Genomic DNA, 60,948 nt, shown 5'->3' on the forward strand with positions numbered 1-60,948 from the left:
GGGAATGCTCCCTCATGTTAATACTCCATGGTTGGAAGAGTGGAGATGGAGACCCTGCGTTTGCCGTCGAGGTCTACTTTTCACTGATATTCTGTGATCGCAACCTTTCCGAAATCGCTTCAGTGTTGGGTCGTGTCCCGAACCAGAAATCAATTGTTACATGGGTCACTACGTTCAGACAAACCGGGAGTGCGACAAGACGAAGAACTGGAGTTTCACTTCAGTAAGGGGCAATTTGTAGTAGAGAACTCGCTCGCCAGATTTGGCCCCTTGCGATTTTGTTTATGGGTTTTTTTGAAATCTCGCGTTTATATCAACCATGTAAGGACCCTACAAGACCTGAAGGCCAACATCCGTGCAGAAATTGCACATCACGTGACGTGAATACGAATGAATAATCTCCGTCGGAGGGCGTAGTGCTTAGCATTAAATTAAGGTACAGTTGCTGCAAAAAAAACGGGAAGTCAGAGAAAAATTGACACATTTTTACAATTTTTTCATAGTGTGAAACAATCTTACGAGAGATAGGTTAGAATTAAAGTCAAAATTCAGACATTTTTTGAAATTATTTGATAGGTATTGTCGAGTAGACAATTAATTGACAAATGGACAAAACCAAATTTACATTAGAAAAATTTTCGTTTCCCGTTTTTTTTTTGCAACCAACTGTATTAAATTTGTGTATGCATTAAATCATTAAATTTCAATTCATTTTAATTATTCATTTTATCTTAATAAAAAAAACTTAATTTAATTCACCTAATAAGTTAACACAACATTTATTGATTCTGAGGCGGTACGAAGTTCGCCGGGTCAGCTAGTTTCCAAATAAAATTTATTTTAAAAATAAAGAAATACAATTAATAAGTGGAAACATCGTCTTTGCTTAAAAACAAAGCATAGATATTTATAAAGATTCACATAATTGTCACGTTGCGGGAAACGATGGCGGTGAGAGTTTTCATTTTCACAGCCAAGAACTGCACATTTCCTTGTCCAACCCATTTGTCCGTTGAAGAACAAATCATATCTATATTTATTACTTTTACATACAAGTACACATATTATAGTTAGGTACTATACTTGGTGAGTAAGTTTTCAATAATGGAAGGTAAAAACAAGTCAAATATCTGCTGTATAAGATTATGATTTTATTTACTACATTCACTACCGTGCGATCAAATAAAAAAAAATCAGAGTAGGCGAAAATGGTGGTTTGAACCAATTAAAGCATCAAAATAGCACAATCCAGGTAACTGGATTTTTTTTAATTGATCGCACGTTATTTACCGACAATGATCACTTCCTTCCTACTAGGCTACTTACTACTGGCCGATTTCACCGACGTTCCTTAATTTTAAACTAAGTTTAAAAACAATCGTTGCTACGATTTTAATAATTGTATTGTAACCAAGGTTTTAAGGTTTTAAGTAATCGCACAATAACGGAATAACGGAAACCGATGTGGTTTGAAAATGTAAATAGGTATCACGACCTGCTGTATTATAACCATATATGATTATAACCGGCCTGTTCAAAAGTGTAATTTGAGTGATCCCCGCAGAGCGCTAGTGTACGGGCGCTTTTTGGGGATATTATTGATCTAAAGTTTTTGTCACCGAGAGTTTTTCTCGTTCAAATGACATTCGAATTTAAAATCAAAAATACAAAAAATACAATTGTATTCAGTATTGTTTTAGAAAGAAAATATGATCTTACTGTACTCAATCTTAACTCTAAAATCATGTCTAAACATATTTTTCCGCATTTTTATTCTTTAGAAGCGCCCGTACTGTGGCGCCCTCATCGGCGAAAATTGGCTCTTTCTCGGAAACATTTTCGCAATGTTTTTTTTTAATGAAATGAATGAAATGAGCAGGCCGGTTATACAGCAGGTCGTGGTAAATATAATGAAAATGATCGGTCAAGTCGAAAACTGTAATCAAATCAGAAAACGACACATAGATAACATAGTAAACATAGAACGCAAACTCCCGTATTTTTTTTTTGGCCAGACGCCATCTATTGGCTTGTGGTGGGTGCAAAATAAGTCACAGCCAACTTGATACCCTAACTTTTTCTTTATTTTTCATTTCAAATAATGTATTTATCAAACTAAAACGCCAGATTTATTTTGTAGTTTTTATTTTTAATCTTTTTCTATACATTTCCATCGCATTTTTATAAATTTTATTTTGAAATTCAACAGCTCTAGTATCTTTACCCCTTAAAACCAAATTTATGCCATTACTAAAAGTAAAGTCCATTCATTTTGTATTGAACTTTTCAAGGTCAAATAATTTTATTTTTTGGCTTTGTAATTATGTTTTGTAAATAGTGACATGCAGGTAAACACCGTAAACGTTGAATTGAGCATTGCTAAATCCTAAATCACATTATGTTGGTTATATGCATGTCACTATTTACAAAACAAAATTACAGTGCCAAAATTTAAATTATTTGACCTTGAAAAGTTCAATACAAAATGAATGGACTTTAAATATTGTTAGATTGATTATTTTATTTATAATTTCATTAATTAATTAATTGCAATACTTTAACTTTCTATTTTCTAAATTGTATTCCCTTTCATTGATTAAACTGTAACATGAACATGGATCAGTTTCAGAATATTTACTGTTAATTTGGGATATGCAATTTTCAGTCTAAATTTTTCAATGTTTTTTGTATCCAGCCTGATATGTCACCAATCTTTTTCAAGTTCAAACGGTGGTAATTTTGAAATTTGTTTATAAATGGGATGTTTCCAATGAATTGTCAATATTTTCTGCAGAATAATTATTTTTTCGTTGGTTGTTAATGAAACCTCTAATGTAAAATAGATCTGGAATTTTTGTTGCTTCACAGTTTCGCCCTATTGAATTTTTTCCACAAAAATCGCGAATAAGAAGTGATTTAAAACTATCTCGAGATTGTAGAGCTGTTGGATTTAGATTACGACTTCTTTGATTCCTAATTTTACCAAAATAATTTTCTATAACATCTTGATTTAACTATCGTGGCAAGAAAAATTTACAATGTCCACTTCCAACTAAAATTTCGTACAAATCTGATAAACCTTCTAATGTTCTTATCCAGTTAGTTAAACTTGGAGGCACAAATTTCTTACCATCTTGGTGGACAAAATACATATTACTTAAATTTTAAATTGATTCTTTCCAAAATTCGATATCTCCTGAAGTTTTATGTACCCCGCCAGACAAAGGTTTTCCATTACGTTCATGCAAAGTTTCCCCATTTACACTGTCGAATAATTTATCAAAAAATTTTATAATTTTTGCAGTTGCGAAAGCTTCCTCCGGCGTATCACCTGTAAATAATAATTAGTATATATCATATTTATGTCTTTTTTGGTTAAAATAGTATTACTTACCCATTTTAATAAGAGAATTAATCTATGACGCGTTCCGGAGGGTTTAACACGAGTTCTGATGCTGCAGATTCTCATAATAATTTATAATTATTTTGACTTCGCCCGTCAAAACAGTTTTTATATACAGGGTGTCCCAGAGTTGCGAAAAAGCTCCATAACTTGTTTGTTATTAAAGATATCAACTTTTTCTTTATACTAAATGATAGCTACGCTTCTACTGCATATTCGGAAAATATTGCGGTATATATACAGAGTGTCCAAATATTATAAAAACACTAAAGTTATGTTTTTTTAAATGGAAACTACCCAGTTTGATTTTATTTTTGAACTCTATGCTAAATTATGAATCAAATTTATACAGGTCGTTTTTACTTATCTGCCATCGTTTTTAATCAGTGGCGCTTTTTTACCAAAATTTGGAATTGCAGGGGTCCCTTCGAAAATTCGTACCTTCCAAATCGTTGCACATAAATTTAAATGATTGACGCTGTTTAATTTCTGAATGTTTGCTGCATCTACTGAGTGTTTACTCAACAACCTGCTTAGTCTCATATGCCTACTGCGATTTTTTAAACATAACGAATTAAAAATGTCAAAAACTCATTTTTTTCAAATGGCACCCCGTATTTATTATTGCACTGGTCGAAATCTTTTTTGACAAGCTTTTGAACAATATAAGGTTTGTATAGTCGAATCTGAAAATCTAGGGTGCTATCCTAAAATCGCTAAATTTGATGCAATTTTTCCGTTAAAAAGACAATACGAAAATCTAGTAGGCCTAACAAAAGATAATCACACAATATGGTCACTCCATAAAGATGAATCAATTAACAAAACAATGTTTAACAATTAAACATTTCATTATTTTAGTGATTTTAAGATAGCACCCTAGATAGTGCAAGGGTCCCTTCGAAAATTCGTACCATCCAAATCGTTGCACATAAATTAAAACAATTGACACTGTTTGATTCCTGAATGTTTGAGGCATCTGTTAACGTGCTTAGTCGCATATGTCTACTGCGATTTTTTAAATATAACAAACTAAAAATGTCAAAATCTCATTTTTTTCAAACGGCACACTGCATTTATTATTGCACTGGTCGAAAGCTTTTTTGACAAGCTTTCCAGCTGTATAGGGTTTGTATAGCCGAATGTGAAAATCTAGGGTGCTATCTTAAAATCACTAAAATAATTAAATGTTTAATTGTTAAACACTGTTTTGTTGATTGATTTATCTTTATGGAGTGACCATATTGTGTGATTATCTTTTGTTAGGCCTACTAGATTTTTGTATTGTCTTTTTAACGGAAAAATTGCACCAAATTTAGCGATTTTAGGATAGCACCCTAAATTTTCAGATTCGACTATACAAACCTTATATTGTTCAAAAGCTTGTCAAAAAAACTTTCGACCAGTGCAATAATAAATACGGGGTGCCATTTGAAAAAAATGAGTTTTTGACATTTTTAATTCGTTATGTTTAAAAAATCGCAGTAGGCATATGCGACTAAGCAGGTTGTTGAGTAAACACCCAGCAGATGCAGCAAACATTCAGAAATCAAACAGCGTCAATCATTTAAATTTATGTGCAACGATTTGGAAGGTACGAATTTTCGAAGGGACCCCTTCAATTCCAAATTCTGGTAAAAAAAAGCGCCACTGATTAAAAACGATGGCAGATAAGTAAAAACGACCTGTATAAATTTGATTCATAATTTAGCATAGAGTTCAAAAATAAAATCAAACTGGGTAGTTTCCATTTAAAAAAACATAACTTTAGTGTTTTTATAATATTGGGACACTCTGTATATATACCGCAATATTTTCCGAATATGCAGTAGAAGCGTAGCTATCATCTAGAATAAAGAAAAAGTTGATATCTTTAATAACAAACAAGTTATGGAGCTTTTTCGCAACTTTGGGACACCCTGTATGTAATATACAACGTGTAACAGAAATCAGTACATTAATTTTAACTGGTAATAGAACTCGTCAAAAGGAACAACTTTTCTATCTACCATTTTGCTGAAAAACGATATTTAATTCCAACAAAAATTGGAGGGATTTTTCACTAAAATAACCCTACGCCACTAAATACTGCAATGGCTAATTGAGATCAGCGCTAATATGAAAAAAACATCCATTTTCATCCAGAAAACGTGTTTTAACGCCGAAATCGAAATTCAAATAAATCTACCCGTATAGCAAAAAATCCACTTCGTAAGAATCTGATTGTTTCACGTTTTTAGGTAGCTTAGTTTTGGAGATATGAACGGTTTTAGGAAAATCTTTCCTATTTTTTTAAGCCACTACGCAACGTTTTTCGCCAAAATGGCAGAGAGAAAAGTTGTTCCTTTTGATGAGCTCTATTACCAGTAGTGTATGAAACGACACATAGATGTATACGACAATACGACACATACACAAAATAAACTATACAGGCTGTTTGAAAATTGCTAGTACAAAAAAAACCTGGTAATTGGTGATGGTGAGTTGAAGTCATCGGCAAAAGAAAATTCTAATAAAAATCCTCTAGTTTTCGAGATAAAAATTACTAAAAATTGGGTTAAAATTGTTAGTGCACCACTGAGTTAAGGTATTTTAAAAAGACACTTCACGTTGTTAAGCAATAACGAAATAAAAAATTTGATGTTCTTAAACTGTCAATCTGTGGTTGCCAAGATCTTGCAAAAAAATATAAATTTTTCATATTGTTGTATAGTCCTTCATTATCACTACGATCATCACGCTTGGTTACCAAGGTTTAAAAAATATTGCCCCGTCTGAGGCGTAGAATATGCAGGAATAGGGTTACTTTATCCCTTTTGTTTTAAAAAATTAAAAATTGGTTTCTTGGATTTCTTAGGGCTTCCAGATGCCACAGTTTTTTTTTGTACTAGCAATTTTCAAACACCCTGTATAGAACGCAAACTCCCTATTAAATTTTTGGTCCTTGAAAAATGCGCCATCTGTTGGCTTGTGGACGGTGCTTCCTTGGCCTGCTTGATTTTAGAATGTACATATTATGATTTATATTTATAAACTAGCTGACCCGATGAACTTCGTATCACCTACAATCGCTGTTCGTTAGTCTCGTTAAAACTCAAAAACGGCTTCACCGATTTGAATATTTTTTTTTGTAACATTTTGATTAGCCATAATCAATCCTAATCAACCTTCCAACTTCAATTCATTGAGATCAATAGTACTGGCTATATCTTATACGCTTTGAATTTCGTTCGGTTATTAAATGAAACTTGTTTACAATTCCAATGAATTTGATGTCTTTTATGTACATGAAATATAAATACAATTGGTACCACTGTGATCTAAACGCATTTCTGATTTCCGGTTGTCAGCTTTGACAGAGTTGACAGGCGAATTTGACGTTTACGTGGTATCATTATTTCCAAATTAGAAGAAGAGTGGTCGATCCGGAGGGTAACCCAATATTATAACATCGCGAAGAGCTGACTCGACCGACGTTGTCTTGTCCAAATTTCAATACCTAAATTTGTTTGTGATCGTTTTGTGAATTTGTGAAAAGCTATTGGAAATGTGTAAACTCAAAAAAATTGTTATGTAAGTTACCAAATTTTTTAATTCATAGTTTAGGTAGTACGCAGGTCTATCAGAAAGAGAAGAAAAAAGTGGAGGTTGTCATTTAAAAAAATTGGTGATGACGTCATAGCTCAAAAATGGATGACGTCATGAGCAAGTGAAGTAACTTAAAATAAGTATTACGAGAAATAAAAATCGATCTGTTTCAGCGTTTTCGACAAATGTCATTAGTTTTGAAATTATTGAATTTATTCCATAAGTAATTTCCACACTGTATACATATAGACTAGCTGACCCGACAGACGTTGTCTTGTCCAAATTTCAATACCTAAATTTGTTTGTGATCATTTTGTGAATTTGTGAAAAGCTATTGGAAATGCGTAAACAAAGTAAAAATTAGGAATTTTACATGGGAGATTAATTCTATCGGCTGTATTTTACACTGCTGAAATGCTGGAAATGTGTGATGTGCCTGGAATGTGATCGCATTGGAACTATACGGTTTTGTTCCAGAATTTAAGTCACAATTTCATGTCCAAACAAATGATTTATTTTCTTCCATTAAATTTGAAATCATAATGAATCTCAAGCAGTTTTGTTGGGTGATTCAAAATGATTGTGGATAAGTATGGCAACTATGTACGAAAATTTATGTGGCTACTGTGTGAATGAGATAGAGTTGACATTTGTATGACATTTCATAAGCGTGCATTTGATTTTTTTAATTCCATTACACATTGATTTGACAACTTTCAAAATTGCGCGACTATGAACTGTCAAAGAGATGTTAACTCTATCCTACCCACACAGTTGCCAAATACATTTTCGTACATAGTTGTCAGATTTATCCACAATTATTTTGAATCACCCAATATTTACATTTCGATTTCGATTGCAAGAGATTGCAAGTTCAAGTAAACAATCCGATTGGTTTGATTCCCAATTTCACAATCAGCTGTCAAATGACATTTGTGCATGTAGGCAAATAAATTGGAATAGAAATAAAACAACTACTACATTTGTTGGACAGATCGCGAAACAACACAAAAGTAAAAGCCAATGTAATTTTATTTTAATTTACTGGATTGCGTTTTTTCAGATTTTTCTTCAAATCTTCCAGATTTGTTTTCAATTGAAAACAAAAAAAAAAGCATCAAGCAAATATGTAGCTCCTATTGCCAGTTATGATCGAGAGTGCATATAAAAATTATAATTTTTGAAATTTGTCCGAATTTTCCGACTTTTCTTTATAATTGTTCCGAATTTTTTTTCCGAAAACTTATCCAAAACCCTAACAAACAAAACTAAAAAAGAATTACGCATAGCCATCGTTCGAATCTTGAGTTCATACAAAAAAGCATTTTCAGTTTTCCCCGAATTATTTTAATTTAGTTTTTCCAGATTTTTCTCCAAATCTTCCATTTCTTTTCTACTGAAAACATTCAATTGAGTTATTTTCATTCAGAGGCATATCGAACAAAAAAAAAAAAGAATTAATCAAATATGTATGTCCTTCCCATCGTCAGTTATTATCGAGAATGCATTCATAATTTTTGCAGTTTGCCCGAATTTTTCGACTTTCCTTTGTAATTGTCCCGATTTTTTTTTCCTGAAAACTTTTTCATGACTATAACGAACAACACAAAAAAATAATTATGCATATCCATCACAAAAAAGCACTTTCAGTTTTTCCCGAATTTTCCAATTTTCCGGGACACTTTTTCGATTTTTTTTTCTTTTTAAACCACCCCTGAATTAAAGCGAACAAAAGAAAAAATAAATATTCAAATCGGTCAAGCCGTTTTTGAGTTTTAGCGAGACTAACGAACGGCGATTCATTTTTATATACAGGTGTCCCCAAAAAAGAAGACGAGTCCATAATAACTCCGTTATTTATCGGAAGATTTTAATTATCTGTACACCAAATTAAATGGTTGTTAATAGGCTACAAAATGGCCTAATAAATTCAAGTATAGCCCCATGGACTTCAAAGGTAAACTGTCAAAAAATTTTTTTTTAATGGGATTACATATTTTTTTTTAGTAATTCTGATAGAGATTTTTATTCTGAAAACAACAATGTATCACAAATATACACTTAAATACCAAAAATTAAAAACAACGTTATTATCGTCTATTTTCTATGTTTTGCGCTAAAGATTGGCGGCATATCTGCGCAATCCCACATGTTATTATTTGTCATTTATTTTTCCAGCTACCTTAATTTGGTTATTACATTGTAATGCAATGCATTTTGATAGCTTTTCGCTTGGTGCTCGTCATTTGTTTCAGAAGTTAGTGTTATTTTTTTTATGTGAAGTTATACTTGTGATACATTGTTGTTTTCAGAATTAAAATCTCAATCAGAATTACTAAAAAAAAGTATGTAATCCTATTTGAAAAACAATGTTTTGACAGTTTAGTCTTGAAGCTATACGTGAATTTATTAAGCCGTTTTGTAGCCTACTAACAACCATTTGATTTGGTGTATAGATAATTAAAATCCTCCGATAAATAAGGGAGCTATGGACTCGTCTTTTTTTTGGGACACCTGTATATAGATTTTATTTTATATACACTCACCGGCAAAAAAAAACGGAACACGTAGAGGACGGAACACTAATTAGTCAACAACAAATTATTCCCATAATACCTATTTTGATGTATTTTGACCAGGAGGCGATGATAGCAAACATTAGCATAGGCTATTTTATTAGCAATTTCGCATAAAAACAAATTTTTTGCTTAAAAACCTTCTTTTCTTAAATTTACCATTTTTATAATAATCAAGCAACCTGGTTAGATTTTTATAACTTTTGTAATTTTTTATTGTTGTTAACTTCCAATTTAAGTGCAGAACGTAAAAAAATGTCTCTAGCTGGTGTAAATATTGCCAGAGCAGTAGCTTTGGTTGAAGACTGTTGTTGTTTCCGTTATGCAGCTAATGCTATTGAGGCTCCTCTTGCTAGTCGTCACCGAACTGTTAGAAGGTTTCAAAAGACTGATTGAAAAAGAGCAACCACATACCGCGACGATAGATTTTTAAATAATAATGGTGTTCCGCTTTTTCTGCCGGTGAGTGTATTTTCATTAATACTATCACAAAAAATTCTTTTCATTAATTTTTTTTTATTTTCAATCTTTTCTTATACATTTCGACCGCATTTACAAATATTTTGTTTTTATACATCAAAGTTCTCGTGTCCTTACCACTTAAAATTAACTTTATTCCCTTAACAAAAGTAAATATGGTTAATGTTACTATTTTGTCGACTCTTTCAGGTTCAATTTCAAATTTTTGTTCACATTCAAAAGAAAACTTTTTATTATCATTATCTACTCTGAAAAATTTACCGGGGTCAGCATCAAGATCGAATATAGTATTGGTAGAAGAGTTGCACATCGGGTTTTCTTCAACAGCATGTCTTATAGATTTGTTCTAAGATTGGGATCGGGATTAGGTATATCGGATGTAGAAATTTCTGAAATCTTTGAAAGTTTGTAATTTGTTTAATATGTGTGATATTTTCCATTAGGTAGGAGCAAACTAGACAAGTACAGCAGTATTTAGAAGTCTGTTAATTGGTGCCATTGTCGAATTTTTCAAAATGTAATTCACAAACCGTGTGTTTATTATACACTTTCATTGGACTGAGCTCCATCAGATAATTTATTGTCTTCAGTCCGCTTCAGCTACTCTATAAAGCGATTCCCATATTTCAATGAATTTGGAAATGTGTGGCACGTAGTGCTAACAGACCTGTAACACTTTTTGATGCTGCAAAGTTTTATGGCAGAGAACACTTAAGGTCAGGTGAGGTCTTTATGGTAAATTCACATTTAATTGAAGTGAATTGACAATTAAATTGATTGACATTTATAATTTTTTGTAATGTTATTTGTTTTTTAAAACCGGGTACTTTCGCAACATGGATTTTTGGTAACAACAACTTCAGCGTCCTCTTCCGGCCTGTGGACGGTGCGCACAAGCCAAGACGCAAACCAAGGACACAATTAATGCACCCACTTTGCATTCTATAGTATTTTATTTTATCTATGATCACTGACCTCTATAACTGTTATAGAGGTCAGTGTCTATGATACGACCATGGCCAACTTCATCTAGCACGAGAGGCTAAATAACCCAGGACGATCCTTACCAATACGCATGCGTTAGTAACTTGGGTGCTTTGTTGTTACATGTACCGCATGGTACTGTACCGCGTGCTGCGCGTAAGGCAAAGAACAGTAGATGAGTAGAACACAAACTAAAGATATAATTATGTTTTTAGAATCTTTTAATAGGTCTATTATTGTATTCAATTTGGAGTCGTTTATGACTATCTATTAAAGCACTCGTAGTTTAATGGATCTCTAAGAAAATTTTTATCAATATTTCAGTGTATTATTGTCATTTACACCAAAAAACTTCCAATATTAATGTTCAAACTCTACTTTTTAACATATGTTGCAGATGTACTGTAGTTTCAATTTGGTTGTAGGTCGTAAAATTTTATGGTACTTTAAGTTAAAGATCTTGCAGGGCTTATAAATCCTAGTTTACCACTAGCAGGTAATATTTTAAGCAGGGTTGTATTGTACATTTGGTATATTTGCATTGTGCGGCAAACGGCACGCGCGGCTTTCCAACCTTTTCAAACCCAACCATTGTGCCCGTTAATCGCTCATAATATCCAATAAAATTTTACGACCTACAATCAAATTGAAAATACTATAGCTGCATCCGTTACCTTGAATTACCAATTACATAATACAAAATTCCCTAGAATTTGAAAATTTAATTTTTTTATTTAAAAATTTTAAAAAAATCTAAAAAATTACATAAAAAAACTCGCCTACGGGTCGTTTTCTAGACCTGGGATTCGTGCGCCAAATCAACCCTTATAAAACTCGTTGTGCAAACATTTCATCACAGTTTTTTTTAGCAGCAACATCTAAAATCGTTTCCTCGGAAACGCATACATTTAGTAGAGTTACCTTCAGGAAGGCGTGTGTGATTGGTTATCTTAAAATCGTTTTCATTTCAAAACTAATATACTTTTCACGTTTGTTGTAGAATCCTTGTTGGATTAAATATAAAATTCACAGTTAACAGCTGACGCGCGAGTTCTGGGACACCTGTATAAATGAGTTTACTACATAAAAAAGGTCTTTTATTGTATTGTTTCTTATTATATACGCAAGTGTTGTTATAATTTTTAAACAATAAATTTGCGATATTTTCTAAGTCCGTGAACGTCAAATTTAAATAACGCGCAAAATTATAGGACTTGCGCACAAGTATGGAATGGCCTGGGTCATTTAGCCTCTCGTTATAATAAGCGGCCTTCATTAAAAAATGTTTCCGAGAAAGAGCCAATTTTCACCGATGAGGGCGCCACAGTACGGGCGCTTCTAAAGAATAAAAATGCGGAAAAATATGTTTAGACATGATTTTAGAGTTAAGATTGAGTACAGTAAGTTCATATTTTCTTTCTAAAACAATATCGAATACAACTGAATTTTTTTATTTTTGATTTAAAATTCGAATGTCATTTGAACGAGAAAAACTCCGGTGACAAAAACTTAAGATGAATAATATCCCCAAAAAGCGCCCGTACACTAGCGCTCTGCGGGGATCACTCAAATTACACTTTTGAACAGGCCGGTCACAGACTAACAACGAATTAAGACTGTTAAAATCCATATAAAACCTAAGAGACGTGGACGATGCTAGCGCAACCCTAGCGTAGGGCCGAACTAAATAACCGTATTTAGTCGATGATGAATCGGCTATTTACGTTGACAGCGGGAAATTTGATTTATTCAAAAAATCAAATTTGTTCGTTTCAAAAATCTTTATTAATCATTGTCAAAAATTTGCTAATCAATTTCGTTATGATAAAAATTATAAAATAATCCAAAAAATAGTTTTTGAACAAAAAGTTCGTATTCGGTAAGTAATACTTTCGAAAAAAAAGTTATTACAAAAAATGTTATTTTCAGAATTAAAAAAAGCTGGATAAAGGTTTTAGATACTTCTGGAATATTTCCTTCAAAATTACAAAATTCACTCATTTGGCAAGACCACTTTTTAGAAAATGATTTTACAAGTTCTCAAAAAATAAGATTTTAATGACTATATAAATTACAGAAGCTGTGATTCCTGATCTTGAAGTTGTCCCAGACCGTGCACATTCATCAAAATTCTCAGGCAAAGTGTTATAGGTTTTTAAACATACCAAATTTGTGAACTCAATCTCAGAGAAAACTTAATCTATTACATGGATCGTTATAAGCGAAAAACAATTTCAAAATTGTCCTCGGATGACTCATTAGCTTCATTCAACGAAGATGTTGCTGAAGAACTTAAAAAAAAACATCCTTCACCATCTCGCGAACTTTTTTTCCCAGACCCTTTCAAACCAGGAGACATTAGTTTAATAGTCAATGAGCAAAACGTTCGAGAAGCTATCAATTCATTTCCTGCCGGTTCTTCACCAGGTTTAGATGGCATGAGACCACAATACTTGAAAGATATCATATCTTTGTCAGCGGGAGAAGCAGGTCAGAAGGCACTAAGAGCTTTAACCAAACTGTGCAATTTTTTATTATCTGGGCAACTTCCTTCAGAAATCTGCCATTTATTGTATGGTGCGTCTTTATGTGCCCTTAACAAAAAAGATGGAGGAATTAGACCGATCGCTATCGGAAACTGTTTGCGAAGATTGACCTCAAAGCTAGCCTGTTTTCAAAGTCGAAATATTGTAAATTCGTATTTATCTCCACACCAACTTGGAGTTGCAACTAAACTAGGATGCGAAGCAGCAATTCATACCACACGAACCTTTGTTAATAACGATCAAAACCGTGGCAAAGTTCTTCTTAAATTAGATTTCAAAAATGCCTTTAACTCAGTCGAACGGGATTGTATTCTGAAAGAAGTCCAATGTCATACCCCACTTCTGTACCCTTATCTTTATCAATGCTATAGAAATCCTTCAACTTTATTTTTCGGTAATCATTTAATTTCTTCTTCTGTTGGAGCCCAGCAAGGAGATCCCTGCGGTCCCATGATTTTTAGTCTTGCCATTCAACCAATTATTTTATCTTTGGATTCTCAAATGAATATATGGTATTTAGATGATGGAACCTTAGCTGATTACCCAGAAGTAGTTTTATCCGACTTTAAGAAAGTTATAAATTTATCTCAGGAAATTGGCCTTGAATTAAACTTTAACAAATGCGAGATCTTTTGCTGTTCTAGAGACACAGATTTAAAAGTCATAAAGGAATTTCAAAATTTAGCACCAGGCATTAAAATCTGTGACCGGGAAAGTTTATCTCTTTTAGGCTCTCCAATCTTTGACCAAGGTTTCAAAAACACCGTCGAAAAAACTATAATTACAGTTGAAAATCTTTTAAACAAAGCTGAACTCCTTAACAGACACGTGGCTTATACTTTAATCAAAAACTGTCTTTTCATACCAAAATTTAATTTTTTATTAAGAACAACTCCATTTTGGAAATTTTCAAATTATGTTAATTCAATTGATTCTTCTTTAAAGTCTTGTTTAGAGAGAATACTTAATTTACGTTTAACTGATTTACAATGGCGTCAGTCCACTTTACCGATTAGATTTGGTGGTCTGGGAATTCGTCGCATTTCCGATATTTGCCTCCCTGCTTTCCTATCTTCAATTAATGGGGTTAAAAAGCTTGTTTCTTTATTACTAAACTCAAAGGATAATGAGCTTAATATTCACCATTATGATGAAGCTTTAGCAGCCTGGGGTGTAGCAAATGAGAACGAAATACCAACAATTCCACAATTTCAGAAGAATTGGGATAATATTAATATCAAAGGAATAATTGCCAATGACTTAATCTTTAATTCACCTAGAGACTTGGCTCGTTTTAAAGCTTTGCAATGCAGAGAATCAGGATCTTGGTTACATGCAATACCTTCTCCTAATATTGGTACTCTTTTAGATAACACTTCCTTCCAAGTTTGTATTGGTTTAAGATTGGGTTGTAATCTTTGTACACCTCATATTTGCAAATGCAATGCGAAAGTTGACGAAATTGGCACCCACGGTCTAAGTTGTTTCAAAAGCAGTGGTAGATTTTCAAGACACACTGAAATTAATTCCATTATCAATCGGTCTTTAACTTCAATTCATGTGAATTCAACTTTAGAACCAAACGGACTGTCTCGGGATGACGGAAAACGCCCAGATGGGATGACTTTAGTACCGTGGATTAAAGGTCAACCTTTGGTTTGGGACGTTACTGTTGTAGATACACTTGCAGACAGTTACGTATTGAAATCATCTGAAGTCTCAGGTTTTGCCGCTGAAATGGCTTGCAAACGCAAACATAGCAAATATAGTTCAATCATTTCGTCAAGCTACGTGTTTAAAGGTTTAGCATTTGAAACATTAGGCCCTTGGTGCAAAGAAGCCATCGATTTCATTAATGTCATCGGAGACCGACTTATCGCGGAATCAGGCGATTCAAAATCAAAGAAATTCCTTTTCGAGAGGATTTCCCTTGCCATTCAACGTGGAAACGCTGCAAGCATTCGGGGCACTTTTCCAGATTCCGCAATATTATCGGAAATTTTTGTATTATAAAACAAAAATGTTTATGTAATTATGTTATAATATAATATTTTTATATTTCAAAATTAAAAACCTTATAAGAAAACTAAAAATAATGAGATAAAATGTTTGGATAATTGTTTGTCTTTGTTTTTTTTTTTAATAAATAAAACCATAATATGAAAAATAGGTAAATGAAAACAAAAAAATATGTCCGTATGCAACTAATTATACATTCGATTGCAATAATTGAGGAATATGCAACTTATTATACACCTAGTTCGGCCCTACGTTAGCGCGTCGCTAGTATCGCGCGTCGCTGAAATTTGAATAGATCTAGACCGATCTAGACAGTCTTACTATGTTTAATTGTCTGTGAGGCCGGTCACAGACAATTAAACTATAGTAAGACTGTCAAGTGGGATTACATTTTCGGGGACGCGCTGGACGCGCTCAAGTGGCGCTGTCCGAGCGTTAGGCCCATAGATATATAAAGAGAAGATACAGCAATAGGTCAAATAAGGGGGACAAGACGTACCTTTTGTTTCTATTTCAGTCGAATGCATATAATTGACATAAGGTTATCCTTTGAGATGGTACTTTAGCGGGAAACAAAAATATTTGACAAATGGAAATATTTGTCAAATATTATGTCAACTCCATTTACTTGCTTATTTTAGATAAACAAAAATAAAACACAAAAATATACGTTTATTTGCATTATACGAGAATGTACAATAAAACAAACAATCGTCGCTTAAACTGAACAATCTCGTAAGTCGATTTTAATATTTTTTACGGATAATACGGAAATTGTTTAATTCAGCGATATAAACACTGATAACGAGTTTTGAATAAGTACTGTATGACACGACAAATTACAAAATTTAGTTAAAAGGACAATATAGACTAAGATTTAATCGTTCATTAGTCCTAACCAAGATTCTCTCTCATTTTATAACGAATTTGATCAAAAATGTAGATACATATCTTCGCATTAAATGAGTTTTATTGACCAAAATTTGGCCAAAAAATATTTCAAATGAATTGACTTGTCTATTTTAGAACTGAACATAGCCATTTTACATTGTATGTTCAGCGAAAAAAAAAACGCGGGTTCAATTCCGACCCAGGGCGAAATAATTTTTTTTTTTAAAAGGCTATATTCTGTCTCGTGATTCGGAAGTCACGTTAAGCCATTGGTCCCGGTCTATTGAGTTGGTCATCATGCCCCTAATAGATTTGTAAATCAGTCCTAGACTATGTAACAAATTTTTGTAATGATTGTTTAACAAAAGATATGGATAAAAAGAAGAGTTTAAGCGACGAAATTAACATTAATCTATCAAACTGTTTTACTGGTTTCTAAATAATATTATTTTATTAAATTTACGTCGAATATTATCGTGCATCTGTGTGGCTTTTTTACATTCATGATGTATTCTTAAGTTTACATAAATCTTTGAAATTAATTTTATCAGTTGTGCCCTATGATTATCGATAACAGTTTGCTGTTTAATATGGTTTATCATATTTTCATTACTAAATAAATTTGGAAGTTTATTTATAGCCTGAATTGTTAATAACTCTGTGAGATGTTCTTTAGTAAAAGAATTAGTTTTGAAACAAATTCTAATGAGACGTTCTAATTGTAAACATAATCTAATTACATCGTCACTTGCTACTATTAAATTGCCCCGATTTTTAAACTTCAATAACAAAGCATTAGATGTGCTACTTATTAATTGTGAACAGCAAACTTCACATATAATGTTTGATTTAACCTTTTTCACAACAAAACCTGCTATGTAATGTACAACTTCTTCAATAAAATCAGTTAATACATCATTTGAAAAAAAAGTCCCTGTTCTAAATTTAATTGTAATTCAAATTCGGCCAAATCTTCTTCTAGAATAATTGTATCGTTTGTTTTTGCTTTGGGACTGCTTGATACATGTAGGATAGTGGCGGCGTCTAAAATATTACAATTTCCATACTTCGATCCAGAAATTTCGTGCTTAACTATTAGCCGTTTATAAGAGGCTTTAAACTGTAGGCAAGACGGATTATTATTATGTCCACATCGACTTCGAATTGCGCTGAAAAAAGTTTCTATGTGGTCTTGGCTTAATTTAAAACTCAAAAGATACTCAAAATTGTATGTTGACTTCAAGTCAGTATACAGACTTAGCAGATTTCTTAAATCTATTATAAATCCTAGAAAGCCTGTCTTTCTGTTGCTGTTTACTATTAAATGACCGTCTTTATCAGTTAATTTGCTAATATAGTTAATATAAAGTTCAACTTTTTGTTTGATGAAGTCAAAATTGGTGTCATGAATCGGTGCATTAAACTGTCCTTTGGAAAACTTATTTTTGCAATTTAAAATATCGAAAATATTATTAATCAATAAACAAAAATTTGCAGTCGCTTCACAATTTTCAAATCCAGGCATAATAGATTTGCAAAGGCATAATGCACTTGCTACACTTGTGCTCATTGTCTGAGCAGCAAGAAATACTTTCATTACTTCATTTTTATAATACACGTGCCTTTTTGTCAACTTGTTTCCAGCTTTCAACCCTTGAGTTTCTTGAACTTCAAGTAATTTTTTTATGTATAGCCACCTAATTGAAAATTTATTCAAATCGATGAGAATTTCCTTGTCGCAAAACGTATTCCTACAAAGCTTCAGCATATGGCATGCGTCAAAGAAAGTATATACATTTTCTTTCGTTACTGGGTGTTCAAAATAGGGTTTGAAGGCATCTAAGCTGTAATTAGCACCCAAAAATTTGCACATTGATATGTTCACCGCTGCTCCGTCAAATGTGATAGAATGACAATGTACCCCTGTCTCTTGTAGTAGTATTAAGCATTTGGTTAACAAATTAGCTCTTTCTTCTGATGTTAAACTTTTTATCAAAAAATAAGCTATCGGTATTTTCCAGCTCTGATTAAGAGCAACCGCCATAATAACAAAAGCACTTGTTGCTTGTTCAATTTTGTTGTATTCCTCTTCATTTTTTAATGGTACACCAATTTCCACATACCCATGAAATCTACTTCCACTATACTCTACTTTTTGTCTGATGGACATTTCATCTAATACCACATTTACAACAATTGATTTATCGGCTGTAACTTCCTTAGCTCTTAAGTTCATAGCTTGAAGAGCTTCACTACTAAACCCTGGCTCACCATTTACTACAGAATACCACTTTGTAATCGTAGCAGGATGGGGTAGAAGCTTATTGAAAGTAGATCGAACATAAGAATAGGCTCTAGGAGAATAGAAGTGGAGTGTTAAAGCAAACGTTTTCAATTCTGGTTTAAAAGCTACATTTTTTGTAACCAACTGTCTTTTCAAAATTTCTTTTACACTGTCAGGTATTGAGTTCTAAAATTGTTATATTCAAAATTATAATAGCTACTTTTAGTATATTTTTATACTTTACCAGGATAGTATCATGTCTATCTAGACTTAATAAATTTAGTTCATGTAAGTTATCTAACAAACTATCCATATTTTTGATCTTGTTCAATGCCCGTTCGTTTTGTCTTTTCACTTTTTTAATAACGCCTCTTTGTTCTTCAGCATAACTTTTTATCATGTCAATGTGTCTTTTTGCTCTCGAAGGTGTGTTAAAATGATCTAATTTTAAATCGCCAATATATCTGGCATCTGGAATTTCTAATTGTGATTTGGAAATTATAATTTTGCTAGTGCCATATTCCGAATTGTTGCAAAGGCTATTTTTAGAAGGAGAAGAAACTAGAAAATTATCTTGATTAGTACCTAGATACTACGTAATAACAAAAAATAAAAATACTTGAATTTTTTTTATCTGTTGGTGTTGATAGGTTTCGTGAAGGCATGGATTGAGGCAAAAGGATTTTTAAGAGCAATCGAAATTGGTCATAACATTCATCATCGAAATGTTTTGAACAAATAAAACCATCTTTAACTTTTAGAATTTTTTCCTGCACATTGCATGCTTCTATCCACTTGCTCCTAAGAACTGAATCTCTGGGAAAACTAAAATAATATACCTATAGGTATTAGCATTTTCCATGAACTAGGTATAATATATACCGATGAAAGGATATTTCTTTATTTGAAGGATTGTAAGGAGTGGAACATACAATACAGGTCTTCATCTTTAGAGCAAAAAATAATTCACAATGCAAATTATTAATTTGTCACGATGACTTTTCTCATTTATTTGTCAACTACATGAATACGAGGTAGGGGTCTGTGATACGAGAATTCAAGTGCAGATGTATGGAAACAAGATAAGAATACATTACATTGTGTGCCAGAAAAAAATGGAGGATAGTACCGGAATCGTTGATATGTTTTCCCAAGCAACGAAATACGTTTATATGGAATGGCTGTATTATATATCTATGGTTAGGCCAAACTAATGTATAACAAGTTGCATATCTGACTTTCTGTATACCTAGTTGCCTATTTTTTTTTTCAATTTGATTTAAATTGATACTTATTTAAAAAAAAATAGAAACGACTAAATAAGTATTAAACATTTTAATACAAATTCTAACATATACAACAAATTAGTAGTTCATTAAACGAGTTTGTGTGTAAATTGGGATTTTTTGGGCATGAGTGGGCTAGTTCAAGGCGAGTGAAACTGAATTGAAGGGTAGATCTAGTTCAATAATTTGATCTTGCGTTAACTTCTAAAATTTCTAGAGATAATTTTAGAATCGTGTAAAAGATTTTTTAATTTTGAAATTGTTTTTCGCTGATATCGGTCCATATAATAAATGTTTCTACCTTTTGAAGTACGACTACTAACTTTCTTGCATTCAAGTACTTGCAACACACTAGAAGATTTTGTTGGGTGTCTATTTTGGGCCTTGGGCATAACAGGAAGGATTAGATTCTCTACAGTGGGATTTTCAGTAATCGTAGAATTTTCAATTTGTTCAGCTGGTCTAACATTATTTATTGAAGTTTGTTTGTTTTCACGAAGAAAAATCGACGGCAGGGCGTATTTATGGAGTTTTGTTTTTTGAGTAAAGAAATTGTTGCTAAAATGTTTCTCGCAAATAAAGGCATTATCTGTTTTGAAGGGTGGTGCAACATTTACCTAAAGCTTCTATCCATCGTTTCCTTTGTTCTTCTAATTTTGGATACTTAAAATGTTTATTTTTTATCGCCGTTCTTGTTGTTTACAACGCATTTATGTTTAATTTTTCCCATATCCAAATAAATAAAATAAAAATTGCGATCTGAAAAACCATATTTCGTACTTTTTCAAAAAGAAAAAGATAACTTACCAAATAAAAAGATAACGAAAAATTATCTCAAGAGACTGGTTTGGAGTAATTTATTTTGTAGAACAATTTATAAAATTTATTGACTAAACCTTGACAGAAATTAGAAAATTCAAAATTACTGATGACATTATTAATTATAATATTCAAATCAACCTTCTTTTTAAACGGAAACTCCCGATCGGATTAACGAGTAAATTCGGTAATTTAGTTTGGCCTCCTAACGCTAGAGCAGCGCTAGTGTTGTCAGTGTCTCCCATGTTTTATACGGGTTTTGAAAGTCTTAATCCGTGGTCTTAATTCTGTTGATGGTCTGTGAGGCCGGTTCTAGGGGCCGGTTATGAGGTCGTGGCCTCAAGTTTTACATGTAAGTACCGTACCCGGGTTACGTGGTTCCTCGTGGTGGTTACCAACAACCTACCTCGCAACCCACATGCACATCACGGTGCACGGTCTGTTATAGGGTCAGGGTCTGTTGTCTGTGTTGGTCTGTGTGTTACGGATTACAGATCACGAATCAGGTTTTTGCGTTGTTTGTATTTTTAATCTGCAATTTGACAAATTTATAAGTAGATAAGAATTGTATATTTTGCAATTATTTTGACTAGTTTTTTTTGTATTGACAAGAAATGAAAATTTTCAGATTAAAAGATCAAAATGATGCGAAATTTGGAATATAGCGAAAGTATCCCGAAACGTCACCGGTTGCCACTCGAATCATGTAGATGTGAAAGAAACGATTTGGAAAAGTACTACTGCAAGGGCTGCAATTTTGAAACTGATCTTTTTGTAATCTTAAAGAAACATCTCAAAGAATACCATGGAAACGACGCTGATTGTGTTCAAGATGAACCAAGAAATGACGCTGTAGTGAAAGGCTACATTTGTCGAAAGTGCTCGTTTGAAACATATTCGTGTTTACTGTGGATCAAACACTTGGAAAGTCCATGTTTTGATGCAGAAGAAGAATGTGAGAAGGTACGTACAGTGTCTTGTAGTGATGAAAAGTGGTACCAATTCAAGTATTGTTCTTTTAAGACAAAGGAAGCAACAGTTTTGGAAAGACACCATACCGCAAAACAGTCAATTCGCCAAAAGGAGAGATTTCGTTGTTTACATTGCAAGTACAAAGGAAGAACAAAAGATCTTCTAAGGTACCACGTAAACTATAAACATGCCACTCTTGAAGCTGTACATTGGTTTCATTGTAACGAATGTCAGTTTACATCTAAAAGTTATTGCAGTCTTTACAATCATAAGAATCGTCAACATTCAGCAGATGTCGTATATAATTGCGATAAATGCGAATATAAAACGAAACGGGCTGACCACTTAAAACGACACAAGAAAAATCATCTACCAGAGGATGCTGTTACATGGTATCGCTGTGATAAATGCAATTTTAAGGCGAAACGAAAGGACTGCCTAAGGAAACATCAGAAGAATCATCTATCACCAGACGCCAACCAATGGTATAATTGTGACAAATGCGAATACAAAACGAAATCTGACAGCCACATTAAAGAACATAAGAAAATTCATCTCTCAGCAGATGCCATGCAACGGTATAATTGTGATAAATGCAAATTTAAAACGACAAAAAACAGCTATCTAAAACAACATAAGATATTTAACCATCTCTCAGCAGATGCTATCCAGTGGTATAGCTGTAATAAATGTAAATTTGTAACGAAATATAAGAACTACCTAAAACTACATATTATGAAAATTCATTTGTCAGCGTATTGTGTAAAATCATGAAATCGCTAAAAATTGAAACGCTTAACAAACAGTCCAAAAAGAATTGCCCATACAATATCCAAACAATAGAGACACGTGTTTGGTGGTTTCAGTGTGAGAAGTGTAATTTTAAAACAAAATTTAAACGCAGCTTAAAAAGGCACAAGAAAATATGGTCACTTTGAATAACCATAACCACCCTTTATGCTAATTCAATTGAAATGGAATTTGTCAGAATCCTGAATCTGAACATAAGGTTGGAACCTGGAACTATTTAAGGACCCTAGAACTACGAACGTATTCTTGAACTACTCAGCAATCGGATAATTGGAAAAGAAACAGTTTAATTTAAAAGGACTTTTTTAATGAAACAAATGTATTTCATTGGTTTAAAATAATTGTTAACAACGTCAATAAATAAAGCGTAAAGATATGTTATGTGACCACCACCTTCATCAAGACCTTCATGTATGCATAACCTAATTCTTTTAATGGAGTTAATAAAATATGCCAACATCCAATTTCTTCAAATTTGCTAGCTATCCTTTGCCGAAGATCATCCATTTCAACCATAGGTGCACTGAAAATTGAATTTTTGATGTATGGCCACAAAAAGAAGTCACACGGGTCAGATCACAAGACCTGGGAGGCCACTCATGTGGCATATTTAAACTAATAAGGCAGTTGTCATAAAATTCCATTAAAGCACGATTCATAACTAAAGAATGTTTTTTCCACTATTGTTATGAAAACCACTGACAGAATTGTTGTCTTCAAGCATTTGGAAGTACTTCATGGACTAGTTGTAGATGATAAGGATGTAAATGAAGATCTTGACTCAGAACACGCTAACAAGTGGTATAGCCTATAGGACAGATTGACTTGTTTTAAATGGCGTATTGAAGTATTTGGATGTTCCTCAATTACTTGTCGTACTGTTTCACTGTTTTCTTCGTTTCTCACCTTTGGTCTCCCATTACCTTCTTTACGTCCTACACTTCCAGTTTCCTTGTAAAGTACACAAGACGATGTACTTTTCTGCTAAATGCATCAAAATGCACGATCACTTCTGGAAAAGTTTCCTGGAAATCTTCAAAAGCTTTACGTATCGAATAAACCCACTGCCCATCAATTTTTACGCCGTTTCTAAATTAAATTTCCAACATGCAACGTTTTTGGTGGTTGGTGAAAGCCATAACGTTCAAATATTACATTAATAACCTATAAGATTCACAATCATAAATCTGAAACGGTCAGAATTAAATTGACGCAAGCGACGACATGCCTGTCATATACAGTGTGGAAACTAGTGTTGTTAGGTCCGGTAATTGACTTAAGGCCCATGCACAATGGCGTTAACGTTACGTCGATGTTAAAACGTTAATGTTAACGTTAGATCTAGAAATTCAAAATGACATGTATTTCATTGTGGACCGTTCACAATGACGTTATGATGAAAATTACAGCCCTTTCACAATGGCGTTAACGTTACGTCGATGTTAAAACGTTAATTTTAACGTTAGATCTAATTACACGTATTTCAGTACTTTTTATAAATTATTTCCGTTGGCTAATGTTAAAATGTAACGTTAAGAATCCAGAACATTTCTAGAACTAACGTTAACGCTAACAATATCACGCAACATTAATTTTCATCATAACGTCATTGTGAACGGTCCACGATGAAATACATGTAATTTTGAATTTCTAGATCTAACGTTAGCATTAACGTTTTAACATCGACGTAACGTTAACGCCATTGTGAAAGGGCTGTTATGCCCGTTTGCACCGAATTTCAACTTAATCGGGGTTACTTAATCATGATTATCTTTTAACCATGATTAAAATTATGTTGCTTTGCACCACACCAAAATTAACTAATCGTGGTTAAGTCACGTTTGTCACGTTTTTGTAAAATATTATGTTGGTTGGTTTGGTTACTATTTTTTTGGAAAAACAAGCGTTGCTGGCACAAACAGAAAAGAATAAAGATGAGGCTTTGTACTGGCGACAACGTCGAGAACATGATTTAATTAAATTTGAAATAGGAAAGGAAACAATGATTGTAACATTACAATTAAAGCAGAAGGATTTAAATGAATAAATAAATACATTTGTATTTGTTGTATAAATATATTAAAAAAATTCTATACATTTTATTTTTGTTACTTATATAACCTACAGTCGGGCGAAATAATCATTAATAAATTGCCTTCTTGCTAAAGTACCTGCAGCTACACCAGCATTGTTTTCGTATTGTATATCTCCCCATCTTCACCACCAGGAGACTGCACTTTAATGTGAGTACAGTCAATGGCCCCAATAACTCTGGGAATGCTGCTACGTCATAGAATAGTTATTTATTTAACGAGTTCGTGTGTAATTTTGGCTTTTTTTGGCATGAGTGGACCAGTTTAAAACTCGAGTGAAACGAGAGTTTTAAAGGTCCACGAGTGCCAAAAAAAGCCCAAATTACACAAGAACGAGTTGAATACAACGTTTTTTTGTTCGACGAGCCCCTTAAAGGCTCCAAATCGCTAAAAATCTTTAAAATTAGCTTGACGTTTCGTTTTGACAAGTTGTCAAATTTATCAAAATCCGTTCACACAGAAGAAAATTCTCAAATTCTGACAGTGTCGAACAAAAAACGTTTTTGGATTGTGCGTATATCATTTTCTATATTGGGAAAACCAACGTACACATTATAAAGTTATGCAATGGCTTCAGATACCCGGACAACTATTCTTGAAACTGTTGCCAAATGCATTCCCATGTAATCCGCTATCTGGTCTAAATGCATATAAGTAGGCACGCTAACAATTGGTTTATGGGGGCTGTTGTTTCTGTAAAAAAAAATCAATGTACAGAATGAAAAGTGATTCATCGAAATGTAAAAATATTTATGCAGATAGGTATCTACTTACTTGTCTGTTGTGTATTCTAGCTGATCTTCTATCATCGTTAGAAGCTGATATACACACTTTTTTGTCAAGCGAGACCTTCTTCTGAATGTTCCTTCGTCTAAATCCTCAAAATAATGTTGCCTTACATAGGTATATCTGACCATTTTCAATAAAATCAAGGACTTCAAGATCATCATCTTCCACAATTTCGAATTCTATTGCGTTCATTTTGTCAACAGTCAACAGTCGCAACGACATATGACATATACGATTTCGTTTTAATCACGGTTAAATCCTTAACCGGCCAAAACTCGACCGGTTAGCTAACGTTCACTTTAATCCTGATTAAGAGGATGGTGCAAAGCTTTAACCGGCGTTTACGAATTTAATCAGGGTTAGTACTTTAACCGAGGTTGGTGCAAACGGGCATAAGTCAATGACCCATTTGACCGGTCAATAATTGTCAATGACTTGACGAATTTGACCAGTCATTTTTAAAATTTAAATTTCCCGCTTATAATATTGAAGATTATAGGCGAAACAAATGACCGATGGTGGCGCTGCAATCGTGACAAATATGGCCGTCGTAAGAAGTACATTACGTTATTTCGTTTCTGTTTTTGTTATTGTGTACGATGGTGTAGAGTCCAGCCGTTTAGTGAGGATACATTAGGTGGGGGAAACCTGCGCGGTCCAAATATTCCAGTGCCGTAGAAAAACCAGTGCGTCCTATAGAAGTGGTTTATACCGAGTGACTATAAATGATTGAAGGAAAATAGTGGATTGGCAACACTGATGCAGTTGGTAGTGTAAGTCTTTTCCTGGATCATCTGTCAATCATTTCTATTTAGGTTAGGTTAAGTCACGAAGTACATTGTCGATTTAGAGTTTTTTGACGTTTGTTTCAATTTTAAAAATTGCGTGTATCATGCCAACGATGTTGCCAACTAAAGATTTCAAATGTGTCACCAACATAACAAAATAATTTTCAATCATTTATAGTCACTCGGTATAAAAACATGTACCGAGTGACTATAAATGATTAAAATTATTTTGTTATGTTGGTGACACATTTGAAATCTTTAGTTGGCAACATCGTTGGCATGACACACGCAATTTTTAAAATTGAAACAAACGTCAAAAAACTCTAAATCGACAATGTACTTCGTGACTTAACCTAACCTAAATAGAAATGATTGACAGATGATCCAGGAGAAGACTTACACTACCAACTGCATCAGTGTTGCCAATCCACTATTTTCCTTCAATCATTTATAGTCACTCGGTAGTTAAGTAATTTATACTAAGTTTGATGCACAATTAAGTATTGTATTCGTTGCTGTTGATTTAAAAACGGGTGATATAAATAATCGTCGTCTGCGCCGATAATAACAAGTCGTGCCATTCGATGTGAAATGGCCACCAGAGGCACTTGGATCGCGAATGAACTGTAATACCTACGAAAGATTCTCAATTAGAATAAATGTCGATCGTCAATTCGTCATTGATTGCTAAAATAACGTAACTACAATAAGAACTTCAATCATAATCGGTGCAAATCATTTTGTGATATTAATTTGTGTTCGCGAGAAAGAGCTAGACATAGGAAGGGTTCGAAACTCGAATAAATATCAACCGTTAATCAGTCATTGACTGTCAAAATAACAAATACACTAAGAACTTCAATCACAATCAATGCAAAATCAATTTGTGTTCGCTAGAAACAGCTAGACATTTAAATTTTGACAATTCGAATAAATTTTTCCTTCTGTAATTTCTGTAATCACAGACCATCAACAGAATTAAGACTTTCAAAACCCGTATAAAACATGGGAGACACTGACAACACTAGCGCTGCTCTAGCGTTAGGCCAAACTAAATTACCGAATTTACTCGTTAATCCGATCGGGAATTTCCGTTTAAAAAGGAATGTTGATTTGAATATTAATTAATAATGTCATCAGTAATTTTGAATTTTCTAATTTCTGTCAAGGTTTAGTCAATGAATTTTATAAATTGTTCTACAAAATAAATTACTCCAAACCAGTATCTTCAGATAATTTTTCGTTATCTTTTTATTTGGTAAGTTATCTTTTTCTTTTTGAAAAGGTACGAAATATGGTTTTTCAGATCGAAATTTTTATTTTATTTATTTGGATATGGGAAAAATTAAACATAAATGCTTTGTAAACAACAAAATCGGCGATAAAAAATAAACATTTTAAATTTCAAAAATTAGAAGAACAAAGGAAACGATGGATAGAAGCTTTAGGTAAATGTTGCACCACCCTTCAAAACAGATAATGCCTTTATTTGCGAGAAACATTTTAGCAACAATTTCTTTACTCAAAAAACAAAACTCCATAAATACGCCCTGCCGTCGATTTTTCTTCGTGAAGAGAAACAAACTTCAATAAACAATGTTAGACCAGCTGAACAAATTGAAAATTCTACGATTACTGAAAATCCCACTGTAGAGAATCTAATCCTTCCTGTTATGCCCAAGGCCCAAAATAGACACCCAACAAAATCTTCTAGTGTGTGGCAAGTACTTGAATGCAAGAAAGTTAGTAGTCTTACTTCAAAAGGTAGAAACATTTATTATATGGACCGATATCAGCGAAAAACAATTTCAAAATTAAAAAATCTTTTGCACGATTCTTAAATTATCTCCAGAAATTTTAAAAGTTAACGCAAAATCAAACTATTGAACTAATGCTACCCCTCAATTCAGTTTCACTCGCCTTTTAAACTAGCCCACTCATGCCCAAAAAATCCCAATTTACACACAAACTCGTTTAATGAACTACTAATTTGTTGTATATGTTAGAATTTGTATTAAAATGTTTAATTCTTAATTAGTCGTTTTTATTTTTTTTTTTAAATAAGTATCAATTTAAATCAAATTGAAAAAAAAATAGGCAACTAGGTATACAGAAACTAGTCAGATATGCAACTTGTTATACATTAGTTTGGCCTAACGCTAGGGCAGCGCCACTTGAGCGCGTCTCCGAAAATGTAATCCCACTTGACAGTCTTACTATAGTTTAATTGTCTGTGTCTGTAATACTATTACAGTTTCCTATAATGCGCGAGGTGGTGACATCTACCGATATTTTGCTGGCAAACTCCAACCACCCTTATTTCCTAATAATGGACTGGTCGAACAAAATAGCGTTGTTGCGCATCCCCACCGAATGTATCCTCACTAAACGGCTGGAGTCTACCTTAGTTTTGAGGATGTTTTTTCTTATTTGGAGGCAGAACCCTCATCTCAGTGTGTTGGGAAAGGGCAGAGAGTCTTAAAAAGTGTCACCAGAGTGGTTTTATTTGCTCTGTGCCTGAAAACTTAAGCATCCATGCTTTATGTCTATCAACTTTTTCTTTTCATCGAAATCTGTTAAAATGTAGGTACCAATTTAATGAAAAACTAAGGAAGATTAAACGTTCATATTGAATGAACTTTTGAGGTTATAGATTTACTTGTTAGTTATTAGCCGTTGACAATTGTTTTAAATACGCAGCAGGCCAAGATATTTTTTTGTTAGATTGCAGTCAGGTCCTGTCACATACTACGTGACAAAGAAAGGTAAACACCCAGTACTTAGTTTTATTTCAATAAGTTTTTGCGGGCAAATGTGTTTTGGGTCAGATAAGAATAAGTAACTATTTTGAACCAAATAAAGGCACAAAAGGACCAGAAAATCATAGTTTGGATTGAATATTTTCCATATAAGTACAGTTTTAAAGTAATTTCAAATGACTAATGCCATAAAAGTGCTGTTGCAAAGGCAAAGTGGTTTTTTTGCAACTTGAATTAACTTTAGTAAATAGTAAATACACATGTAACAACCACGAGGTATACTTCACAAAGTAATTTAACCAGGTTCCGCCAGAGGTCACTTTAGAACATTTCGTTCGCCTTTAGGATATGATGACTGTTTGACTGATGAGATGAGGTTATGTTGGTTTGTCTGATTTCATTTACGTAGCTGCTGAATGAAGAAATGGATTATGACAATAAATATGTAAATTATGACAATGAAACATCTAAAACTTTAATAAAGATCATTGTGGAAAACGATTATTAAGCTTTTTATCTATTAGGAAGAAGTGGTTTTTGTTTTTCATTCGTTTTTGTGTCTTCTTAACATGACATACAATATATTTTTATTTTCATAAAATACTTACCTACTTTTTTAAATTCTAAACGAATGTTTAAGTACCTATTTTAAAAGAAACTAAAAAACTGAAAATACACACACACACACAGTTGTGTTGAAAGTTTTAAAGCGTTTTAAATTAACAAAAAGTTCAAATTCAAGCAAATATGTTAAAGAAAAAACAAAGTATAACTTCAAACAATTCAAACTTAACCTCACTTACACAATTTTAGAACAATAATTTATCGATCAATAAATCTTATAAAACATGGAATTAAGAACCATTATTTGGTATTAAAATAATCCTTGACATTGAAAGAATCATTTTGTGATGTTTAACTAGTTCCTACTTTTTGACCAATAATGACTGGTAATTGGCCGATCAAGGACCGGTCAACTTTGACCAAAAATAAATGACCGGTCATTTATCCATCACTATACTTGGGCCAACCAACAGATATAGTAATAAAACCGCCCCCTAGTGCCCGCGTATTTTAAATAGCAGCTTCCAATTGGTTTATTCAAAACGTGCGCAGATTATCGAAAGCCTGATGTACAGTCGTTGACCAAAATAAAATAGGACAAAGTAAATTTCGATTGTGTAATTCGATATTTTTGCGAAATCCATCTCTTAGGAAACAAAAGTGTCAAAAATAAAAAAACAATTCTGATAAGTGTCATCATTCGACAATATTTCAAAAACTCACAATCATTCAATTGAACATAGTGACAGTGACGAGATGACAAGTGAAAAAATTCAACCTAACTTTTTGTAAATCAATTGTCAAGTCAAATCAAGTTGTAATCTGAGACACACGTCTCAGTTACACTACACAAATCTTTGAATTGTGAAACTGTCTAAAGTAACACTTTGTCCTATTTTATTTTGGTCAACGACTGTACATCCACAAAAATTACTTGACGGCAACCGACATCTCATTCGTTTTAACCTCGCTTCGGGAGTTTGACGACGTGTTTATGTTTGTTTATTTTCCTTGGCAATTTTCGATTTGTATTACAAAATAGTTTTTTTTCAAGACTTACAAGAATGACAAATGGCAAAGAACCTGCTTCATTGTGAAACAGGCTTCGGCGTATATCGTTCTACGCAACTAGGCCACATCCCCTTTTTTTTATTACTATATCTGTTGGTTGGCCCAAATATAGTGGGTGGAAACTAAAGTTGACTCAAGTTGCAAAAAACCACGGCCTCCTGGATTCATAAGAGACTCGTCTCTTATCCGGCCTGTCGCATTCGATAAATGTCTGTTTTTGAAAATTCCCCATAGACAAAATAAGAACATATAGAACGCAAACTCCCTATACATTTTTTGGGCACAAAGCGTTTACCGCCATCTCTTATCCTGGTGAGGGTGCAAAATCACAGCCTACTGGATGAGTTTACCTTTCCTTTGATTTTTTTTATCATCGCAAATTTTCACAACAAATTAAAACGCCAGCAATACTTTCGATATTTTATTTTCAACCGTTTTTGATACAGTTCTGTTTCATTTTTATAAATATTATTCCTAAATGTTACCGTTCTCGTATCCTATCACTTAAAATTAAATTTTATCCCTTAATGTAAATGTGGTTAAATGAATTATTTTACCAATAATTACATCTTCAATTTTATTTTTAAGTGAACGAAAAATTAATATTAGGTAGGTACTTATGTTTGAATTACCGTTGAAATTTTGCTTTTAATATTATCGGCCGAAGTTATGTTACCTACTCAATATAATTTTGAAAATATTATGAATCTTAGTAACATTTGTTACAAACTCTAAAAAACTCACACTTGCCACTTCCTGCTAAATTTTAGTATAAATCCAAAAATCCTTCCAATGTTTTCATTCAATTTTTTTTATGGAAGGAAATGCTGTTTTTTTGATCCAAAAATTTTTCCAAAGTAGGTACATATTGCGTAAGTGTAGGACTGCTTCCTGCTAAAATTTTGTGTGCCCCGGATTTTTGTAAACTCCACAAGCAAGAGATTTCTCGCAACGTGGGCGAAATGTCCCTCCCTCCAGATTATTATCAAAGAGTTTGTTAAAAAAATTATTGTTTTTGCAGTTCCCAATTCTTCATCATTTAGGTTTGTTCTACCTGTTAGTTAAAATATACAGTGAGCGGCAAAAGTATGGAATAAATTCATTAAAAATTAAACAAAATTTTTTTCAAAAAAATCTTTGGACAGGTCAATTTTATTTTATAAAAATACATATTTTAATATAAAATAAAATTCCAAACAGTCATTTGTTTTCGAGTTATGACGTCATCGATAGTTTTTTTAAATGGAAACCCCCTATTTTTTTTCTTGATTCTGATAGCCCTTTTAATTGTCTAAATGTCAGTATAAAAATTTTGTTACCTTACATAAGGAATTTTTTGAGAAAAAAAATAATAAAGTTGGAAAAAATAAATTTTATAACGAACAAAAACATGTCAAAAACTGTGTTAGTAAGTACCTAAAATTATGGAATTAAATGTTCTAATTGCCATCCCCCAGCTTGTTAACAATAAGCAAGTTTATGAAGAAATTCCTCGTTTTAGTTTTATCCTCGCATCCAATCAAAATTAAAATTTCTATACGTTGTGTTTCTGTTAAATGAGTCATTTTCGAAAACGTTTTGTAAAACAAATAACACATACGAATGAAATTGCCAGTAACATTTGACTGTTTGATTTACCTACTTGATTTTTTGACTTGTTTTTGTTCGTTATAAAATTTATTTTTTCCAAATTTATAATTTTTTTTCTCAAAAATTTCCTTATGTAAGATAACAAAATTTTTATACTGTCATTTAGACAATTAAAAGGGCTATCAGAATCAAAAAAAAAATAGGGGGTTTCCATTTAAAAAAACTATCGATGACGTCATAACTCGAAAACAAATGACTGCTTGGAATTTTCTTTGGTACTCAAACATGTATTTTTATAAACTAAAACTGACCTGTCCAAAGATTTTTTTGAAAAAAATTTTGTTTAATTTTTAAGGAATTTATTCCATACTTTTGCCGCTCACTGTATATTAGTATTTTATTTTCTCTATGACTATCCCATGACCAACTTCATTAAACTATGTTTAATATAGTTTAATATATAGTTTAACATAGTTTAATGAAGTTGGTCATGACTATCCACATAGATAAAATAAAGACAAATAGAATGCAAAGTCCCTTGATTTTTTTTTGAGCAGCAAATGTGGCGTCATATGTTGAGTTGTGGACGGTGCAATATTCCATAGCCTACTGGATGTTTTCCATTATTACTTTATTTTTATTATTTAATAATTTAAAAAAGATAATAAAAAACAGGTTTATTTTAATATTTTTTTATTTTCAACATCTTATACATTTCTACAGCGTAGGAAGTGCAAAAAATTCTCTTAATTTTGAATAAGCTCTCCTAGATTGTTTGTAAAACGCCAATGCCAAGATTTTATTTTCTGCAGTGTATTTGCGCCCTTTTGGTTTAACGTCTCTTTTTTTCGATTGTGCCAAACAAAAATGTATTGCATCATCCCCCAAAACTTTACCTTTTAACTTCATTTCAAATTTTGAGAATAATTTCACACGGCATTTGATTTTTTCAACAGAAAACTGGTTACTTTCTTTTGAAGTTTGAAAATGTATTTGGTCACCGGATATCTGGTAAGGAATTGGTGATGTGGGAGGTCAATTTGGGAATTCTTTTTTCGTAATTTCCATGAATAATAATCTTGGTTGGATCATCCTCATTTTCTATAAAGTTTGAAGATGATTAATATAGAATTTTGATTCTAGATAGTTTTTACTTTACCCATTGGAATTTGTAAGCTAGGTATAGCCGTATTTTCCCTCTGTTGTTCGTGTCGTAATCGGAAAGTCTGAAATATGGATGCACAAACCGTATATCCATTGTAAACTTTCATTTGATCGATTTCGAAGAGATAAACATTGGATAAGGATTGGAGAACCTGTGGCGGGTGCTGGCACTTTTGAACACTACAAAGCTTCATAGTATTACAGTTTTAGCCACGAACACGAATTGTCGTATTTAAATCTTTAGAAAAGACTTGACAACAATACTTCGTGACATGAAAGTAAATGAAATGAATTGAGACAACTTTGATTTCAAAAGTTTAAATCTTTCCCCAAATTTGCGCCATCTCTTGGTTTGTGGACGGTGCGATAAACCGTTACCATGGATTCTGTTGCACAAAATTGATAGGCCTCTTTTCATTCTACTTGTCTTTATTTTATCTATGACTATCCATAACATACTTCATACGAAGCGCATTTTAATGGAATTGGAATGGCCATAACATAGTTTAATGAAGTTGGTCATGATTTGGCTTTTCGAAAGTGCCATCTTCTGACACTTTGTGTAAAAGTTGCTACCACATTTCTGGGCGCTCTGTAGCAAGGCGGTCTCTATTTTAACAGGCCGTGACACTGATTTCAGAAAGTGGTCTGTGGAATGGCCCACTAATAACGTCTGACAACGTTGCTTCGCCAACCTTTAAAAAAAGTTACTAGTTTTGAAGTTTTGTGATCCCTCACTATTTTGTCATTGTTAGCTGTCAGTTAATTATCACTGAAAGATTTTTCTAATTCTCGTATTGCAACTTTATTTCAGTCAAAGTATATCAGGTGACCAAGTCAAGGTAATTATGTGTATCCTGTTTCATAAGATAGCTATTGTTAGTAAAATTTGATAGTCCTGTATTCTGAACAAGTATCCTATCCAAAATGAAGATAGAAGTCCTTTTAGTTCACCTTGATTGCATTAGCTCGAGTGCAAATTCCAACCCATGCCACCTGTACACTGCTCAGGACAAGATTTTTTTTCTAAAGTCGTACACAGAGACCATTAAAGACCAATAAAGGTGCAGTATAAATCGTTGAAAATAAATAAGAACTGCTAAAGCTACCCACTCGGGTGTATGGACCCTACTATCAATACAGGTTTATAATTTAAAATGGATTTTAGACCTAATGGAACGAGCAACAAAGACCTCACGCGCTAGTTTTCTAGTTCCAAAATCCGCATCCATTCTTGCATTCTAATCTTCTTCGATGGGAATTTGAAAACGCTAACGTCGGAAGACTTACTTGAAACATAATTTGACTTGCAATTGGGTATCTACGAGAACACAACATTTGTGTGGCATGTTTATTTTTCAATTACTGAAATTAATTGCACAATTATTAATTGTCTTGTCAAAATTATTTTTGAATAAACCGCCTTTCTATGGAAGTGCCAATATTTTTGAAACTCAGGTTGCTATGGAATGGCACACTAAGAAATTTGGCAATACAGCCAGTGTCCTGGCCTGTTAAAATAGAGACCGCTTTGAACATAGACGATAGTAGCGTTTTTTTAACATTTTTTTTTGTGAATTTTTGGTATTTAAGTCTATACTTGTGATACATTGTTGTTTTCAGAATAAAAATCTCTATCAGAATTACTAAGAAAAAATATGTAATCCCATTTGAAAAAAAATATTTTGATAGTTTACCCTTGAAGCCCATGGGACTATACTTGAATTTATTAGGCCATTTTGTAGCCTTTTTTTTTTTTTTGATTGCCATTCCCGTTTTTAGCCATACGGCTTTTTACGGTACCTTTCGGTCGGCCGTTTTTTCCATTTCAATTTCCTTTGCCTCAGATGATGCGACGGGGCTCCGGGGCACTTTCCCCGGCCACCCACGCCCATTCCACCTCACATTCACAGACATACACAACAACATTTATACCCCCATGGGCGCCTTTTCCCGACGGGACTCGAACCCATGCTGACCTCGCGGTGGTGGCCGAAAGAGTGTTGATTCTTCCTTCCACCACCCTACCGTCAGCCCCGAGGAGACATAGCCTATTAACAACCATTTAATTTGGTGTACAGATAATTAAAATCTTCCGATAAATAACGCAGTTATGGACTCGTCTTCTTTTTTGGGGACACCCGGTATATAAAAATGAATCGCCGTTCGTTAGTCTCGCTAAAACTCAAAAACGGCTTGACAGATTTGAATGTTTATTTTTTTCTTTTGTTCGTTTTAATACAGGGGTGGTTTAAAAAGAAAAAAAAATTGGAAAAGTTGCCCGGAAAATTGGAAAATTCGGGAAAAACTGAAAGTCCTTTTTTGTGATGGATATGCATAATTCATTTTTTTTTTGTTTTGTTAGTTATAGTCGTGAAAAAGTTTTCATGAAAAAAAAATCGCGACAATTACTACAAAGGAAAGTCAAAAAATTCGGGCAAACTGCGAAAATTATAATTTTTGTATGCATTCTCGATCATAACTGACCACAGGAACGACATATTTCGATATGTCCCGGGATGGAAATAACTCAGTAGAAAAAAAATCTGGAAGATTTGGAGAAAAATCTGAAAAAACTAAATTAAAATAATTCGGCGAAAACTGAAAGTGCTTTTTTGTATGAACTCAGGACCATAACTCATGATTCGAACGATGGCTATGCCTAATTCATTTTTGGTTTTGTTTGTTAGGGTTTTGGATAAGTTTTCGGAAAAAAAAATTGGGACAATTACAAAGGAAAGTCGGAAAATTCGGACAAATTTAAAAAATTATAATTTTTGTATGCCTCTCGATCATAACTGACAATAGGAGCTACATACAGGGTGTCCCAAAAATGGCGTACTAACGGTGCACTACGCTGTAGAAGAGATTACCGTAAACGCCAGAAAAATGTTTAAAAAATTCTATTGGACTTATTTGCTGATTTGGCGGTCTTTGAATGTGGCACTTAACAGGTTAATTATTTTGAAATATATGTATGAAATTGTCATGACAGCTACGTCTAATCGTACATATTATCACAAAGTACAAGATCACTCACTACCAATATTTAATCCTGCATAATTGAGAATTTAGAAGCTTTGAAAATCGAAAACAATATTTTAAATCCACTACGGTAACATTGCAAGGTAATGATGTATGAATATATCTTTGTTTACATTGTATTGTCGTTAATAATAAAAATAATTGATTTTTTCTAATTTTGACATATAAAGTGACACTTTTCAAAATTAATTGACGTTGGGAAACGTCACACTTTTCGTAACTGGTTACGAAAAGTAAAATCTTTCCTAACTGGTTAGGAAAAATTTATTGTATCATCAATTTGACACTGTCATATTTTTTGTTTTTAAGCAAAATAACCGTGCCTACTTACCTACTTGATATTTTAACACAATAATAATTTATTATTAATGAAATTCATTACTTCGTTTAACGTTTGAAGCAACTTTTTTTTGTCAAAATTAGAAAAAATCTTGTATGTAACACTCTAGGAAATGCAATTTTGTGTAACTCGTGTGATTTTGCGGGATCTCGCTGCGCTCGTCCCGCAAATATTCCACTCGTTACACAAAATAACGCATTTCCTAACTGGTTACATAAATAGCTATTTTTGACGGAAACATTTTTCCATATTTTTTTCATGTACATTTAAACATCCTCGATACGGTAGTAAGTAGTTTGTACGCTATTTTTGGGACACCCTGTATTTGCTTGATGCTTTTTTTTGTTTTCAATTAAAAAAAATATCTGGAAGATTTGAAGAAAAACCTGGAAAAACGCAATCTAGTAAATTAAAATAAAATTACATTTGCTTTTACTTTTGTGTTGTTTCGCGATCTGTCCAACAAATGTAGTACATGGTTGTTTTATTTCTATTCCAATTTATTTGCCTAAATGCACAAATGCTATTTGACAGCTGATTGTGAAATTGGGAATCAAACCAATCGGATTGTTTACTTGAACATCGATCTTGCAATCGAAATCGAAATGTAAATATTGGGTGATTCAAAATAATTGTGGATAAATCTGGCAACTATGTACGAAAATTAATGTGGCAACTGTGTGGGTAAAATAGAGATGACATTTCTTTGATAGTTCATAGACAGTTCATAGACAAAACCGCATGGTTCCAACTCCCAATTCCAGGCACATCACACATTTCCAGCATTTCAGCAGTGTAGAATACTGCCGATAGAATTAATCTCCCATGTAAAATTCCTCATTTTTACTTTGTTTGCACATTTCCAATAGCTTTTCAGAAATTCACAAAAAAATTTAGGTATTGAAATTTGGACAAACAACGTCTGTCGGGTCAGCTAGTCTAAAATAAAATTCTCCTTTAACGTTGTTTAAAGTTTCAGGTGTAATATTTCTAATTTCCGTGCGGATACGCTCTTTCAGATCATCTAAATTGTTAGGTTTTGTTTTAAAAACTTTACTCTTTAAATAACCCCCAAAGAAAGAAATCGAGCGAAGTTAAATCAGGTAATCTGGCTGGCCATTCTATGAATTCTCTCCTCCCAATCCATCTATTTTGAAAAACTTGATTCAAATACTGTCGAACACAAAGGGAATAGTGAGCTGCTGCTCCATCTTGTTGAATCCATAATGTGTTCGGAGGAATATCTGGATCTTGAGCATCTGGATATAAAACTGCTGGAACAAGTTGCACTACCTCAAATTGCTTCCTACATCTGTCTCCATATCCGATCATAATCAAAATTTCAATTCTATGAGATTCCGTTAAATATTTCATTTCTATTACAAACTTTTAATAAAAAATATCGATTTTAATCAAATGACAGATTGTCACAGATGACAGTAAATGATTTAACTAATAACGGTTTCAATGTATCGCAGCAAAAATATTAAAAAGTCAACACAAAACAGTAGTTTATTTTTATTTACACACGAACGAGTGGAATACAACGTTTTTTTGTTCGACGAGTCCCTTAAAGGCTCTAAACCGCTTAAAACCTTTAACATTAGCTTGACATTTCGTTTTGACAACTTGTGACATTTATCAAAATCCGTTCACACGGGAGAAAATTCTCAAATTCTGACAGTGTCGAACAAAAAAAACATATCTTATTAGAACATAAGAAAAGTAGTAATATTGCTTTGATAAAAAAAAACAATCTGTAAACTTTGACGTTTTTCTAATTGTTGTTGTGGTTGTAATGTAAAAATCTAAAAAATCTCTCGATGGGCGTAATCATTCGGTGACGCCGTGGTGCATACAAGATTTTATTTTTCACTATACGTGTTCTTAAAAAAATGGCATATTTGCCATTTTGAATTGATGAGGCCGTTATGAATTCATTACGCCCGCTTATTCTTATTACGCCCTGTTATTATTATCCGGTTGTTATGGACATGTTTACGTATTTCGTATCCTAGGCTAGGAGTTATCATGCAATTATACTAAAGTGAAAAATAAATAACTATAATATATATCAGCCACATTTTGTGCAATGCGAGACTTTCGTAGAACAGCAGCAACTCTTTTAGTGTCGGGAATTAAATTTCTAACCCGATGCGACAAACGTAAAATAGTATATTATATCATTAAGAGTAGAAGTGTCTCTTTTTGTGCCAAGCCCAGAGATTGAAGACCGAAACGCAGTTGAAGTCGACAACTGGGCGAAGCACAAAAAGAGCTTCTACTCTGAATGATATATGCTATTTTATCTTCAAGCGGATCACAAAAAAAAAATCAAACATGAACTCACTTATTTATTTTTCTTTTCCTGCAGTTACAATCTTCAAATTTTAAGACACTAGTAATTTCTACTTCCGTTGTTATTGGTACTTGAAGTTTCGATAATATGAGTAAAGTCTACAATGCTATCCATCCTATCCATACCTTCTGCAAATTTCCACGTAAAACTTTCCCAAAATGGTGAATGATCGCGATTTGTAATTTTTAGTATCCTGAACTTTTACTACGATAACAGAGCCCAAATCTTCGATATCTCTCATTGTCAAATTGGTGATTTCTTGCATCGCAAGGGGTCACACTTAGTGACAAGTAACCTACAATAATAATTTATAATTCTCCCTCTAGCGAACTCAGAAATTTTACCTATGTAGCCAGAAACTTTGCATCAGGAGCAATTATGTACAGTGTGATTGAAAAAGGATGAGGACAAGTTGAATTTGGCGGCATAAATTATAGTGCGTTTCATGTTTTGTGTGTGACAGTTTTGCTTCAGAAGAGCCTCGCTGTCAAGATTTATCCATAGGTTTCCGTCAAACCCATTGTTTTGATTTCGTTTGTCAATTGTCACCAATTTGCAATTCCCAGTAGATACGCCCATGATCATATCAAGCTTTATTTTTGTTGTCAATACTTGTTACCAACATGACAAATTATTCACTAGGCGCCAAATTCAAATTGTCCTCATTCTTTTTCAACCACACTGTAGAAATCATACACTGCCTTCTTCGCTCGCCGTGCGTTTCGTTTTCTAACAGTTCACACTTACTTCAGATGTTCGTTAAATACAACAAACGTTATCAAAACGTAAATAGGAAACGATTACAACTTACAACTGTTTACCTATTAACACTGAAGGGCAATCTTGCGCTATTTTTGACATTTGTTTGACATCTGATCTGACATCCATGGACAGTTGGACACGCCCACAAGACTCGCAACGGGTGGCTCGTCTTTAGTCACAGTCGAATCGGTTAAATATTGGATAATAATTTCGTTATTTCACTTTTTTAGAGGCTGTTCTTTAATAGGGTTAATTTAATTATTACATATAGGCTTTGCCATTTCTATTGAAACACCACCTGTTGATTGACAGTTTGGCAACGCTGCAAATATGTTTAGTAATTTTTTGACTATTATTGCCAATCTTGATTTTTGTTGAATGTCATGTCATATTTGACTTAACGCGTCTTTCATTCAATTATAACCCAATAATTATCAAGAATTTATTGTTTTTTCGCGAAAATAGAGCAAAATAGAAAAAAAAAACGAGTCCTTATGGGTGCTGACATGAAGAGAACTCTTATTAAATTATATGATAAACTGCATTTAAGTCAGCCAATGTGGTTAGTCAGAAAAATTTGTGTTGAAATTTCAAAAATCTTTTCCGTAAGTTAAAAAAGGTGCTTTTCTATCATTCTGAAAAGCGTCAGTGTCCTCAGCTTAGAACGTATTTACATTTGTTAACAATGCTAACATTTAGGTATAACCGGACAATAGGTATAACATCAAAATTAAATCCCGCACTTTTTATCACACGCCACTTGGCGCATGACACCTTAAATTATTGTTCTAAATTGGAATTAATTGTAACTTTGATTTTCATCTCTTCAGCTAAACTTTAAGTGCAGTTTTATTTGTTATTAATTATTATAACTCATTTAACTTTAACAGCAGAAAAGTGAGGTTACGTGTTAGTTTCGTTCATCCTCTGTGTTTCAGTATAAGAAAAATTCAATAAAAAAAGCATTTCAGCAAGTGTAGTTTATTAAAATACTTAATACATATAAGTACATTGAAATAAACCAAAATAATTATTTTTTTACTTAAACTTTTCCCCAATTCATTCAATGATGAGTTTTGAGTTCCTCAAACTCCTGATTTTTTATTAATCCTTACCATCTTATCCCACATTGCCTATATACCCCCATAATACTAATTTCTTTTTCCAGATAGGTATCTGATATTACTGTCTACAGAATTATCCAATCACACCTGAGAGGCGAAATCCTTCAAGATTCCAAAACTGGTGCCAATCCTTTGATTTTGTAATTTCCTTGTTCATTGATTAAAATTCTTTGAGTTTCCCTTGGGTTTTACCTTCCACCTTCCAGCAGGAACACTAACCACGACAGATAACCACGCTAAAAACCACTCACTCACATTTGTACTAATTTGTAGTGGTAGGACTCGCAGGCGTAAAATTTTTAGATTTCTATTGACATTTATATTAAATTATTATATATATTAAGAATGCACGATGCGTCGACGAGATAAATAATTTCTAAATGTGTAGTTAGATCATTGATTTATCAATTTATCATACTTATTTTGACAGTGATTTGCTTCGACGTTTTAGGAACTAGAAAATGTCAAAATTTCAAATTTCTAACTAAAAGCCGTTTTACAACTAACCGAACCTGTTGCTAAATTTTAGGAAAAATCCAACAGGTGGTGTTTCAATAGAAATGGCAGAGCCTATATTTCGTGCAATTGATAATTAACAGATTAACACTGAAGAGCGATTTTGAACTATTTTTGACATTTGTTTCACATCTGATCTGACATCCGTGGACACGTCCCACAACTGGCGGCTCGTCTTTAATCATAGTCGAATGGGGATAATTTATTTATTAAATATTTCGTGCAACTGATAGTTGTAATTGATAAATAAATCGTGACAAATACTTCAAATGACCCTACATTTGACCCGGTCAAGCCCCCTGTGGCACACTTCTACTTCTAAGACTTGAAGTACCTACTTCTACTCCGATCAGAAAAAAGTCAGTTTAACGTCTCTACGGAGATACACAAAGGTGCGATTTTCGACCGCTTGAAGATAAAATGAGTTTTATTGCGTTTTAAAAAAAGGAAGTTATGTTGCCGCATCCTAGTTGTTCTATATATTTAATAAGCAGCGCAGCAGTATTATCAATTAAAATTAAGGCACCCTCTGTATAAATGACGTTTGTTAATCATAAGTTTTTAAGCTGTAATGTTGTAATGGCCTTAAACCAAGATCTTAAAGTATAACCTTTTTGAGTAACTTGGAAATTATGTATTTTTGAGACCAAAACCTACACTAAGTCATCCAAAATGAAACTGAAAAATGTTTTCATACATTATAATCTCCTAAACATGGAATCCTGGTGGAAAAAAAATGGAAAAAATTAGACCACGAAATAGGTATGTAGGTACCTATTGAAGAACATTTTTTATTTAATCACTGAACTAATCCACTAAGATTTACCAACTTTTAACATGTTTACCCTTTAGTACACTGCATCAAAGTTGGAATTACGCATTCACATTTCAAAAGATCCTCATGGCGTCACAAATAAAAATTTTTCGAAACCAACGACCTCAATCTGTAATCTAGAAGACAAGGAAAATTCGAGGTATGAAAATTTTGACGCGGCAAGTTCGCTAATGTTATTTCATTGCAGGGGTAAGGAGCTGTATAACTTTATAGAAAGTACCCCAACATCTTGTTTTCAACTTCTGTCTACATAAAAATTATTATAATAATTGATTAATTTTGAATAAATTTACTTACCGTTCTAGAAGACCAAAAACTACTTACCGTCGAATTTATCGTTAGCAACGAGTAAACACAGCTTACCGTCTTGGAAACAGACGTGGTAAACAAACAAATAAAACATGTTTTCATACTTTACAATCCACTGGCGGTGGAATCCTGATGGAAAAAAGTTGAAAAAAATTAGACCACGAAATATGTTTTGAAGAACATTTTTTATTTAACCACTGAACTAACCCACTAAGATCTACTAACTTTTAACATGTTTACCCTTTAGTACACTTCATCAAAGGTGGAATTACGCATTCACATTTCACCTTTTCAACTTTCCTGCCATAATTGTCTGTAAAATCAGACTTTTCAAACTCTTCACCCACTTTAAATGTCTTCTCGCCAAATTTGCAAGTCTCTTCTGAAAGACAATTTTTTAAATTAACATGTTGAACTAGTTCTGCCACTACGTTTACCTGATTTAGCTTTACCTTTACCGCTTTCACTCCCATCGGCTAAAATAACAAATTAACAGAATTCACGATGTGGGCCACATTCAAAATTCTTACAACAAATCCAACTGTCGGGACAACAAATAACGCTACTGCCTGAGTCTACATCATAGAACGGGGCACAGTGTCTTTGAATTTTTTCTCCATGACGAAGCTGGTTCCCGCATTTTCTTCTCCTACAAAACGGTTCTTCAAATTTACCCTTGAAACCTTTCTGGCAAACACAGTCCAAGCAAGAATTTTCTATGGAGAATCTTTGACCTTCTTGGTACTCTTTATCGTAAACTACACATTTTTCGATCCCATCGAAAGGATCTAATAGTTATTTATGCATTAAGAGCATAATTTTGCATTTTGCTGCTCGCATCGTCATATTGATGCCAGAGGCGCTAGCCGAGGGCATTAAGACGATAAGAGCAGCAAAATGCAATTTATGCTCGTAATGCATACAAAATTTTATGCGCTGCCCTCAAAAATTGAAAAAACCAACACAAAAATTTCCTTGGTATTAATTTAAACAAAGTAGCCAAAGATTGATAATTTTTCCAAACTACCGTAACTACGAAATTTTGTAAACAAGTGGCAGACATTTGCTTTTGTGTGCAAAAGATTTTTCAATTTAGCTGAAAATGGTAAGAAGACTATACAGTACACTGAAGATGTTTGTCTCGCTTACTTTTTTGAAAAATCCAACAACTACAAGTCTTCGAGTTTGTGGAGTTTTTACTCTATGTTAAGAAGCACCTTGCTAGTAAGAAATGGAATAGACATCAGCAAATACTTAAAACTTCAAGCATATTTAAAGTGACAATGTGATACTTACAAACCTAAAATGTCAAAAGTCCTTTCAAAAAGCGAAATTGACAAATTTATTACGGAAGCACCAGATGATACGTATTTAATGATCAAGGTAAATTACTTTGTTGCTTTTATATTTCAATAGTTAATTTGTAATTATTCTAGGTTGCTGTAATCGTAGGAATTGCCGGTGCTTGCAGATCGCAAGAGTTGTGCTTTTTAACAACAAAAGAAATTGAGGATTTGGGCTCTGCGATACTGATAAGACTAACTGAAACGAAAACAAAAGTATCAAGACGGTTTACTATAATACAAAATGAGCAAAATTTCTTAGAACTTTTCCGCAAGTACTTTGTTTTGCGGCCTCCACATACTAAACATAATCGATTCTTCATTTTTTACAAAAATGGGAAATGTTCCACGCAACCCGTAGGCAGAAATACGTTTGGAAACATTCCATCAAAAGTAGCAACATATTTGAACCTTCCCGACCCCAAATCTTATACCGGACATTGTTTGCGTCGCAGTTCCGCTACTTTACTTGCAGATTCTGGTGGACATATTACAGACTTAAACGTCACGGAGGTTGGCGTTCTGGTACAATCGCAGAAGGATATATAGAAGATAATATTCAAAACAAGCTCAAGATAGCCGAAAAAATTCAAGGGAAACGTCAACATGAAAAAACAGTAGTCCCATCAACATCCAGTGCTTTTTCAAATGACTACACTGAAGAACCGGAGGATAAGAAAAGTAAAGGAGTTTCCATTCTTCAGACAAATGCGGAGTTGAACATTCAAAATCGACAGAATCAAATATTTTCAGAAAAAATCAATTTACCTTCGATTGTAATTAATAGTTGTAACAATGCTAAAGTAGAAGTAAATTTTTCGTTTAATTAAATTGTTACTTTATTAAGAAATACGCAATTTCATGTAATAGAATTTTCTTTAGAGCATAAAAATTACGCCAATGCTTTAGAGCAATAAATTACCCTTTTATGCACTCTAATGAGGTAAATAAAACGGCCAAAATTGCTTGGCAGCGCATAAAATATGTTTTATTTATTATGTTGAAATTGGCAGTTTTCTCAATCATTACAGCATATTTGTCCAACGGAACAACACTCTCCTAGACTGTACTTTCTGTAACAACGGTATTTTACCGGAACTCCCAACCATTCCGGACAGTCCAAAATTGCACAAACAAATCCAGTCTTACTAAAATTTGTTGTTGCTATTGCCGTTAATTATTTAGGGATGGTGGTTTCATGTGACTCTGACGATGACGTCTCGAGTTAAAAAACTGTAATATTCACCAAATCAAGGAAGCTACGTTAACTTGAATCTTGTGCTAGCGCCGTTCGTTGTGGATACCGTATTGAATCTGAAACCAGGAGGTTTTGCATTTTCCAACTCTCCATTCCACAATAATGCATTTTAAATAAAAATGACACTTGTGCTAAGACATTATTCAAATCAATTTTCCTTTTGAAAATTTATTTTTTATTGTTTTATAGCTCGAGCTGTCAGAGTCAAATGAAAATACTCTAGCTAGGACATACTTTCCCTCTACTCTACAATGACATCCAGCATTACAAGAAGGACTCGCCAAGGTGCTGTCGACGGCTTCACTATCTTGGTAAGTTTTACCTCGAAAATAACAGTTTGTACGGGACGGTTCTAATCCCTCACAGGAATATTTGCTTGGACAGTCTTTACCATCTTCGTAATGAGGTGTGCATCCAAAATCTTCGTATATTAAAATCCCATCCTTGTCGCATCCTTCTCCTAAAATATTATTCCTACTTAGATATGTAATTATCGATGATTAAATGTTTTCACCTAAAATTGATGCAATTACTGTTGTAAATATAAGACACTCCAATAGTAACATCTTGACGCGTCAACTAATGAATAAGCAACAAATAATGATTCGAGAATACCAGTTTGTTATATTAATACCGGTTCTATCAATAACAGTGGAAGATAAAGAAAAGTTCTTTCTAAAAGGTCGATCATTCGTTGCACTCTGTAATTAAGTTGATAAAACCATAAACAAATTTATACTCAGCGGCACAATTAACCGCCCACCCGCTTTAAATGACTTAGCTTTGTCAAATGTGTGTTTTATGAATCAAATTTTATGGACAAGGAAAAAGCATCAAAGGCGACTTAATAATCAACCTATTGCAATACATAAATGAGATAAAACTCGTGAAAATTGCCTTAAGAAACAAATACGAGTGGTCTGAGGAGAAAATTTCCGACAATTTCGTACCCACGAGTTTGTATTCGGCATGACAATTCACTGAGCGAAGATTGAAAAATTCTATGAAAGAAATACTTGAATAGTCGTTCGTGATTTAAAAAAGATTGTTATTGTACAATTCGTCAATAAATAGTGAACATGTCAAAAAATTTCCGGCGGCAATTTTCACTAGTGAAAATTTCCGCGGCAATTTTTTTAAAACAAGCGTGATTGGTCCGTACTGACCAATTTCGTAAATCTGATTGGTCGAGAGAATGTGAGTTGAATTGTCCTCCGAATACAACTCGTAGTCTAAATTATGTAGACTATTTTTCAAACTGGTTTCACTCATTCAATTGTGCTTGAGAATCTCACTCGTCCTGACGCACTCGTGGATTCATTCCCAAGCACAATTGATAATTCGTGACCAGTTTGGAAAAATAATCGACATAATTTGGACAACTTCATAAATGAAAATTTATGAAGTGTATCAAATTTTGATTTCTCAAGGATTTATCGATCGTGACAATTCAAACAAAATTTGCTCCAGCTTTAAGGAGAAAATATTTTACTGCTTTTTTAGAATTTGCGTTTATAATACGTCTATAAACGTCAGTCAGTAGGAGTCGTTTATGGCTTTATAAAGTACACTGTACTTTAATGAAATCAATATTTTAGTGTATTACACCAAAAAACTCTACTTTTTAACATCTGTTGCAGATGTAGTTGCATCCGTTACCTTGAATTACCAATAAATACGAAATTCCCTAGAATTTGAAAATTTATTTTTTTTTATTTAAAAATTAAAACAAGGGTGCAAAGTCTAAAAAATAACATAAAAAACTGGTTTTATAAGGGTACTACTAAAGGTATAAACTCCCCTACAGGTTGTTTTCTACACCTGGAACTCGTGCGCCAAATCAACCCTTATAAAACTCGTTCTTTAATATACTACTTTAACACATACTTGAAGGGCTAATTTACTTGTGGAATAAAAAAAAAACAAAAACAAACCAAAATGTCTATCCACAATTTTCAGTACATAGTTAAGTATTGTATATGAAATTCGTCCTTGAATATAAAATCATCCGTCACTAATCTTACATACAATAAATCTTCTTGAAACTGGATAGCTTAGGTCAAGTTCGTTGATGTGTTATTAAAATTTGTTTTTATTTTTTAATAAATAAAGTCAACAGTTATGTCATAATCCGCAAAATGCATCAACAGATTTTGAAATGGTATCTTTAATAAATAAATCAAACAAATTAATAACAAGTAAAAAATGTAAACGTTTTATTTCATAAAAACTGGTCAGCACAATGGTGGCTTAAATTGCATTACTTGGATATAAGTTTTGAATTGAGGTAAAAAGGACCTGTAGGATACAACAAAAACAACTATTATCCATTATCAGATGAAAATTTACTGGAATAAAGTAAATTCGAACACAGGGATAACCTAATTTAAAAATGTCATAATTGCTTTGAGTCTTTGACATTTGATTTGACAGAACCTTTAAAAGGGTCCACTATTATAGCTGAAGTGGCAAATCTGTAGCATTCTCATTTTTCACAGCTGGTTTGATGTATGAATCCACAACCTTATTAAAACCGGCCTGTTCAAATGTGTAATTTGAGTGATCCCCGCAGAGCGCTAGTGTACGGGCGCTTTTTGGGGATATTATTCATCTTAAATTTTTGTCACCGAGAGTTTTTCCCGTTCAAATGACAATCAAATTTAAAATCAAAAATACAAAAATACGCTTGTATTCAGTATTGTTTTAGAAAGAAAATATGAACTTACTGTACTCAATCTTAACTCTAAAATCATGTCTAAACATATTTTTCCGCATTTTTATTCTTTAGAAGCGTCCGTACTGTGGCGCCCTCATCGGCGAAAATTGGCTCTTTTTCGGAAACATTTTCGCTATGCTTTTTTAATGAAATGAACAGGCCGGTTATGATACAGCAGGTCGTGTATGAATCTTTTGCTCACAGACAGATTACTTATTATACAGAGATCTACTAGCACATTTACTGCTTACTGACTTTTGCTTCAACTTTTAAGAGGCAAAAATAGATGGCGCAGAAACTCGATACCTCTTTATCTATGAGTCCTCTCATAAGTACACAAAATAAACTACATATATACTTTATTTTATCTATGATACCTCTCGGGACTGAGCGAGTCGGTTATCTATTTTTGTTCTCTATCTATGATATGATATCTAATGACAATGAATAATGACGTTGACGATTCAGACGAAGACGATTGCACTATATTCTCTGAATTGCACGTGAGCACGTGCTTTGTGTTGTGGCTCTCGGTGGCGTCCACGTGATAAATAACTAAACAGAAATACGAACACTCCTTTCCTATCTGATTAAATTAATGGTAAGTACAATGGCGGACAAAAAGTTTCGTCCACAACTGTTACTCCACTCACGTATGCTGTAAAGCAGCCTTTAGGAAGGAGTAACCTCACTTCACATGTTGACATGATTGTGTTAATCAAATTGTGTCTATGTTCTTATGAATGACAGTAATAAATTTCAAATTTTAATTTGCAAACGTCAATCATAATGACAATGGACCTTTACAAATAAGAATGCTCTTTGTCGCACAGTGATGTCACTGCGTAAATGAATTCTGCGTCGTGTGAGACAACAAAGATGTTGACCGTTAGGTAAAATAACTGCGACGAGTTAAACCAATAGAAACCAATGGAAATAAGTGTAGCGATAAACTGTTCTCTCACAATGCGCAGATCTCCTGCGCATATTTTCTCTTATAAATGTAAAGGTCCATAAAAGTTAAACTACACGCAATTTTTGTGAAATGACAGGAAAAGGGTGGACGAAATTTTTGGCCAGAATAGTATGCCGGCCAAAAAATTTTGGCCGTCACTATTTGTCAATTGAAAAAAAAAATGTAATCCATACTTTATTGTCATCATGATTACCGTCTTGATTATGAACGTTATTTTTTGGGTGGTAAATTTCAAAACTCAAAATGATTTTGTCATTTCTACTACATAGAACGTTTACCTCAGGTTTTCTATGTACGATTGCTCTAATTTTGTTCATTCATGTCGGATTTTTGGAATATCTGAGCTTCAAACAGTTTAAATTGATTGTCAAAATGACAAGAATCAAAAGTGGTGTTACGGTTCCTAAAGGTTTATTTACACTTTACTTGAATGTCAAGAAAGTGACGGCCAAAATTTTTTGGCCGCAATAGTACAGTGTGATGTGATCAAGAATGACTGAATCTGTTGGTTACAATGAAATTTGGCAAATTTGAAATTTACAATGAAAGGATCATTTAATAATAGCATAAAAATAACCGACATAACCAAATAGTATATTTCAAACCAAGGTAAGAAAGTGGTTTCTTGCAGACCGCAGGCAAAGATTATAAACCGAGTCGTAGACGAGGTTTGTAAGTGCCTAAGGTCTGCAAGGACACTTTCTTAACAAGGTTTGAATACAATTTTTTTCCCTACCGGCACAACTTTGTTGAAAAAAGTAAAAAAAAAATTGTTATATTCGTGATTAAAACGAAAATTTTGAGAATTGAATAGTAGGCTGTGTTATTTGTTTAATTAACTTGTCATCGCATTTGAAGATTTGAGGTTTGTTCGAAAATTTGATATAAACAGGGTAAAGTAATCTACCTACCTAGCTTATCTGTTTATTTTCCAGATTATATGATTGACCTACCAACTTACTTCATTGAATTGGCTTTCATTTATCAATAACTTATTTCACTTTTGACACTTTTGACATTTGTATTTTGGTACAGTTTTACCATAAACATTTCATGATTAACTTTCTTACCTTAGCGAGAAAGTTGAATTTTCTCACCTCAAATGAGGTATCCACAGCCTACATTTCTAATCGGTAGGGAGAAAAATATTTTTAATGTCGTTTCAAGTTAAAAAATCCGGTCAGTGTCTATTACGAATCAAAAAACACCAGTACTTTTCAATTATTTCATTGCCAACAGACTCAGTCATTGTTGATCGCGCTGTACCATTCTGTTTCACAAAAATTAGGTGTAGGTAAGGTAGTTTAACCTTTATTGTCATTATGATTGACCTTTGCAAATTAAAGTTTGAAATTTGTTATCGATTCACGATGAATGTGGATAAGGGGTGGCTGTGATTTATTTTTATCATGTCTAATTTAATTTGATTCAAAGATTATGGATAGAAAACGGATGTATGCAAGGTGCGTTTTATTGCACTACGCTGAGTATTGGTTGAACTTGAAAGCAATAAAACGTTTGAGACAGCAAAATTCGGGTGTTGGTCAGTAGCGCGCCGCGGTCACTTTACCCTTTGCTAGAAGTTTGACGGCCCCAAAAGGTACAGGACACTTGCGCGCAAATGAGGGATTAAGATAATAAAATACAGCTATACCGTTAAACAGGTAGGACTACTTATTGCCCTTTGCATTGCACATGTTTCTTTTCATTTTGCTATTCTTAGTAAAATCTGTAGGTAAAGTCGGGTTGTTTTGTGGAATTCTGAAATTTGAGAAAATCTTCAGGGGGTGGATAAATACAATAAATAAAATTCGAAATATGTATAGGGAGCGTTACAAATATGTAACCAATTTAATTAAGTTCTACATGTAAGAATAATGCTATCTACCGATTTGATTTTGTAAAAAGTGTTTGTTACCAATATAGCAAGACATAATATAAATATTTCCCCTAACATTTCAGTGTTTTATATAAATCTGTTACCTAGGTGCGATTCGCAGGTAAACTGACCGCCGCGCGCTACTGACCAAAAGCCTATTACTACTTGGCGCGCAACTGTCCTGTAGGATTAAGCCCACCCGTAGATTTTTCTGACCGCGGCCGCAAGTGACCCATGCCCCAAAATTCAGAATACCGTTGTTGCCACAGGCAACCCTTGTCAACAATCATGTCAAGTTTGAAAATAATTGCCATCCGTGATTCCGCACACCTAACATACCGGAAAAAGAAATAGCAACTTGGATCACCTTCCAGTTATTTACAAAAAAAAATGTGATGAAAAGTAAAAAAATAAATATAATTCATTATATATAGATGCTGATATAGCTCAATCTTGCAGCAAACCAGTCAATACACCACAAACCACCCCCTCTGTGTACGTATTGTGTGGTGTGGAAGTAATCCACGTGTAATCTGTGCGGTACACGTAACCACACTTTCATCACATCCACAATCAGATGTTTTTCTCTCCACCTAAAACTGACTTTTCAAGAATCATCGATCGAAAAGTGCGCGTGGACTGAAAAGTTCCGTGCAATAAAACGCCAATTCCATCAAAACTCAGCTCAGTTTGTTGTCAATAAAACGCACCTGATGTTTTCCATTAGTATTAGTTATTCAGAAAACTCCCGTGACATTTGCTGTCATTTGCAATTTTAAATGTAAATTTTTTATTTTATTTCATATAGTCTGTTTCAATTCTAAATTTCCACCACCTGTTGAATTATGCTGGCAAAATAAAAAAAAAATTAATTTGGTTTTTTTTTTTTTAAATTGCCATTCCCGTTTTTTGCCATACGGCTTTTACGGTACCTTTCGGTCGGCCGTTTTTTCAATTCATTTTCCTTGTTCCTTTGCCTATCCTTTCTTCAGGTGATGCGACGGGGCTCCGGGGCACTTTCCCCGGCCACCCACGCCCATTCCACCTCACATTCACAGACATAATATCTATTCACTTTGATTGTGACCAGAACGAAAAACATAGTAGGCGCTGTTTAGCTGTGTGCTGCATACGTTTTACACTAAATATTTGTGTGGTGTGAACATGATATGAAAATGTCAGAATTGTCAAAACTTGACCATGGTAAAGCAATGATTTTAATGTATTTATCAATATTAATAACGGAAATCAATATTTGAAGTAGGAGAAACTAAAAACGTCTGTCTGATTTTGTGATCACGTCTGTTGAAAAGTGGGGTTATATCCAGGTACAGATTATTTAACGTAAAAACTTCGAAATAACCTCATGCAATTCTCGATATTAATGAAGAACGAAGGAAATGGTCATTTGGCAGTAAGATAAGGGCGAAAAATGCCTGGGGATTACCTACTAAAGGTAATCAAAACTTTCAATTAGCATTGATTAATACAAATATTTTCAGATAAAAACTAATCAGGCAGAAAGTTCAAAAAAATGATTTACAGGGGATGAAAAGGCAGAAGGTATCAAACTACAACACTTACTAGCCAAAATGTACAACAAAAAAGCACAAATAGAGTTAACTTTATTGGTGATGTTCGTCTTTGTGAGTTGTTTTCCCGTTGGCTTCAATAAATGTCTCGAAACAAGTCAATATTAACCGTTTGGTTCCAACTTTGAGAAGACGACGTGGCATTTTCTATTTGAATTCTAAAATTTTGTACCAAAACTCAATTTTATAGATATGCGCACAGTGTACGTCGAAAAACGTTTGCGCAAGTCGTTCTCCGTTCTGTCTTCTGTGAGCGTGACGTTTCTGTCAAAATGGCGCCTCCGAGAGTTGCCAACTGCGACTGGATTTAGTGTTATCTAAAATTCCCTATCAACAACCTAGCAACTGAAAAGTTACTAGGGAGTGGTCACAATCAAAATGAATACACAACAACATTTATACACCCATGGCCGCCCTTCCCGACGGGACTCGAATCCGTGCTGACCTCGCGGTGGTGGCCGAAAGAGTGTTGATTCTTCCTTCCACCACCCTACCGTCAGCCCCGAGGAGACATACACACACATCCATGGCCCGGCGGAGGAGGTTCCTTCCTTTGAAAAAATCCTCCCCCTTCGGTGGGATTCGAACCCACTAGCATCGGGACCGCGACCTCGGAGTACTTTCTCCGACAGCCATGCGGCCACCGAGCCACCTCTAATTTGGGGATTGTTATAACCAAAGTTGGCAATGTAATTATTTTATAAACATAATTCGAAAACAACGTAATTTACTTGACGCTAAAATGAAAAATGGTCTAGTAAAGTGTTTCGAAGAGACAAAAACGTTGGCACCGTTCTTTTCCTTTATTCTAAAATCTTGAGTTATAAAATCGACACAGAGAATGATAATTGATAACCGCACAAATACAACCTGACGCAAACAATGTTGCCGGTTGTATTTCTAACGTAGAATGCAGTGTTGGTGGAAATTTAGAATTGAGACAGACTTTAAGTAGGTACTAACCACCTAATATTTTAATTGACTGTACATAGGACCTAATCATCCTTTTACTGACCCAAATTTCAAAAGATTGTCATTAATTATACAGGGTGTTTTCGAATTTAAGGCGTTCCTTTTAACATGTGACAGTATACATTGTTGTAAAGAGTTTTAACCAAAATCACCTTAATGAAAATTCAAATGAGCATGGACCTTAATCCAAAATACTGTCAGAGTTGTCATCTAATTAGTCGGAATGGCTTTATCATTACGAAGATAATGAGCTCACAGATATGTTGCTAATGTATGGGCAATGTTGTCACCAGACTTAGGACAGAATAGTCCCGGGCAAGTCGACCAGTACAACTTTGCGTAATACCCCGCTCACATATAAACACGATTCAGCTGGTTCGCTTTAAATAACAGGGAACCAGCTGAATCGTGTTTAGGTGCGAGCGAGGGATTACGCAAAGTTGTACTGGTCGATTGTCGGGTACTATTTTGTCCTAACACTGGTTATCACACTATCAGAATGCAGCTGCAGCGTCCAGAGAGTACGCAGAACGATTTCCACACCATCCTGGGCCACGTCAGTTATTAATCTAAACTCTGTCCACTCATAGATTGCTTGATATAAATGTTACTAAAAATGTTCAATCTACGCTACAACAAATAGATCCGGCGCGAAATTTAAAAAAATGGAAAGAGTAGGTTTACACGTGCATGTTTACACTTAGGAAAGACGAAAGAAAACTTCAGTATAGTAGGTGTAATATATTAGGTTTTATTAATACAGGGTATTTCACGAATGATAATGTGCCCGACGGAATTAAAAATGCAACCCACAATACATTTTCGAATTTCCGAAAAAAGCTGGCTACTGAAATTAAAATATCCAGTTTTTTTCGGAAATGGCTAAACACCAACAAGAGATTATTTAATAGGTATTGTATCATTTTAGATGTTTGTAATGTCACTTAAAGTGTTCATTATACTAGATTCTTGAGGCACGCACTCACTTCACAAATTCAAAAAAATCAACAAAAAATAATAACTTTTAAAACCAGAGAAACGCAAAACAAAGCTCTAAAGATGAAAAACCGCAAATCTAAATGCTTAAACTACTTGACAGCATTGACAAGTTCAACTTTGAACTGTCATATAATTTATTTTTCGCCTGGGTTTCATAACAACCAATGAGAATCAGTGACGCGAATGTTTCAAGATATTACCAACGCAATCTATGATATTTTGTTAATATTCTATTGTTGTGGTGTGGGGATTTTGTTATCTAAGGATATTTAAAAAACGGAATTCTATCAGTGGACGTAGTCTAGTACAGGGAAGAAATAGACAGGACCGGACTCAAAATTTTAGAAAACAATAAAAACATATAATACAACCGACAACGTCGCCAACTTTTGTTTTTAGTGTGTCTGCAAGTGTCAGAAAAAAGTGGGGTTATGAAAGACAACTGTTGAAGAGTCGTTTTGGTCGTAGTTTATCGTATTTTTTATTCTCATTTTATTATTTCACTCAAAAGGGATGATATGGTAGCTACCACCTTTTTGTACATAATAATTATTTTGTGTTACGTAAATAAAGCCAACAGTTCAATGTCAAATTATTGCGGGAGGGAGGACCAACCCAAAAAAATGAAACTTATTCTAGGGATTTCTTTTTTTCTGCCAACATAGTTCAACAGGTGGTGGATTTTTGATTTTGAAACAGATTATAGACTACGTCCACTGATAGAATGCACTTTTTTAAATATCCGTAGATAACAAAAGTCCCCAAACCATAACATTAAAATATTAACAAAGTATCATAGATTGTGTTGGTAGCATCTTGAAACATTCGCACCACTGATTCTCATTGGTTCTTATGAAACCCAGGCGAAAAATAAATTATATGACATTTTAAATTAGAAATTGTCAGTGCTGTCAAGTGATTTCAGCATTTAGATTTGTGATTTTTCATCTTTAGAGCTTTGTTTTGCGTTCCTCTGGTTTTAAAAGTTATTAGTTTTGATCATGTTGCTGTTTTGATCTCCTCCGTTGCGATTTTTGTTGATTTTTTTGAATTTGTGAAGTGAGCGCGTGCCTCAAGAATCTAGCATAATGAACACTTTAAGTGACATTACAAACATCGAAAATGATACAGAGGTAATTTTTGTTCATGCATTAAATATTAAATAATCTCTTGTTTGTTTTAGCCATTTCCGAAAAAAGCTGCTTTTCAGTAAGCAGCTTTGTTCGGAAATTATCACTCGTGAAATACCCTGTATTAATAAAACCTAATACATTATCCCTGCTATACTGAAGTTTTCTTTCGTCTTTCCTAAGTGCAAACATGCAGAATAATAATAAAACATCATGTGTAAACCTGTTCTTTCATTTTTTTAAATTTCGCGCCGGATCTATTTGTTGTAGCGTAGAGTGAACACTTTTAGTAACATTTATGTCAAGCAATTTATCAGTGGACAGAGTTTACAATCAATTATCTCCGTTAATATGTACAAACGTTTTACTAAAAAGATTTAGTAGGCTAAAATTCTTGAGAATAATGTAGTGTACTTCGTGTTACAAGGAACGCCTCAACTTCGAAAACACCCTGTATAGGTATATCATTTTGGGATGCTCTAAATGTCAAAAATGTCAGGAGTTTTGCGAATGGCGTATACCTTTAGGCCGTGCCAAACCCAAATAACTACCACCTGTTGAATTAAGTTGGTGAAAACAAAATTACACTAAGTGTACTCGTATAATGGCAATTTGAATATTACTATAGTTCATTTTTAAATGCCGTAGAAAATGTCAGGCAATCCAATATACAGTAATCAAGGCTGCCTAGATACCTTAAATTCATTTATAATTGATATGGATCCACGATGCCGCTAAAAATTCTGTTTCTCAAAATCTCCGCCATTCTGACAAGGTTTTGACATTCGATAAAAAATTTAATTGAAATGAGAAAACGTGTTTAATAATGTGTTTAATCTAGAATTCATGAATAAAAAAGCAGTAAGTTAGTAAATAGAAACAATAATTAACGATAACTCAGACATATTATAGATTTAAAAAATCAACTCTCATCTTCGAATTCTTCCGGTTAATCCGAATCGTTTTCACATTTTCCAAGGTGTATAATCAGTGGTTCCACGGTCACTTCAATACGCACATCAAATTCCCACATCTGCTCTTCTTTAGTTTAATCGTATCCCCAACCTTAAGTTCCGCATGTTCATCATCATCATCATCAGTGGCGGCTCCTCCGAGGTGGCAACGGAGGCAGTGCCTCCCCAAATAAAATTAAATAAAAAGAAAATAAAAAATATAATACTTAATTAAATATTATATTAAATCATATTATTTATGAAGATATTTGCTTATAAATGATAATTATTCTCTTAAAAATGTGTTACAAGAAGATTTTAGCGGTTAGCATTTGTTGCTTTTGTCGGCCGGAGGCAGAGTTTAATTTAGCGCAGCATTGTTCGCCGCTAAGCGGACGAAAATGCATGGAAATGCGCCTAACTAGCATCGACGCTCTCGGAATAAATCGTTTTGTGTCCGAGAAATGACTTCGGCCGGAGGCTTGCCTTGTTTACAGACGTCACGATTCATGTACATATGACTACGATATGACCATTGCGGGAACGAACGCTGTTGGATCTCGAACTGTAGCCGAGCTCTAACGAGTCTTGACTCTTGACCACGCACCGGTGGTCGTTTACAAGTGTAGATTGTAGGTGCTCGTTTGTTTTTGTTTTGGATTTGGAGTGGTGTTATTGGTCCCTGGTCAAAAGTCCGTGTTTTATTTATTTTTATATTGTTTAATAAAATGAAGAAAGATATGGAAATTAAAGAAATTGCGAAGATGTTATTGATTAATTGTTAAATCATCCATTTAATTAATTGTCTTACGACAAATTGTAAAAAGTCAAGATCAGCCACAACCAAATTTAACCGGCCTTATATGTGTAAGTGGAAAGCAGAAACGGTAATTTAACACTACGTGGTTACGTGGTATCAGAAATGCACACGACTAGTCGGAAGTGTGAACAAAAATTTGTTGTTTTGTTGGCCTTGCATGCTATTTGCTGTTGAAACAGAAAACACGGTTTAGTCGCGTTTAAGATTTAATGATCTTAAAAATATTGCCCTTTGTATCGAACGACACCAAAAATCAAAATACAACATATATTATGTACAGTCGCGAGCAATAAATTTTGGTCGCCAAGGTCATTCTTTGACGCAATTGAAAATGCTCAATTGTAAAACAGTTGTAAATGTCATAACCTATCATGTTGTTTGACATTAATTGTCATTTTGTTCTCATTTTTTTGACATGGGCATAATTAGGCAGGGAAATTTTTTAAATTTGTGATAATCTAACCAAATTTTGAAATAACATTGACGACCAAAATTTATTGCTCGCGACAGTAGGTTCATATCTTCTACAAAAAAGAAGATTGAATATTTTTACCTGATATTTTTACTTAACAACATATGTACTGGTAAGTATTTTGGGGCACCCGGTATAGTATATTTAAAAAAATTATTATTATGGTGTATTTATTATTACTATGTTTGTTCAAGTTTGCCTCCTCAACAATAAAACCCACGAGCCGCCACTGATCATCATAGACACGTTTGTAAATGTTCAAAATCATGTTTTTTCGAATACGGATAAGGGCGACTTACTTTTTCGTTGAACATAAATTGTTCTGTGCAGCCCATCGATAATCAAGTATAAAAACCCTTGACCAAACTAGCCTTTAAATTAATACCTAACTGACAGTGACATGAATTGACATTAATGCATTTATTACAAAATTGAAATAGGAATCTAGTGAACTATTGAAAGTGTATATTTGGCTGCCTGACTTTTTCTACAGCATTAAAAAATGAACTGTAGCATGCTAGACCAATCAAATCGAAGTACACAACGTTGCCGGTGGATTTTCTGGGTAGAATGCAGTATTGGTGGTTATTTGGTTTTTGCAAAGACTAGATACCGAGTGACTATAAATGATTGAAGGAAAATAGTGGATTGGCAACACTGATGCAGTTGGTAGTGCAAGTCTTCTCGTGCATCATCAGTCAATCATTCCTATTTAGGTTAGGTTAAGTCACGAAGTACATTGTCGATTTAGATTTTTTTGACGTTTGTTTTAATTTTAAAAATTGCCTGTGTCATGCCAACGATGTTGCCAACTAAAGATTTCAAATGTGTTACCAACCTAACAAAATAATTTTCAATCATTTATAGTCACTCGGTATATGTTACACACTTAGCATTAATAATATTCAAGGTCGAATTTCAGAAGCATCATACTTAAATTATAATTCAACTCGAAGTTTCTATTAGGAAATTTATTTGTTCTGTAGCTACCACCAACAATGTTACTCGATTACAAATTAATTTGATCATCCGATAGTGCAATAGATTAAGCAAATCAAAATTTAGATAAGACAAGAACTTGTGCATTTTGCAAGTATTTTGAGTAGTTTCTTGCATTGAAATGAAATTAAATTTTTCAGATCAAAATGTCAAATTTGGAAAATAGCGAGAGTATCTCGAAATGTGGCCACGGAAAGATTCACAATTCCCAGAGATGTGCTTACGTGACCAAATCACGTTTCAACATGGTGACTAACACGAAACGTCTCCAGTTGCCACTAGAATCATCCAGATCCGAAAGAAACGATTTGGAAAAGTACTACTGCAAGGACTGCAATTTTGAAACCGATCTTGTTGTAATCTTAAAGCAACATCTCAAGGAATATCACAGAAAGGACACTGGTTGTGTGCAAGATCAACCAAAAAGTGACACTGTAGTGAAAAGCTATATTTGTCAAAAGTGCTCGTTTGAAACATATTCTGTTTTACTATGGATCAAACACTTGGAAAATTCATGTTTTGATGTAGAAGATGCAATCCATAATTGTGATAAATGCGAATTTAAAAAGAGACGAAACGGCTGCCTAAAACAACATAAAAAAGAGCATCTGTCCGCAGTTGCTGTTCAGTGTTATAACTGTGATAAATGCAAATACAAAACGAAATATAACGGCCACCTTAAACAACATAAGGCAATTCATCTCTCAGCAAATGCCATTCAGTGGTATAATTGTGATAAGTGCGAATTTAAAACGAAACAAAACCGCTACCTAACAGAGCATAAGAAAAATCATCTGTCAGCAGATGCTGTTAAATGGTATAGTTGTGATAAGTGCGAATTTAAGACAAAACGAAATTACCACTTAAAACAACATAAGATAATTCATCTCTCAGCAGATGCTGTCCAGTGGTATAGATGTGATAAATGCGAATTTAAGACGATACGGAGCTACCACTTAAAACGACATAAGTTAGTTCATCTTTCAGCAGATGCTGTTCAGTGGTATAGCTGTGATAAATGCGAATATAAGACGAAGACAAAGACCAACCTTAAACAGCATCAGATAACTCATCTGTCAGCAGATACTGTTAGCTGTGATAAGTGCGAATTTAAAACGAAAGCATACAGCTATCTAAAAGTACATAAGAAAATTCATCTCTCACCAGATGCGGTCAAGTGGTATAGCTGCGATAAGTGCGAATACAAAACGAAATATAGGGGAAACATAAAAGAGCATAACATAACTAACCATCTCTCAACAGATGCCAGCCAGTGGTATAGCTGTGATGAGTGCGAATTTAAATCGAGACGGAAGTACCACTTAAAACGCCATAAGACAGTTGTTCATCCTTCAGCTGATGCTGTTCAATGGTATAGCTGTGACAAGTGCGAATTTAAGACGAAACGGAACGCCCACTTAAAACGACATAAACGTCTGGTTTGTCGAAAACCAAGAGAACTACCTAAAACATCGTTGAAGAAAGCTTCAAATAAGAACTGTTCGTAGTATTTCCAAACAATATAGATCGGTGTCAGGTGGTTTCAGTATGACGAATGTAATTTCAATACAAAGGACAGAAACAATTTAAAATTGTCCACAATATCCAACATAAATCTAATAAAGAAATAAAATTATTTTAGTGTTTCATTCGAGGAGAAAAGGTTATCTTAAACAAAAGGTCCTATCGGTGGACATAAAAAACTGGGACAAACATCAAATTTGTATAAAGTCAAAAATCCCAAATATAATATACAGGCTGTTTGATAAAAAACGCCTCAACCCATAACTTTCTTATTTATTATCCGATTTCAATGAACAAAATACCCAAAGATATGGTTTTTCATGCGCTACGAAGCAGCCATAAAATATTTTTTTTTTGGCGTTATTGTCAGTAGCTAACGATAGTCAACTTTTTTTTTTAAATGGACACATGTAGTTTTTTAGACTTAGTCTGGTGAAATATTTTTTTCTGAATCTAATGATGTATTAAAAGTTATCGTTTGATCCATAGCTGACTGAATTTTCGAATGTGCCGTGAAAAACAATTGGAATACAAATAGCAACAAATGTC

General features: G+C 33.6%; 3 protein-coding genes and 3 long non-coding RNA genes across 7 annotated transcripts; 3 read left to right on the forward strand and 3 right to left on the reverse strand.

Moving 5' to 3' along the window:
• Window positions 1-20,091: 20,091 nt before the first annotated feature.
• On the reverse strand, window positions 20,092-21,020 carry LOC138131306 (uncharacterized). The gene is made up of 2 exons (XR_011159757.1): window positions 20,865-21,020; window positions 20,092-20,816 (listed from the first exon to the last, which is right to left on the reverse strand). It is a non-coding gene; the product is annotated as an uncharacterized lncRNA (long non-coding RNA).
• A 68-nt stretch (window positions 21,021-21,088) lies between these two features.
• LOC138130827 (zinc finger protein 695-like) lies at window positions 21,089-23,056 on the forward strand. Of its 2 annotated transcripts, XM_069047501.1 has the most exons (4): window positions 21,089-21,228; window positions 21,505-21,839; window positions 21,900-22,015; window positions 22,106-23,056. In XM_069047501.1, exons 2-4 carry the CDS (start codon window positions 21,519-21,521, stop codon window positions 22,620-22,622), a joined length of 954 nt encoding a protein of 317 aa, XP_068903602.1. In that variant the 5' UTR covers window positions 21,089-21,228; window positions 21,505-21,518; the 3' UTR covers window positions 22,623-23,056. The 2 variants fall into 2 exon arrangements, 1 of the variants encoding a protein (XP_068903602.1); XR_011159654.1 differs by lacking the exon at window positions 21,089-21,228 and adding an exon at window positions 21,307-21,443 and having other exon boundaries at window positions 21,900-23,056.
• LOC138130828 (uncharacterized) lies at window positions 22,944-24,257 on the reverse strand. Its single transcript, XR_011159655.1, has 2 exons — window positions 23,898-24,257; window positions 22,944-23,845 (listed from the first exon to the last, which is right to left on the reverse strand). It is a non-coding gene; the product is annotated as an uncharacterized lncRNA (long non-coding RNA).
• An 18,675-nt stretch (window positions 24,258-42,932) lies between these two features.
• Window positions 42,933-46,037, reverse strand: LOC138131892 (uncharacterized). Its single transcript, XM_069049164.1, has 6 exons — window positions 45,882-46,037; window positions 45,602-45,827; window positions 45,139-45,257; window positions 43,297-43,554; window positions 43,204-43,242; window positions 42,933-43,148 (listed from the first exon to the last, which is right to left on the reverse strand). Exons 1-6 carry the CDS (start codon window positions 45,931-45,933, stop codon window positions 43,003-43,005), a joined length of 840 nt encoding a protein of 279 aa, XP_068905265.1. The 5' UTR covers window positions 45,934-46,037; the 3' UTR covers window positions 42,933-43,002.
• On the forward strand, window positions 43,562-44,940 carry LOC138131897 (uncharacterized). The gene is made up of 2 exons (XR_011159939.1): window positions 43,562-44,149; window positions 44,203-44,940. It is a non-coding gene; the product is annotated as an uncharacterized lncRNA (long non-coding RNA).
• Window positions 46,038-48,490: 2,453 nt separating the features above from the next.
• Window positions 48,491-60,511, forward strand: LOC138131883 (zinc finger protein 257-like). Its single transcript, XM_069049152.1, has 2 exons — window positions 48,491-48,684; window positions 59,016-60,511. Exons 1-2 carry the CDS (start codon window positions 48,682-48,684, stop codon window positions 60,381-60,383), a joined length of 1,371 nt encoding a protein of 456 aa, XP_068905253.1. The 5' UTR covers window positions 48,491-48,681; the 3' UTR covers window positions 60,384-60,511.
• Window positions 60,512-60,948: the final 437 nt, after the last annotated feature.

Source organism: Tenebrio molitor, chromosome 5 (assembly GCF_963966145.1).
Source record: "Tenebrio molitor chromosome 5, icTenMoli1.1, whole genome shotgun sequence".
Taxonomy (NCBI): Eukaryota; Metazoa; Arthropoda; class Insecta; order Coleoptera; family Tenebrionidae; genus Tenebrio; species Tenebrio molitor.

Excerpts from the sequence above, each read along its gene's own strand:
- LOC138130827 (XM_069047501.1), top strand. The coding sequence starts at position 21,519 with ATGATGCGAAATTTGGAATATAGCGAAAGTATCCCGAAACGTCACCGG. Across the intron at positions 21,840-21,899 it reads CAGAAGAAGAATGTGAGAAG|ACAAAGGAAGCAACAGTTTT; the intron begins GTACGTACAGTG and ends TGTTCTTTTAAG. Across the intron at positions 22,016-22,105 it reads AGAACAAAAGATCTTCTAAG|TCTTTACAATCATAAGAATC; the intron begins GTACCACGTAAA and ends AAGTTATTGCAG.
- LOC138131892 (XM_069049164.1), bottom strand. The coding sequence starts at position 45,933 with ATGTTACTATTGGAGTGTCTTATATTTACAACAGTAATTGCATCAATT. Across the intron at positions 43,243-43,296 it reads TCCCGACAGTTGGATTTGTT|CCGATGGGAGTGAAAGCGGT; the intron begins GTAAGAATTTTG and ends TTGTTATTTTAG. Across the intron at positions 43,149-43,203 it reads TAAAGGTAAAGCTAAATCAG|AAGAGACTTGCAAATTTGGC; the intron begins GTAAACGTAGTG and ends ATTGTCTTTCAG.